Genomic DNA, 72,089 nt, shown 5'->3' on the forward strand with positions numbered 1-72,089 from the left:
TGTGAGAAAGGGCAATGCACGGTACCGAAGAGGCTAGCAATGATGGAAGGGTAAGAGTGCGTATAATCCATGGACTCAACATTAGTCATAAAGAACTCACATACTTATTGCAAAAATCTACAAGTCATCAAAAACCAAGCACTACGCGCATGCTCCTAGGGGGATAGATTGGTAGGAAAAGACCATCGCTCGTCCCCGACCGCCACTCATAAGGAAGACAATCAAAGAACACCTCATGTTTCAAATTTGTTACATAACATTTACCATACGTGCATGCTACGGGACTTGCAAACTTCAACACAAGTATTTCTCAATTCCACAACTACTCAACTAGCACAACTTTAATATTACTACCTCCATATCTCAAAACAATCATCAATCATCAAACTTCTCTTAGTATTCAGCACACTCATAAGAAAGTTTTTTTTACTAGTTTTGCATACCTAAAATATTAGGATTAATTTCCCAATTTAAGCAAATTACCATGCTGTTTAAGACTCTCAAAATAATATAAGTGAAGCATGAGCGAACAATAGTTTCTATAAAACAAAACCACCGCCGTGCTCTAAAAGATATAAGTGAAGCACTAGAGCAAAAACTATATAGCTCAAAAGGTATAAGTGAAGCGCATAGAGTATTCTAATAAATTCCGAATCATGTGTGTTTCTCTCAAAAGGTGTGTACAGCAAAGGTGATTGTGGTAAACTAAAAAGCAAAGACTCAAATCATACAAGACACTCCAAGCAAAACACTTATCATGTGGTGAATAAAAATATAGCTCCAAGTAAAGTTACCGATGGAAGTAGACGAAAGAGGGGATGCCTTCCGGGGCATCCCCAAGCTTTGGCTTTTTGGTGTCCTTAGATTATCTTGGGGTGCCATGGGCATCCCCAAGCTTAGGCTCTTGCCACTCCTTGTTCCATAATCCATAAAATCTTTTACCCAAAACTTGAAAACTTCACAACACAAAACTTAACAGAAAATCTCGTGAGCTCCGTTAGCGAAAGAAAACAAAACACCACTTCAAGGTACTGTAATGAACTCATTCTTTATTCATATTGGTGTTAAACCTACTGTTCCAACTTCTCTATGGTTTATAAACTATTTTACTAGCCATAGATTCATCAAAATAAGCAAACAACACACGAAAAACAGAATCTGTCAAAAAACAGAACAGTCTGTAGTAATCTGTAACTAACGCAAACTTCTGGAACTCCAAAAATTCAGCCAAAATAGGACGGCCTAGAAAATTTGTTTATTGATCAGCAGCAATTGGAATCAATATTTTATCACGTTCTGGTGATTTTTAACAATTGTTTTCGTGAACAGAAAGTTTCTGGAATTTTCAGCAAGATCAAATAACTATCATCCAAGAAGATCCTATAGGTTTAACTTGGCACAAACACTAATTAAAACATAAAAACAAATCTAACCAGAGGCTAGATCAAAGATTTATTCCTAAACAGAAGCAAAAAAGCAAAAAAAAACTAAAAATAAAATTGGGTTGCCTCCCAACAAGCGCTATCATTTAACGCCCCTAGCTAGGCATAAAAGCAAGGATAGATCTAGGTATTGCCATCTTTGGTAGGCAATCCATAAGTGGCTCTCATAATAGATTCATATGGTAGTTTAATTTTCTTTCTAGGAAAGTGTTCCACGCCTTTCTTTAACGGAAATTGGAATCTAATATTTCCTTCCTTCATACCAATAATTGCACCAATCGTTCTAAGGAAAGGTCTACCAAGAATAATAGGACATGAAGGATTGCAATCTATGTCAAGAACAATAAAATCTACGGGCACATAGTTCCTATTTTCAATAATAAGAACATCATTAATTCTTCCCATAGGTTTCTTAATGGTGGAATCCGCAAGGTGCAAGTTTAAAGAGCAATCATCAAAATCACGGAAACCTAGCAAATCGCACAAAGTTTTTGGAATCATGGAAACACTAGCACCCAAATAACACAAAGCATAGCATTCATGATCTTTAATTTTAATTTTAATAGTAGGTTCCCACTCATCATAAAGTTTTCTAGGGATAGAAACTTCCAACTCAAATTTTTCTTCATAAGATTGCATCAAAGCACCAACGATATGTTTAGTAAAAAGCTTTATTTTGACTATAAGCATGAGGAGAATTTAGCATGGATTGCAACAAGGAAATACAATCTATCAAAGAGCAATTATCATAATTAAATTCCTTGAAATCCAAAATAGTGGGTTCATTAATATCTAAAGTTTTAACTTCTTCAATCCCACTTTTATCAATTTTAGCATCAAGATCTAAAAGCACCAAATTTTTGGAACGCCTTCTAGGTAAAGGTGGATCATATTCAGTCCCATCATTATCAAGATTCATATTACAAAACAAAGATTTAATAGGGGACACATCAATAACTTTTAGATCTTCATCTTTATTTTCATAGAAACTAGAAGAACACGCTTTTATAAAGCAATCTTTCTTAGCATGCATCCTAGCGGTTCTTTCTTTGCACTCATCAATGGAAATTCTCAAGGCTTTGAGAGACTCATTGACATCATGCTTAGGTGGAATAGATCTAAGTTTCAAAGAATCAACATCAAGAGAAATTCTATCAACGTTCCTAGCCAATTCATCAACTTTAAGCAATTTTTCTTCAAGCAAAGCATTGAAATTCTTTTGTGAATTCATAAAATCCTTAACACTAGTCTCAAATTCAGAGGGCATCTTATTAAAATTTCCATAAGCATTGTTGTAGGAATTACCATAATTATTAGAGGAATTACTAGGATACGGCCTAGGATTAAAGTTTCCTCTATACGCGTTGTTACCAAAATTATTCCTACCAACAAAATTCACATCCATAGATTCATTATTATTATCAATCAAAGTAGACAAAGGCATATCATTAGGATCAGAAGAAACACTCTTAGTAGCAAATAATTTCATAAGTTCATCCATCTTTCCACTCAAAACATTAATTTCTTCTATCGCATTCACTTTTTTATTAGTAGATCTTTCAGTGTGCCATTGAGAATAATTAACCATAATATTATCTAGGAGTTTAGTAGCTTCTCCTAAAGTGATTTCCATAAAAGTGCCTCCCGCGGCCGAATCTAAAAGATTTCTAGAAGCAAAATTCAATCCGGCATAAAAAATTTGAATAATCATCCACAAATTCAAACCATGTGTAGGGCAATTACGTATCATTAATTTCATCCTCTCCCAAGCTTGTGCAACATGTTCATGATCAAGTTGCTTAAAATTCATAATATCGTTTCTAAGAGAGATGATCTTAGCGGGAGGAAAATACTTAGAGATAAAAGCATCTTTGCACTTATTCCAAGAATCAATACTATTTTTAGGCAAAGACGAAAACCAAGCTTTAGCACGATCTCTAAGCGAAGAAGGAAATAGCTTCAGTTTAACAATATCATTGTCCACATCTTTCTTCTTTTGCATATCACACAAATCAACGAAGCTATTTAGATGGGTAGCGTCATCTTCACTAGGAAGGCGGGCGAATTGATCTTTCATGACAAGATTCAACAAAGCAGCATTAATTTCACAAGATTCAGTATCGGTAAGAGGAGCAATCGGAGTGCTAAGAAAATCATTGTTGTTGGTATTGGTAAAGTCACACAATTTAGTATTATCTTGAGCCATCGTGACAAGCAAGCAATCCTACACACGAGCAAACAAAAAGCAAGCGAAAAAGAGGCAAACGAAAAAGAGAGGGCGAATAAAACGGCAAGGGTGAAGTGGGGGAGAGGAAAACGAGAGGCAAATGGCAAATAATGTAATGCGGGAGATAAGAGTTTGTGATGGGTACTTGATATGTTGACTTTTGCGTAGACTCCCCGGCAACGGCGCCAGAAATTGCTCGTTGACGGGAAATCAATTGTTGACTTGACTTGGTGCGAATCTCCCCGGCAACGGCGCCAGAAATCCTTCTTGCTACCTCTTGAGCACTGCCTTGGTTTTCCCTTGAAGAGGAAAGGGTGATGCAGTAAAGTAGCGTAAGTATTTCCCTCAGTTTTTGAGAACCAAGGTATCTATCCAGTAGGAGGCCACGCTCAAGTCCCTCGCACCTACACAAACAAATAAAAACCTCGCAACCAACGCAATAAAGGGGTTGTCAATCCCTTCACGGTCACTTACGAAAGTGAGATCTGATAGATATGATAAGATAATATTTTTGGTATTTTTATGATAAAGATTAAAAGTAAAGATTGCAAAATAAACGATGCCAGAAATAACTTGTTGTCGGAAGATTAATATGATGGAAAATAGACCCGGGGACCATAGGTTTCACTAGTGGCTTCTCTCAAGAGCATAAGTATTACGGTGGGTGAACAAATTACTATTGAGCAATTGATAGAATTGAGCATAGTTATGAGAATATCTAGGCATGATTATGTATATAGGCATCACGTCCGTGACAAGTAGACCGACTCCTGCCTGCACTACTACTATTACTCCACACATCGACCGCTATCCAGCATGCATCTAGAGTATTAAGTTCAAAAGAACAGAGTAACGCTTTAAGTAAGATGCCATGATGTAAAGGGATAAACTCATGCAATATGATATAAACCCCATCTTGTTATCCTCGATGGCAACAATACAATACGTGTCTTGCTGCCCCTACTGTCACTGGGAAAGGACACCGCAAGATTGAACCCAAAGCTAAGCACTTCTCCCATTGCAAGAAAGATCAATCTAGTAGGCCAAACCAAACTGATAATTCGAAGAGACTTGCAAAGATAACCAATCATACATAAAAGAATTCAGAGGAGATTCAAATATTGTTCATAGATAAACTTGATCATAAACCCACAATTCATCGGTCTCAACAAACACACCGCAAAAGAAGATTACATCGAATAGATCTCCACGAGAATCGTGGAGAACTTTGTATTGAGATCCAAAGAGAGAGAAGAAGCCATCTAGCTAATAACTATGGACCCGAAGGTCAGAGGTAAACTACTCACACATCATCGGAGAGGCTATAGTGTTGAGTAGAAGCCCTCCGTGATAAATGCCCCCTCCGGTAGGACGCCGGAAAAGGCCCCAAGATGGGATCTCACGGGTACAGAAGGTTGCGGCGGTGGAATTAGGTTTTTGTGGATGCTTCTGTTGGTTTGGGGGTACGTAGGTATATATAGGAGAAAGAAGTACGTCGGTGGAGCAACATGGGGCCCACGAGGGTGGAGGGCGCGCCCAGGGGGGTAGGCGCACCCCCCTACCTCGTGCCCTCCTGGTTGCTTTCTTGACGTAGGGTCCAAGTCCTCTGGATCACGTTTGTTCCGAAAATCACGTTCCCGAAGGTTTCATTCCGTTTGGACTCCGTTTGATATTCTTTTTCTGCGAAACTCTGAAATAGGCAAAAAACAGCAATTTGGGCTGGACCTCCGGTTAATAGGTTAGTCCCAAAAATAATATAAAAGTGTATAACAAAGCCCATTAATCATCCAAAACAGAATATAATATAGCATGAAGCAATCAAAAATTATAGATACGTTGGAGACGTATCATGGAGCAACGTGGGCCCCACGAGGGTGGAGGGCGCGCCTGGGGGTGGGGGGGTAGGCGCGCCCCCTGCCTTGTGCTCTCCTCGTTGCTTTCTTGACGTAGACTCCAAGTCCTCTAGTTCACGTTTGTTCCGAAAATCACGTTCTCGAAGGTTTCATTCCGTTTGGACTCCGTTTGATATTCTTTTTCTGCGAAACACTGAAATAGGCAAAAAACAGCAATTTGGGCTGGGTCTCCGGTTAATAGGTTAGTCCTAAAAATAATATAAAAGTGTATAATAAAGCTCATTAAACATCCAAAACAGAATATAATATAGCATGGAATAATCAAAAATTGTAGATACGTTGAAGACGTATCAATGCTATTGTCCCTTTATTTTAATTTTGACCGTGATCAATAATTTACCCTGTTCGCGGCTTGCCTAGTTGTTTGGTTTTGTTCCTTCAGTCCGCACTCTGGGGCTGTTACAGCCATCATTCAATTTGTGCCGCTAGCCGGCTTAAGTGTTTTCTTCCTTCGTTGTCTGCCGGGCTATTCTATCATGAGATTTTTTTTTACTTGTGTCTTAGCCAAGTTCAGTCACCCTACTGCACCATTTGTCCTTAGTCCACTTGGTCAGATACGTTGGCAACAGGAGCACTCCTCCATCGCAGTTGCGGTTCTCCTGATTGCTTACAAGGAGCTAAAACCACAGTCTAGCAGACACAATACATAAATTCAGAAAACAAAAAATGTTAAGGCACAACAGAAGAACAAATTAATTTTAAGACCAACTTGGTTGGCACCTAAAAGACTTGATTTAATTCAGCTAATGTTTTTTACATTGCTACCTCAACGTTACGACTTTCATGCAATTCTAATATATTGAATAAATTGCCTCAGGTCGCAATCTACCTCGATGATCTACGTGTACTGCAAGATGGTGTCGAAGAATACCTCCGTCTTCACCTTGTTCCCATTGGCATCCTATATGGATTCACAGCAACAATGGGGTGGAAGTCATGGGTTGGGAAGTGGGCTTTCAACGTGCCTATGCTTGGTGGGCTCCTCCCCGAGTAGTTGAGGACTTCCACCCTGCGATCCGGGGAGCAGCTCCTTGCAGGCGCATGGTGAGACCAAAGAAGTTGTCCAGGGTGGCTTCCCTGGGCCACAACGTCACGAACATGGCCTCCCTTGCCGGCCTTGCAAGCGCCACCAGCTCCGCGATGGCTTCAGCTTATTGTGGTATCTTGGAATTATGGCTTGAAAGCATGAAGTTCCCCTTGCTCAGGATCATAAACTCACTGGTAGAACTGGTGGGCACGGGCCGAGCTCAGGGGAGATCTGCAAAAATATATGTGTCAGTGCTAGCTCCGCATAGCCTCGAGAACCAAATATGCATTGAAGGAGATAGGGCTTACCGACTGCTATCTCGCCGGCCTACCTAATCTCTTTTCCGCGCTTTATCAGTACATCTAGGCCTCCCAGAGGGTGTTTTGCATCAGCTTCACCTCCTCGGCCAGGCTGGTCTTCCCAGCCGTCAATTGGGTGACTTTTGTCAAGATCCTGCTGTAGCAGGCCAGAAGTACGGGCGGCCTGACTCGCCCCTTGTTCTTGCATAAGTTGGGCATTGGTTTTCTTGGCCTCTTCCCAGGTAAATTTGATCTGCTGATTACTGGCGTCGAGCTGGCCTGCAATTGGGTGATGTGCTTCTCGGCTGCTGCAGACAATTTTTGAAGTTATCAACACAAGATATATATACATATTATGCACAACTCAAAAGGGGAGAAGTGATGACTTACCGACTGCATCACCAACATTTTTCTCAAGGTTCTGCACCTTGAGCTCAGAGTTAGCCAGCATCTTCTTCAGCTTCTCCACCTCTTTCGAGAGGCGGGCATTCTTCAGGGCTGCGTACTGTACATGGCAAGTTTGAAAACATTAAAGACAGACAGACAAGCTTTCGAGGGAGATTCGATCCTGATGTCAGCTCTTCAAACTGACGTCAATCTTGGGGGCTACTTGATACGTCTCAAACGTATCTATAATTTTTGATTGTTTCATGTCATGTATATCATTTTGGCATAGTTTTGGCACATTTTTTTAATCAGTTTTCTAGACTAACCTATTAACCTAGTGTCCAGTGCTAGTTGCTATTTTATGAATGTTTTCAGACTTCTAGGAAAGTCAATTTTACGGAGCTCTCCCTTTCTCATGTGAAAACAAACTTTTTTGTAACATAAATTGTTTGTTATATATTTGTTGTTTCACCTTTTACCTTAGTGCATCTACCATGATTGAAAACTTATACATGTCTTTTTGCAGGATTCCACCAAATACTTAAAACAACGATATTTCATGTTCTTCCACCGTTTCAATTAGAGAAGCTCATAAGAAATTCGTAGATGCAATTGCAACAACGAAGAACACAAAAGAACCATTGTTTTTCACAAAGAAATAAGAACCGGTGTTTTCTACATTCAAACACGGGTTCGCGCCTCAACACACTGTTGGATACATTGTAGAGGATGAAAGGAAATGGGACATTATATATCAAGGTCACACTAAACAAAGAAAACACACAAAAACAAAATCAAATAGATCCTACTAAGAATATGGTTCATGCTACAAACTGCTATAATTTCATCATACAATGTATATTTATACCATCAATAAATTTGACTCACCGATGTATGAAATATATCATATTGTTGATGATTATCAATTTTATATGAAATCTACCCTATTATTGCATCAAATTGGTTTCGTGGTATAGTTTTGATGTTACGACAGCTAGTCCTACGATCCAGCACTACCAGGAGTAAATCACAACTACTGAATATACAAGTTTTTGACTGCTCATCCAAACATGTCACCAAAGGTTTCGTGGTGTAGTTGGTTATCACGTCAGTCTAACACACTGAAGGTCTCCGGTTCGAAGCCATCTAATTTATTTTTCTTTTTTTATTCTCACATTTTCCAATGAGTAAAAAAAAGAAAAAAAATATTTGGCCCATACAGGTCTCGAACCTGTGACCTTCGCGTTATTAGCACGACGCTCTAACCAGCTGAGCTAATAGGCCTCTTGTTCCATTTTGCTTTCTCAATATTTTAGTTCAGAATATAGAACAGGGAACAGGGCTTGTAAACATTATCCCTTGACGACGAGAATATACTACTATTAAACAAGCAAACATATTCATCGCTAAGTACACCCAGCCTAACGTACACATAACAAAATAAGCGATTACAGCCTCATGATCAGAACCATTTAATTTTATCTAACCATTAAATTATACTAACCCTCAACGAGAATTGCGTTTAGCAATTTGCGTAAGCGGACGAAAACTCTGCCGAACCAACGTTCCGCGCTCCACACCAATACATCGCTTCGCTAATCCAAGGAAAAAAACACAACCTGATTTGCAAACAGATACTACCTGATTGCATGGTAGCGATGCGAGCGATGCGGGGCGGCGGCGACAGCTCAATGCAGGGAGGTGTGGGCTCCGGCGGGACTGGCGTGGATCTGGCGGATGGCAGCCGGATCGGATCGACGACGTGCGGCTCCGGCGAGTCGGAAGGGCGGCGCCGGCGGCTGAGCTCCTCCATGGACTGCTGCAGTTCCAGGGAGATAGAGCTTCGAAGGCCCAGCTTTTCGATTCAGAGCCCCTTCTTCTGGCCTCTTGAGCACCGATCCCGTCATCGTTCCTCTTCTTAGACCCCCTTGACGTCCTGCTGCGGTCTCCACGCCGTCCCAGTCTTGGCCCGGCCACCGGGTCTCCTCCCTCTGACCCTCTCTCTAAGGTATGCACGAGCAGCTAGGTTGTGTGATTGCTTCTTCACAACATCAATTCTCCTCGCTAATTCAATCGGTCAATCCCACAAGGGTGGTGATGGAACCTTCGTAATTTCTGGGCCAGATCCGCCCTGGGTGTAGTGTCCATGGCACGATCATACATGCTGTTGTGTTCCTGGATTCCATCTTGAGAATGATTTGTGTATGATTTGCTATCTTCATCTTGCGTCGTTACAAATTTCGGTTGCTTTTACAAAGAATGATGCGTCATAGCTTGGTGCCTTTTACGAATTTCAGTATTTGTTTAGATCGTACTGTATAAAGTATTGATTTCTTCGCGGCTAGCAACTCCATTAGTGTGTTAAAAATCTTCTCATCATTTGATAGGTAGATTCTAACTGCTGCTCTTCGTAGGTTTTGAAAGGGAGAAGAGAGGTTGAACCATGGGGAAGGGGGAAGAGGAAGGCAGCCGCTAAGCCGCCCACTAGGAAGCGGATGGACAAGCTCGATATGGTCTTTTCCTGCCCATTCTACAATGATAGGAGCAGCGTTGAATGCCGGATGTTAGTACCATCTTCACGTATTTTTCCTGTCAGTTGGTTGATACTGAATGGCTATCTATCGATTCAACATTGTGTCTGGCCTTCTTTTGTCTTCAGTGATATGGAAACCTGATTGGTGAGGCTAATTGTGAAATCTGACAGGAAAGCTTCAGCAGCCAGCACCACTGCAAATGGTATGTCCAAATCATACATAAAACTGCAGATTGTACCTCCTATAACATAGACGTAGATGCCATAGATGCCATACTAATTGGCTCTCAACTAGAAAATTATGCACCGGGCATCTCATTTGGTTTTGTTCCTTCTCAACCTAATGATTGCAACTCCGGGACAGGGTATAGCTTATGTATACATTTTGTACAGCCATGCCCATTTCATATACTCTTGGGGGTTTAATCACTCTAATCAACTATTATAATAGAGCATAGCTGAGGTAGTAAATCATGCAGGGTTATATGCAGACTCAGTTTCCATTAAATGATGTTTGTACGACAGGCCGCTTCGGCGAGTCGGATGGACAACGGCGGCGGCTGAGCTTCTTCATGGCCCGCTGCAGTTCCTAGGAGAGAGAGCTTCGAAGGTGAGGAGATATAGAAGAACAGAAGGGAGAGGAGGAAGGGCAGGGGCGTGGCGGCCTTGACGGTGAACCTCGGGTTGCGACGGTCTCCGGCGAGAGGCGGCGTGGGGTGGCGGCGCGAGCCTACGGAGCGGCGGCGGCTTGGAGCTGCGGGAGCTCGGGCGTTTGGATGCGTTTGGATCGCAGGCCTAAGGTTATGCATATTGGGTATGTTTTGATCGCTATCAAACCTGTCCATACAAAATATTGCCATGATTTATCCTGCTGTTGGCTAGATCTGAAGTACTCCCTCCGTTCACAAATATAAGATGTTCTAACTTTTTTGTGAATCGGATGTATGTACATGTATGTACGCATATAGGATTTTTATTATAGAAGAAACAAAAGCATATTGGATCCCTATAGGTAGAACTATAAGAAGAGGACTGGTCCTCTAATCATTATAGGCCTTCAACGCCAATTTAGGAATTAGGACACACATGTTATGTTTTGTTACCGGCTCATGGAGTTAATTCCGAAAGTCTACAATCTGCATGGTATACAGTAATCATCAGCTTAGTCGCTCATGTGTGCCATCGTTGAGCTTGTGATGTCATGGTAAGAGATTTAGTACCATCTATATTTTCTATAGTTATTTTAATCTTTCATCGAGATGGACGAGGGTGATAAACAATTTTTGAGATTATGGTTCCCATTTTTGCATATTGCTTGGCTCTCGACTTAGTGCTTATCAATCAAAAGTTGAATGCTTGGTGATGTGACCTTCCATTTAGATTTCAATTATGTGCAACAGTAAAAGATGCTACACTTGTAATATAGAGCGAATGTAGAGAAAACATTTATACAGATGTATTAGTTATGACTTGTTATAAATATGCCCCACCACCTATGTAATTCAAAACTTTTATCACTTTAAGAAATGATTTTAAAATCCGACTCAATAGAAATGAGAAATATGCAAACAAAAGCATATAGGATATTTGTTATATTATGTATTCCTAGGTTAGATTCATTATCTACAACATGTTTCCGATGTAGCGGCAGTTTCATTGTTTCTGATTATAGGCCTCAGATGTAGATATATAGGTCATCATTCTTCACCTGTAACGACTGAAGCGTGAATTCCACATTGTCTTCCCCTTTTTATAAATTGGTTTCTGAACGTAATTATTGCCTTCCATTTGTCCAAAATTGGAAGTATATACAGAAGATCAGAAATCATGGCATGGTTCCTTGCCTGCTTATGTGTACTGTAATTATTTTTGACAATCTGATGTGTTCACGCATCATTACAAGATTCTTTAAAACTACCTTTGTAGAATATTTCAAACCCTGGTCTAGGAGTATTCAGCCAACCATGCTTTCAAACCAATAGAGAATGTGAGAGAAAATATGTTGCTCGATACTGGTGAGGATAGTGCACTATTTTGCTCGATATTGAAGCATCAGATCCTTCTTGTTCTATGCAACAACTAAGACTATTTTTCGCCACTACAGCCATGAAACTTCAACCAATACATATGTGCTCGAGTTGCTTTGCAACACATAATGACCATTCAATGTTTGCAGCAGGTGGTCGCTTTCATGGTTGGAGTGAGCAGCTTGGCCAGGTACCATGCGCAACAATCCCACGGAATCTACCACCCTTCATGGCTGCCAGAGCTGGTGTAGTGTGGCGAAGATGTCGTCAATTGTGGCGACACAAATGGTGAGCAACCAATAAAAAGAAGTAAGATTGCCGTTGATGTTCTTGTGCAGGAGTGCTCCGATTATTGATCAAGGGAGCATTGGTCTGATTTAAGAGGAGATTAGTAGCTTATTTTGTTCACATATGTTTAAGAGGGGACCGAGAAAATTTCTTGCTAAGCTTATAACAGTGTTGCACGGGCAAACTTCTGCCATGAAGAAATATAACTAGAAACACGGTGTTTTTGATTGGGAATGGATGTATCTTCAAAAAGAGCTTTAGCCAAGACGTGCGTTGCACGTGCAAGCTTACTAGTAATAGTAAGAAGATCACGGGAGCCTCTTTTGGTCCTTGCAATATAGATTCACAAGAAAGGCCGCCTTTGCTCGTTGGAGCGATCTCCAAAACACAGCAACAAATCTTGGTCCTTGCAATATAGATTCGCATTCACTGTCCACGTCTCAAGTATTCGTAGCTGTTGGGGCCTTCTTGTCATGTTTCTCTGATTTGATGGACACGCAAACCATTTTGCCAAAGGCATATGTGCAAGTGAGCAAGTAATGTCCACCAAAGAAGCCAGACCCGTAATGTCGATAGTGCATCGGTCTAAGCACTCCAAGAGAAAAAGAGACTTATGCATCGAAAGATGGACACGACCAAATTTCATTCTTAGTTATGAGCAAGGACACTGTCTCGTGGAAGAAGAACTATGTTTTCACAATATCCCTCCCTTCTCTATACCTAGATTGAAATATAGTGTCTAGCGTTCAAGACAACATATGAAATATCGGTCACCACTGGGTTACATGGCCACCTCACTTAATTGATCACCATAGCATCGATCTTTGATATGCGCTGTTTATGTCAATGTACATATACACAAGGACGCACTTGATCGAGAGCTCGACATCAGTATGTTGGCTACGGCGAGCCGGGTGCTCGGTGCAGTTTGGTCTGGAGGCGGATGGGTGGTACAGACATGGACAGCTGGTGCTTCAATGGCAGAGGCCAAATCTGTGGCATGAGTCTGGCTACTCTTCAATGGTCATGGCGGTGATATGCTGGAAGACATCCCACTCTTGCCACTGGCAGAGGGGGTGAGACACTCCTCGGGAGGCAGTCGGCTAGGTAGCTCCACCGGGCATGTGCTTCTTTGGTTCATGGTAATGTGGAGTGCCAGGAGAGGCGTGCGACCTCCATCGGTGGACACCACAATGGTTCTGGCAGAGTACGGGGTGCGACTTATGGAAGATCCCTCTGCAAAGATAGTGCTTGGAAAAACACTTCATGTTCAAGGTGAAAACTTTTGTTTGGGCTTTATTGGTTGAACTCAGCAACAACAAAATTGTGCCATTACACTGTTGAAGGTGTTGTCTCTATGCCCATATTCTTGCCTTGATTGGTTTGTCTTGGTATCTAGGATATGAAAATCCTTGTCTTGTATGGACACGATGATGGTTGCGCGGGAGCGTTTCCTTAAGGCGTTGCTGCGGAAGAAGTCCGACATAATCATAGGGTTCTCTTCATATCATGTAATGGTTCGGCAATAGTTGTATATGTATTTTACTGGGCTTGTTGATGACTTTGGCCTTGTTGCTTTGCATCAACTTTGAAAGATATGGTTGTGTACATCTGAGGATGCAGAGGCCAGGAGGTTTAACCTTCCTTTTCAAAAAAGAAAGAAAGGAAAAACATAAGCATAGAGATAAAAAAAAGATCTTTGCTCCTAGGAGTCACCAGAAAAATGCAGCAATAAAAATGTTAGTCCTCGCCTAGTTTCTCATTACACATTCCATGCTTGTGAGTATTTATCTTTGTTGGAATCTTTTTTTAACACTGTTTTCTGACTTTATGTGATGTGATGTGTGCACAAATCATCATGCATCAGTTACATTATAATGAAGGCATACATATAAGCGTGCGAATAATGGCAAGTGCATACCCTGCTCAAAGTGCATCTCGATCCAAATTGACATGTCGTGTTTACAGTTGTATCTAAGTGCATGAGCTGAAAAGAATCAGTTTCGGTCACTGTATCATAGGTTGCACACAGCCAAACTCCATTTTCAGCAAGGACGCCATATATACCTCTGAAAAAGCAAAAGTTTTCATGATATCCCTTCGTTCCCTATATATACCTGGGTGGAAAAAATAACGGCTTGTGTCGAGCACCCAAGACACCAAGTGAAATATTGGAGATACTAGGTGATTTCCCCGCACGTTGCAGCAGGAATTTAAATATTAATTTTAGATAAATTATGTATGAAGAAAATGATCTAAAACATAAGTTATTATTTTTTATTATAGAAATATTTCATACTTGCAATGTGTAGCCATAGATAGAGCTTTCTACAAGGGGGGTCAACTATTAGAGATGGAAAGTCGAACTAGAGTTAGTGGGGATCAACTATTTAAGAATAGTAGATTTATTTCCACTACGTGCAAATAGTCATCATCATATGTGTCCAATTGCGTATGGAAAACAATCAAGACATGAACTGTGTAGCCATAGATAGAGCCGTTGGATGGCCAAAATTGTCCGGACATTTTGCGGTGGACTTTGGTGCTCCACATTGGAGTTGGCCTTAGCGATGGGCTCTAGTGTCGATCAGCTATTTTTTCAGTGGCCATGCTAGATTTGGGGATTCCTAGAGCATCACGTATTCAGTTGGACAAGTGTGTTCCGGTGTCTTTTCCATGTGCTTTTGTCGGCACTGATCTATTATTTATTGTGGGTTTATCTCCACAAATCTTGGAATATAATGTTGTGACCTATTGTGTTGTAAAAATAGTGGATCAACAGCACATGATGGTATGTAGTATGTCTTCGAACATTGCTGAACATAACGGTCTTATAATTTAAGACACAAAAAGGTTTCGTGGTGTAGTTGGTTATCACGTCAGTCTAACACACTGAAGGTCTCCGGTTCGAACCCGGGCGAAGCCATCTAATTTATTTTTCTTTTTTTTTCTCGCATTTTCCAATGAGTAAAGAAAAAAAATATTTGGCCCATACAGGTCTCGAACCTGTGACCTTCGCGTTATTAGCACGACGCTCTAACCAGCTGAGCTAATAGGCCTTTTGTTGACATCTATTTTTTTTATTTTTTAAAATGGAGGCAAAAGCTTTGCCTCATCCATTAATTAAGAAGGAGTTTAGAGTTGCTTTTACAAGAAAAGCAAAAGAAAATATTGCAAAGGCACTACTCTCCCGGCATGATTTGATCCAAGTGCTTAGCACCCGCAATTACCCAAAGGTTGGCGTCGCTCTTATTGTTTTTAAAGTTACAGCAGGAAGAGACGGCGGTGACGACGGCCGCACCAACGATGGTGAGGTTCAAAAACATCACGATGCGCAAGGACTGGCTCGTCTCCTAGGTGTCAGGGATGAACCATTTCATAACAATTATGTCCCAAGCCGCAAAATTGTTCGAACATTCCAGGGGTGATATGATATCTGTCCCAAGTGCAAATGCGCCACCCGAACAATAAAACGAGAAACATCAAAAAGAAAATCAAAACAATCTAGAGTAGTTTTTTCTTTTCTTTTTGCAACAAACATTTTTTCGAGGGATGCAACAAACAATTTTGATTGTTTGACATACGTGCAAAATGTCATGAAGAAAAAAAATCATGATGCTCTAGGCAAAACAAAAATCGAAGCTTCAAAAAGGCTTCTTTTTCAAAGCATTTTTGGAGCCCTGTTTTTTTTTCGTCCAGGCCAACACCAATGCCAATAAATTTGCGTGTAGGTAGACCACTAAGCCATATTTGTTGACCAAAAAAATATCAGATTTTATTGACTTTATTTTGGTTATATTTGTTTAGATTTTACTGTTCATAGCAAGAGCATATGAGCTCGGGTGTAGGCCGATAATTTTAAGTTATATGTTTGTTGTAAGCAAACTTCATTAGGTTTGACCAAGTCTATAGAATAATGTATATTCTGATAATAGAGAGTAGGATTTTCTATCATAACTTACCACATAACTAGTTAAGGTTTCTGACAATGTAAAAGTTCCAAAAATCCTGAAAAATAAATACTGAAGCAACACACTTGTAATATAACATGATTCAACAAGGCGATTGAAAAAATACAATTGTATGTGTCCTAGACAAAAGAAATAGTACAATATAAATTTTTACCACAGTGAGCTGAAATGATTGTTTCTTTGCCAAGGACACATAAATGCATATTTTCACAATCGCTCAGTTGGATCATCTCATGATATTAAAGTGATGCTCCACTATTTATTTCATACTTTTTGATAACTTTTAAACCGTTGAAAGCTTAGCATGCCTTAACATATATATGTACTTTTTTTACCTTCATATATATGTATTTTTTTATAAACTTGGTCAAACTTAAGTTTGCCTTACAATAAACCAAGAACTTCAAATATTTTGAAACAGAGGAAATATAAAATAAGTTAAAAGTTCAGGAATATGTTGCAGAAAGGTATATTTGAACAAGGACAAACAAAACTGTTTTTGTTCACCCTACACATGTACACTTAGCCCAGGGTACAAAGATCTAAGGATCAGAAGAGCTGTCAGTCAAGAAGTTCACCGCCAAGTTTACTTCAAGATGGCAATTACACTAGCAACACAAACATCTATCCCTCTGTTACTTACGACGGGAAAGGCGAGCATGAATCAAAACACACATACAAACTACCATTATTGAACCGAGCATTCTCGCAAAAAAAGTTGCGCCGGCCGGCTCAATCTCAACGCTGCATTAGAAAATTGCAGCTGTCATGCTTATCAACACCATCTCATCCTAACTCAGCTCCATCTCGTCTTGCGAATGACAGTGACCCAACCCCCAGATGGAATATTGATTCAGATCTAATAAAGAATAAAGAAATTCAGAAGCACGGCAGAAGCGGGTAATTTACATGGTCCACTCAAACATCTGCAAAATTGACAAAATCTGTTAAGGACCCCGAAGTAGAGAAAGAGAGAACGGGGTGCAGAGCAGGCGAGTGAAGATTGGGGATACGATGAAATTCAACAGCACACACCTTTTCATAGTTTGGAGCAGAGGAATTCAGATACGGATTCTTCTGCAACAAAAATGATCTCGATGGCACCAGTTCTCACTGAAAGCTTTGTACATTGAAATGTCAAACCAGGGTGATCATTGAACTCCTAGATCATTTGACAACTGCAATATTCCGCGCATTTGAAGGTATGGGTTTTCCAGAAGTTTTTCATTGTTACACTGGAGTCAGCGCAAATAAATGTCAGTGCCAACTTAATCTAGAGACCATATGCATGTGTGGAACGAAATTTATTGTGAGAAATATACCGCCTGAATGTGTTAGCAGGAACTAATCTGATAACAGGTACTCCCTCTGTCCCATAATATAAGACGTTTTTTGACTATTATGGGACAGAGGGAGTACATGCGAACAATAATCCTGTGATATTTCAAATTTCAGCCCAACAAGATGAGATAGGAAAAGTGCATCAACCTGTTGAGCTTTTGAAATGAGACTTTGAAGCATCCGTTGGTAGACATCTGGTTCCTCTGTCATCATCCGCTGTACAACCAAAAACTTTATTAGGGCCAAGTGCAACAAGAATGTCAGTGAGCAGTCAACAACTGCTGACAAGCATACCTTCAAGAGAAAGGCAGCAGAATAATACGCCACCCTTGAGTCTGTATCATCTAGAAGCCCCCTGTTGGTGTCGAGTGGAGAAGGGACAAACATCAAGTATTACAAACATCAAGTATATACACCAACTTCAAACAAAGATATGCAGCTTACAAAAGATTACCTGAAGAACTCATTGCCTTCTACTTCCGAAAGTGCTTCTGGATCAGCTGTGCATTTACCAATCAAAAGCAAAAGAAGCGCTGCTCTAATATCTGATGTAGCACCAGGGATATTGCCTCTTCCTGTGCTACCAACAGCAATACCCAATGCAATATCATCACTGGCAGCGCCTTCAAGTTGCATCAATGGCCCATAAAATAATGAAGTTGGCACAAGGGCTACGAGCTGCATCGGAGCTATCGCAAGACCTTTTAGAAGTAGTGCTGCCATTGATGTTTCGCAGAGCAGAGCGGATTGAGTAGATTGATTCATCCCTGTATCTTGCAATGTCTCATTCCTGGAAAGGCTCTTCGTTCCTATGGTTTTGTGTGATGCAAGGGTTTCCAAAGTGCACTCGATGTTCTTAGTTGTGCAACCAAAAAGTTGACCAAGGGATTGAAGGCCGCCCAGTTGCATCACATTTGTGGACGGAAGCCTCAAACATAATTGTGAAAACAACATGTCACACATCTATATGAGGAAACTTCGAATTAGAGGATCGATCATATAACTTAAGAATACTAATGGTTGATTTAGACCAGTATTAAACAGGAGATCTAAGAGGTAAACAACTATGCATAGAAATTAAATTGGCTACAGATCAACTAACTATTAGCAGTTAACTGGATGTAGAGAGCACTATAATCTGCATTTAGAAATTACCTATTACCTTTGAGAAATTACATTTTGTAAATAGTTCATTGTCGGTATTAACTTTTAAGAAGCAACTTTAATATTCGAAGATAGTGCTAGCTTGCAGTGCAAAGGCGAACTGCCTGCATTTTGGGTAAAAGAAAGTCACCTTTAAGATGTTGATATGGTCTGTCTCATTATTTTGAACCACGAGTAGCAAAGCAGTACTCATAACATCTATAACCGCAAAAGCTTTGTCCAGACGGTTTTTGCTATGATAAGCAACTGAATGCTCCTGCATGTCACTGTCATCCAATAATAATTTGCAGCGCATCAGAAATTTCTCTAAAACATATAGAAATCCCCATCTGATGTAGTTGTGTTTTGATTTCAGAAGCCCACACAGCAGACAAACGGGCAGCGAAACTTCTGGACACGAGGTGTCGTGGCTTCCAGCATCTTTAATTTCCTCCTGGAGGTTTTGGATTTTAGACCAAACAGAGCCATCTGTTTCTTCACTTATTTCCGAGAGGAGCAATTCAACTAACCAAATATATCCATGGTGCCTGTATGATGAAATTTGTGAGTGAAGAAGTGAGTGCAAAGTAGCCCAGCAAAGCCTCGCCCTAGATGCAACGTCACCATCTTCAGATCCATCTTTAATGCTGCTGAAACACTTGAAGGATTTTGTTACTTGGATCATATAAGCAAACTCATTGTCAATCCTTGAAAATGTGCTCACAGTTCCATCAAGTTTCCTGATAACCTTGTCCAGAAGCTACAAATATTGAAATTTTGATCATGACCAATACAGTAAATGGTATTTCAAAAATAAAATTCCGAATTATGTACTCCCTCCGATCCAAATTAATTGACGCACTTAATTTGGATGGAGGGAGCACTTCTTTATAAGGGAGAATCTTGACATATATTCATATTGTTTTACCATGAAACAAAGTCAGACAAATAAACATGAATAAGACCATGTTGCAGGACCTAACGGTTAATTAAGACAAGAATGTGGATTCGTGGTCATGACTACTGCCTATTTATGTGAACGTGTGCAAACCATCACATACCATACACACTAGAGTTGATTGTAGGGACTCTCAATGTTGTGGATACAACTTACTTTGCGCAACTTCAAACATGACGTTTTACGTATGTAGAGCAATTTAACAAAGGCTCAACAGCTGTACTAAGTACTAACTACTAGCTTAGTCTCTAACACAGTCTACTCTCATGTAAAAAACACCGTCGACTCTTTAGCATTGTAAGAAAAGATAGCAGTCCTTGTTGGGGAAGACTAGGGGAAAAAGACCTTACCGCGTTTAATTGCTCGTATTCTGCTGACTGTGATAATGCCGCAGATATAGCTTTTGTCAGCATATCCCCAACACCTTCAACACCATGCTTCACAGATATATAGAAGGCCTCCGGAGCATCAGCGGATGCAAGAAGGGAAGCGAGGGGTTGAGCATCATCGTAAGTATATGTTGAAAGACCAGCAGCCAAGCATGTTTCGTTTATTTGATGCACTACATAGTCAAAAAGAACAAAAAACAAATCCCGCTTCTCTTCCTTTGAGTTGGCTCGTGAATACTGTAAATGAAAAGGTAACTTAGATTAAGACGAAGAAAAATTACAATCATGAATAGTAGAAACGGATACTGAAATGGATTAGCATTGCATGATAATAATTCTGATTTTAAGGACCATCAGTTATCTCATGGAATTTGTTGGTTTGAGATAGTATAGTAGTGACCATTGGCGCAGATTTTATGGATCTATGATTGACCGAACTTTTCTCTCAAGTAAATAATACAGCACATCACCAGTTTTTCTGGGATACCCATCTTGCCAACCACACGTGGGACACTAGGTGCAGTAAAAATTGTTTTAAGCATAAGAAGTCCTATTTATGTTCAGATATATTCCTGGGGTTCAGTGCGAACCTACGAGGAAAGAAAATTCCGCATATGATTGCAGTTGCCATTCGCCACTCAGTACCAACTAGCCGATCCCCTTCATTCCAGACGATATTGACCAGTATTTTGAGACAAAATGAATTGGAGACTTTGATATCCAAAGTTATTGAATGGAATGGGATATTCCAGCTAGTACCAGAATGCAATAGCTAAGATTAACTGCAGATGGAAAGAACCAACATAACTACATGGCAGTGAAGCGCTGGTGGGTTTACTTGCCTACGGAGCAGGTGTGGATTATCTTCTGGCCTATTATTGTTTGTTTGTAATTTGTGCAGTACTGAGATACTAACATAATAATATATTGCAGTCAAATAGACATACAGCTCAGTTGTAAACAGACATGAAACAGCATAGTATTATCTAAACATAAGAGTAACACTAACCTCAAGACAGATATAGTCAACTCCACCAAGAAGATCTATCCGTTCGGGAACAAAATGTGTATCAAGTGCACCACTCTGAGTCCCATCTGGTACTTGGTACAGCATATTTGTCAGCATGCAAATGAGCTTGCTGTGCACTACTTTTGCCCATGAATGTTCCACACTAATCTCAAGAAGAGTCTTAACAACCTGTTCAGGATTTAAAAAATGCACATGTGGTTCTCAAACCCTTCTTTGACAGCAAGAAATAGCACAATTTACAGAAATTGCTGTAAACTACTGCCTCCGTTTCAAAATATAAGACGTTTTGGCAGTTTGAATTGAACTGCCAAAACGTCTTATATTTAGGAACAGAGGGTGTAGTAAACAGACACATTTTTAGAAACCTATGCCAGATGAAGGTCAAACAGGCTCATACGCCAAATATATGAGAAAAATTGCATGACCACATATATAAAAGAAGATGTCCAAGTGCATTTCACAGCCTGCTATCAAAGAAAAATCTTGTGCTGGAATAGCATTCTACACCCAACCCATACATTCGGAAGACATCAACACCAGTAATAATATACACAAACCTGTAGATTCAATTATTTTCAGTACCGCTGCTATTGGTTATTTTTATTTTCCATCTTTCATTTGTGAGTATAAAATAACAATAAAAATATGCACATCTTGCCGTGTACGCAGAAATCCATACTACATGCTCAACTGAAATATGTTTAGCATTAACGAGACATAAAGGTTTATAGTTTCAACTACAACTCCAATTTTCTATATATAAATGGCTAGCCCTCAATTACCTATTTCTCTCAGCATGCAAGCATGCCACCTCAAAATGCACCATGCATTGTAAAAGACCCGCCACAAGATGCAATCATGCATAGAAAAAAGCCCACCTCAACATGCAAATATGCATGCGAATGTTCATTCTATTATGCTATTTATATTTTACAAATATACAACAATCAAACACAATAAGTCATATGTATTTACAGTTTTAGTTCTCATATTATTACTCCAAATATTCATGTTCCGTATAATCAAATACCACTGATGCAAAACATTGCCGCAACAAAGTGCCGGGTATCATCTAGAAGAAGTATTGAACACTGTTAGTCCAAAGGCACGCGAATAACAAGACTGACAAAATGTTACAAATAGGGTCCAAGCACACGACTCAAAGAATGAATACATGAAAAAACCTGTGCTTCCTTACCCTTATGTCCAAACCTCCAAGTCTGCTCCTGATGATTTTCCCTCCATCACAAACAAAGTAAATTAGACAACTTAAAGCTGATGCCCACACGATCTCCTGGCGCTCCTCCATCTACAAAACCAGAAGTAACAAATAAAGGTATTGTATGTACCAGCCTAGCATAAAATGGAGCAATCTACATGTTATGGTGTAAACATGCTTGCACGTGCACATAGATGAATATAGTACACATTCCCTTGTGCTTAAGAGGAGGGGTCAATATGACTACCAAAATGCATACAAGGTCAATATTCTAAAAGTAACAATCACCTGAACCAAGAGAAGGAGAACTTCAAATAGTATTTTGAGAAGCCATGACTCAAACTGATCAATAGCAGGACTAATCCTTTGCTCTTCTTCAGGTTCCGCTTCCCTCTGTTCATCCATATTGGGTCCGTACTCATTGTTCAGATAAGAGTTGCTTGTAGTATCACCTTTTTCAATAAGTGGTGCATCTTCAACTATCATAGGCTCCAGCAGGTGTGCATGAATCCCAAGGTTCAGAATCAGATCGAAAGCCTTTGTTCTGGCAGGTGATTTCTGAGAGCTTAACATGCCCTGAAACATTAAAAAATGTTAGAAATATTTCACATGATCTGTTTTGGGATACAGCTGTGCAGAGTATAACACCTCAAGCATATAAAGTGTCAGAGGAGCAGCAGCCTCAGAGTCCATCATATACCTGAACCAAAGAAGAGAAACAAATATTATCAAAACCCTTAATAAGTGTACTTCTATGGTTGCAAAGGTTGCTTTAACACCAAGCCTAAATAAGTGCAGTTCTATGACATTTTGAGATAAATATTTGCTCACATCTTGCAACGGTTGTTTTTTTATGCATGCATTCATTACTCAAACTACTAATTTGATAACAGAAATATGGCAAACATGGAAATCTTTAGTATGCGTGCAGCATGCATCAGCCTAGAAGTACATTTCATAGAAGCAAAGCATACAGCCTGCTGACAACCCAAGTAAAACAGAGACATGCTTATACAAGAAAAAAGTAGCAGAACAATAGGCAGTTCAGATCAATGATGACAATGTGGCAGGTCATATCACATAGATATTCATGTAATAAAAAAACTTTGCATTAGATAAGAGCATATGTTTTGCAATTGAAATGCATCCATAGTAAAGAAAATATACTGTCTATTAACAGTAAGTTGTTCAGGTCTGATATCAGCAGTAATATTAGGTATAAAAGTAGAAGAATCATGCTATCACTATAATACCAATAATGGAGACAGAAGTAGAAAAAACTAGATATGCAAACACGATGTGTGAACTGGAGGTAAAAAGAATGAAAAGATAAGCGTGTAAGGTCATATACATGTCAATAACAAGTTTAATGAGGACACTAAATGCCACATCCGCTGAAGGTTGCCGACTCTGGGTGGTCAATCTTGATGGAGCGTTAAACTGATTTGCATTTGAAGTTGTTTCTGAACAAACTTCAGCTATGACTTCAGAAATTTCAGTAGGATTCAATCGCAACGGTTGCTGCTCACTGTTGAAACAGGGTACCACAAAGAGCAACAGATGCATGTGAGCACATTGTTAGGCATGATGCAACACAATCAAAAGACAAGTAAAATTCAAACTGAAACACAGTATTATTTAGCTATATGGTTTACACAGGAGTATTATATCTATGATATACTCCCTCCATTCCTAAATATTTGTCTTTTTAGAGATTTCAAATGGACTACCACAAACGGATGTATATAGACATATTTTAGAGTGTCGATTCACTCATTTTGCTCCGTATGTAGTCACTTGTTGAAATCTCTAGAAAGACAAATATTTAGGAACGGAGGGAGTACTATAAATAAGAAAATGTTTAATATAGAGGCAAATGAGAGTTATCTGACAAAATACAACTTGGAATCTCTCCATGGCTTTGTTAATTAAGTAAAGATTTTACTCAGAATCCCAAAATTGCATGTCTCACTATTTCCATCTTGTTTTTCTACAGCATGCATGTGCATATGGTGGCAGAAAAATTTCAGACGCAATCAACTCAGGGTATTTCAATTACATTGATGCAATACTGACCTTATAAAAGTACGCAGACTTCAACATATACATTCCTATACAAAATGCTATGCTAAATAAAAGCAGAAGGGAATACCTGTAGTGCCTATACTGAAAAAGGGGACGTGCTCGAGGCTGGAATGTATTTGCAGGTACGTTCACCCTGCAGAAAAAGTAAGTGTTGCCACACTTAATACCACTTAGACTAATTATTGATATCAATAATATAAACAAAAAAATCTACAAGTTAATATGCTCCAATTACTGGCTTAGCGATAAGGAGTTGGTTCTTAATGAAGTATGAAATGTCAGCACAGATACAGAAAGCTGTTTCTCAAAATACCCATCTCAGCGAAACTGGAAAGGGAATAGGGCAGGGGAGAGAAGGAGAATGTGTTCTACGTGAAATACTAAAATGATGCATGAAAGGAAATATATGGTTTCGCCACAATGTGGCACTGATATACATGATAACCTAAAGAAGAAGAAAAAACCTACCAAACTTGGCTCGGGCCCGATTTCATGCGTTTTGAGGCTGTTATTGCTTTCAGATGACCCTGCGATGACGCAAAAGTGCTAGCTGTCGAAGTTGAAGGTTGCAATAAATCAATATCAGGAAATTCCTGGATAACAGAATATTTCCATTGTTGATCATTAATCTTTGCCTCCATATCCCCTACTAGAAGAGCCGCAGCACCAACTTCAAGAAAACCATGTGTATGAAAATCTTGAAGGCCTGCAAGATCATTGCTGGTGATAAATGAAACAAACAATGCAGTTAGTGTTTGCACGACTATCAGCATTATACTTTTAAATTCCATTCATTACAGCTAGAATGACTGGAATGCTCCAGTGTGACAAAAAACAGGTAGAGAACACATTGCGTCTTGTACTGACATGACAGTCTGGTCTACCAAAGCAAACTGACAGTAAAAAATAAGCACAAGAGAAATACCTTTCCTTGGCAGATCTTGATGTTTGACGTTCACCATATACATGCCATCGCCAATTTAGAATGTCGAAGGATATATACTTGGTATCATATCCATGCTCTCCACCATCGACCTTTTCACTTGCTGATGATGTTAAATCGGGTGCAGTTTGCAATTCCTTTGATTCAAGATGTTCTCTGTTGGTAACAGCTTCTGGATTCAACTGTAAGGACCTATTCAAAAATGATGAAAGTGAAGGAAGCGACTGTTTTGTAGAGGCTGTTGCCAGAGACTGAGGAATTGGTTGGAATGATAACTTTGGAATATGCCTGGCAACTAGTGAGCGGACATAGTTTAAAGATTTCACAAGAGATGCTGAAGCAAAGTTCGATATTGGTGGGGCAACAAGAGAGGAATTTGGCAAAGCTGCAGATGATCCAATGTTCTGGCCAAATGATGATGCTCTGTGACCTGCCAATGGGTCATACTTTGCCATGGTATTTGCACAAAAGATGTCGATTTGACGTAGCGTTTGCACCCTTGGAATATACCTTACCACGCAAAGTTGTACAGTGTATTAGTGTAAGTGCAAGCAAGTTTCAAGAATAAGCATGAGACGCTGACAATTGACACTCAGCTTACCGGATAAGATATCTCTTTAACAATGCCACGCATCTTGGGACAACTGCTGGGCTGGTTGAAAAGATTGTCCACGTTAGGAAATATAATATTCAATTTTGAGGGGCATTATATTCTTATAGATACGGCACCTCAAAAAATCAAAATGCGGCAAGGAAATTGTGAATAATTTCAAGTATTACAGATCCTTATCGTTACTTGATTAATCATTGTATGCCGTACAGAAACAAGCTAAGGAGTTGTAGCTTATGACACAGGAGCTAGATAAGTTTGTCAAGAAAAACACGAGATACATGAGCACATTATGCTGAATCTTTACCCCTTGTAATGTGAAATGGGGAAAGAGCTTGAAAAGGCGAAATGAAAGGGAAAAGCATACCTCCGATCTCTTTCTGCAAGAGCATGGTCAATCAGGACATTATAAGCCATATCGATGGTTGATAGGTTAGCTATATAATCCTGCCAGCATAAGATCACTCATCAGGAAATGGCATATATGTGCAGAAGTTGAGTTAAAAGAATCTTGCTGCATTACAAAACTTTGTTTGCCAGCAATAGCCCAAAATACCAACAGCGGTAACAAGAAAGCAGATAACATGTCCGAATATAACATTCATGTATCTTGCAAGTCATAATGAGCAAAAGAACAGTAGTCAGGTTTTGTTTCTTTGGCAAACACCTTGAATGTATGTCATATAGGGAGCTTGTAAACAGACCAAGCCAGTGTGTCCATGTTTCATGTGCAAAAGGCAACACCGGCGCGCTTTCATTTCAAACGGTGGTCGGTGGTCTTAGGCGACACATGTTCCATTCATTAATCATGAAACAATACAAAACCAGAGTATGATCAAATAAATTACAAACTACGCGGTTATGTCATTCGTGGGCATGAATCGTTTCTCGGCGTCATTGGAAATAAGTGGGCGGCACATTCCAATTCCAATCAACACTACAGGCACCAATTTTGTATGTCATTCAGTGCATTGCGCCGTGCAGTATTATCATGACATACAAGGCGACAAGCAAACCAAATATAAGCTGCTGGTTTCTCTCCAACTGCGTCTTAGAACAGCAGGTAGTGCTGAATGCGTCATTACCGAATCCCATTCGCAAGAGAGAAAGCAGAGAAGCTAAATATGCTGGGCAGTGATGAATCATGACGGATATATGAAACAATTAACAAATCGAGCAACCAAACAGAAAATGCAACAAATGGTCAAAAGGAGAAAGAACTTCACATTAGATTGCAAGTCATAATTTGCCAAAACAGTAATTAGGTATTGCTTCTTTGGCAAACACCTTGAATGTGTGTCATAGAGGGGTGCCTGTAAACAGTCATAGTCAACGTGTTTGTGCTTTATGAGCAAAAGGCAAGGCGGAAGCGCCCTCTGATTCCAAACGGTGGTCGGTGGTCTTAAGTGACACGTGTTCTATTCATTAATCGTGAAAGGGTAGATAACCAAAATATGATCAAATAATGGCATGACAAACTACCCAGTGACATCACTCGTGGACATGAACCGTTTTTCAGCGTCACTGGAAATAAGTGGGTGGCGCGTTCCAGTTAATACTATAAGCACCAGTTTTATGCATCATTCAATGCATTGCGCAACGCCACTGGTGCCGTCACATACAAGACGACAATCGAAAAGCTGCTGGCAACTCCGCAACCTGGGGTTCAGAAAAGCAGCCAGCGCCGAGTGAGCGCGCCATTGCCAAATCTAGCCGTTCGCAAGTCGCTTAGCGCGAGTGGCACATCGCCGTGGTTCCCGGCTAGACTCATATCATTCACGGGCATGGAGTCGTTCCTCGGCGTCTGGCGTGTTCCAATAAGAACTGTAGGCACCAATTATGTGCACCATTCAATGCACTGCGCAACCCTAGTCGTATCATGAGGTACAAGATGAAAACTGAACCAAATGCAAGCTGCTGCTTCCTCTGCAACTGGACTGGGGGTGCAGAGCAGCAGCTAGAGCCGCGCGCCGCCGTTACCAAACCTAGCCACCGGCGAGTCGCTTGGCGCGTGGGCGGCAAATCGACGTGATTCCTAGGTATAGGCAAGCACGCGAAGGAGTAGTGCTGCGCATGTAGGGCAACCAGCCGAGGAGGGGCCGAGATTTATGGAAGGGAGATGGGTGGAGGGACTGACCCGGAGCGTGCGGGAGGCCTCGGCGGCGGCGGAGGCGGCGGGGCCGTGGGTGTGCGGCGCCGGCGGGGAGAGGCAGTCGGCGACGGCGCGGCGGAGCGGCTCGGGCGGCTTCCGCGCGGACGCGGCGGCGGCGGAGAAGGAGGGCGCGGCGGACATGGCCCGCGGCGGGGGCATCCCCACGGCCGCCACGCGCCCGCTCCCGCCCGCCCGCTTGGACGGCGCGTCGTGGGGCCGCATCCCGGCGGGCGCGAGATCTCCCCGATGCGCGGGCGCGCGGGGGAGGGGGGCTGGGGCGGCGGGCTAACCCTAGGCGCTCGTCGTCGTCGGCGGCCCGCGCGGCGGCAGCATCCGGGCCCGGCGGTGAGGGGATTCGAATCGCGTGGTCTGGTTGGGGGGTTGGGGTTCGGGTTGGTTCGGTCTCGAGTCGACTCTGGGGTCTGGCTGGCCCGCCGTCTGGTCTGAGGAGGAGGATGAAGGAGAAGACGACGACCCCTGGCTAGGCTAGGCTAGCTGGCACCAACACAAGACTCGCTTGTACTGTACCATCAATGAATGAAGGAAATTCATCATCTTGGAGCATGGGACAATGTTATCTGCTATAGTTTTCGCATGTGGTCGGCTTCATTCCACCTTTGCTAAGACATCATCTTGGAGCATGGGACACTAGCATACGGGGCGTCTCATGGCTAAGTTTTGGGGTTTCGTGCAACCAACTTTTTTTTCTTCTTCGATGTTGATCGGGTCTAGAATGCCAACATACTATTCGTCCCAAAACCAGAAACAACCTAATTTAGCTTATGTTGATCCACCAAATAGCGCAAGGGTTGCGAAAAGATCGAAACACCATATTAGTCGGTAAATCATCATCAGAGATTAGAGGAAAATTAGTTGTAGTTATATTTTTTTTCATAAATATGTAAAGCTTGTGTGTATCATTCCATTGATAAAAGGAGTTTAAACAAGTACAAAAGGGTGCGCTAGAAGGCCTAAACACGGCGACAGAGCATGAGGCTAGAGGGGGTTCTCAGCGCAACTCCCCAAGAGATAGAGATCTACATCTCAGGCAATAGATAGAGCATTCCTCTAGCGCTGCTTTGGCCCACAACGCGCTTCGTCTTGGATTTCCTGCAGCAACCACAAGATGGATGGTGGCTTACCATCGAAAAATGCAAAGCGTTGTGGTGGCACAAGAAGGACCATGTTGTGAGCATAAATTGTGGAGGAGGGCCCGTCGATGGATGTTGGGGGCACTGGAGCATGAATCCGCCCACTAATCGGAGAAGCGCAACGCCGCGAGCCTGATAACGATGTCATGGATCGACACCAAGATAGCATCTCATGGCAAACTTGCTGAGAGAAGAGCAGTCGGCAAGTAAGTGTTGAAGATCTTTGGGATCCTGGTCACACGAGACGCATCGGTCACAAAAAAAAACTTGGTTTGAACGTCAAACTAGCCGTGGTTATATGTCTTTGGCCAAAGGGGATATCTTCCCTTCATACCGATTGATCGGCCAAGAGACAATCAAGAAGAAAGAGAAAATAAAATAAATACAAGAGACATCCATCTGCTCGCATAATGAAAAGGAATCATGAAAAACGACGTACGGTTTGCGATGCAAAATCATGGTGACTCCTCTCATGCGGCATATGCATACGCCTAGACATATATGGTAAGCAATTTGAAACAAGCTTGAGCGAGGACTCCTTCTCTCTCTCCCCCCCTCTTCCTCGGTGTTTATATATTGTACTCCCTCTGTTCCCAAATATAAGTCTTTGTAGAGATTTCAACAAGTGACTACATACGGAGCAAAATGAGTGAATCTACACTCTAAAATATGTCTACATACATTGTAGTCCATTTGAAATCCCTAAAAAGACTTATATTTAGGAACGGAGGGAGTATAAAAATAAAAATCTTCATGTGCAATTCAAAAACATCTCCTTCCTGAAGCTTTTTTTGGGAAGAAAAAAAGTGTTTAACCAGAAACCCTCCATTTTTCCGCGAGAGAACCGGGCCCGAGCAGACGACAGAAGAATAGGTGAGCAGCCCCCTACCCTCGCCACAACGACCGAACACTCTCATTCTCTCCGCCTCGCCGCAGCCACCGGAGCAGCGACCTCGACCGGATCGACGACCCCGACGAGCGGCGGAGGAGCAGTCGGATATGGCGCGGTTCGACCCGTGGCCGGTGTTCTTCCGGAGGGAGTGGGCCCGCACCTGGCCCTTCCTGGCGGGCTTCGCCGTCACCGGCGCCCTCGTCACCAAGCTCACCGCTGGGTTCACCGAGGAGGACCTCAGGGCCTCCAAGTTCGTCCAGGCGCACAGGCGCTGAGCCCCTCACCTCAGCTCAGGTCACGTCACCCCCACCCCTCCCCGTCTCATCGTATGATCAGCCCTGATTCGGCGTCTGGTAGGTCTGCGCGTTCGTTCATCCCATTGGATTGGATTGGATCGGATTCAGCCCTGCCCGGCAAGGCTGTGTGAATTTAGATGCCTGCGCCTGCGTCGAATTTACCGTGCGGATTTAGATGCCTGCGTCCTCGCGTGGATGCGCATAGCAATTCGGTGGACCTGCAGGTGCGGATTTAGATGCCTGCGTCCTCGCGTGGATGCGCATAGCAATTCGGTGGACCTGCAGCTCGTGTCATTGAAATGCCGTGCATTTTAACATGGGAAAGAAAATCATCATGGACGGCCGAATCATTCCATTTCCCTTCATCGTAGTCACATGCTACATGCCATTTCGCCTCCCCCTCTGCGCATGTGTGCTCGGGTTCAGCGGTTGTTTTCGCCTTCCCCTCTGCGCATAGCTATTTGTTTTGGCTTTTTGTAACTGGTCATGGACAGGGTTTGCTTTCCTGATTGGCCTAGCTGTTTTCCTTCAGATAAATTACTAGTAACCCTATGTTGTTACTACAAGCAGCGGTTGTGGTGTTGAGCTTTTCTTTCCAATATACTCCCTCTGTAAACTAATATAATTAAGAGTGTTTAGATCACTACTTTAGTGTTCTAAATGCTTTTATATTAGTTTACAGAGGGAGTACTATATAGCATTACCAAGATGCTTCAGAAATCTGTTTTGTTGTCAGCAGTAATCATGTGCGATACTTCTGTGAACACTACATCTTTTGCGGCGATCTTTGTTATGGCTGATTGCTGAGCTAACTACGAGTTTATGCCAACATAATTTAGTCCATATGCTGTAATAAAACCCTGACGTGTTGATCATTTTGTTTCCTCCAGGCTGGGACGAAGGAATGGCTCCCGCAATTTTCACTGAATTAGTCCCATCGACGTGTTTGACAGCTTTTTTTGTATGTCATTCGAATGAACTCGCTGAATGCAAGCCATAGCATACCCAAGTTTCTGTTGTAATTTTTTGTAATAAGAGGTTTCTAAATGCCTAAACCAAGAAATTAAATTCCAGCTTCTCAAGATGAGGTATCTTGGTTCTTATGCGGTTATATTGGCGGTGGGGATAACATTCATAAGGCGGTGTGGCTGGTGATCGATCTATCTATACAACCAGTTTTGTTTTGTTTTGTTTTGCTGATTGCCTGATTCACCCTCTGTACTGCATCCTGTTCTATTATTTGCTGCACGCCCTGTAAATCACAATGAAAGCTTGTTGCTGTTGTTTTCATGTTTATTACTTCTGTTTTGAGGTATATCTGGAACAGATGTTGGTGTATTTGTTTGATTCAACAACGTTTGTCATCATTGAAAGAGCGAAGAAATGGTTGAGGGGATCAGAGGAACTGAAGGCTGATGGTGGACCGGGTTGATTTGTTGGCCGCAGTTTCGATGCCGGTGGTGGACGAGCTGGCGAGTGCCTGCGTGTTGCTCTGGCTTTGGCTCTGGCAGGATAGTGTGGCGAACCCGCCTTTGCCCGGTTCACTTTGCTACACAGTCCGGTTCACCTGGTACATAAACGGCAGGACTTTGTAGTTTCATACTGTTCGTCCAAGAGCAAACTGTGTACCGCCAGTCGGCTACCGTCTCTCTCTGTGTAAAGAGTTTAAGAGATCTGGTAGGTAATTCATCAATCAATAAAACAGCAGATTTGCCACCAACACCGTGGTATGTCAGAGTCTCTAGGCATAAGATCAGAGCAAAATAAACAAATAAGAAAGAAAGGCAAAAAAGAAATAAAGAAAAAGGTAAAACCCGCCTGCTGGTCTGGTAGAGATCGCAGGAAGTCCCACACGAAAAAACCCAGAAAACCGGGCTATTTTAGCACTAGGCGGGCGTGCACAAAGAAAATAATCGGTAGCTTTATTTTTTGAGATCAATAGCCGGGCCAGCCCATTTGCGGGAGTGCTGTAGTGCGACTAGAAGACCAGGGTAAACATATGGCCCATATATCGCGACATAGGCACCTGTTGAAGCCCAGATACTCGACTTAATTATAGGCATGCTATAAATACTAGTATGTTTTGATCTGTATACATTACAAAGAAGGATATTATTAGTCCCTTAAAAAGGATATTATTAATTGTAAACATAAATATACGTGCAACATTGGAAGGAAGTTACCATAATTAGCTTGGACGTGATCACTTCTCCCTCTCTATATATGGACATGCAGCAAAGCACCCATAAAAGTATACAACTTGCAATCGAAATGGGGGAGTGCACGAAGCGCGTCCACACGCTGTTGCTTCTTGTTCTTCTCCTATGCTTTGCTATTCATGGGGAGTGTAAGTGACTCTACGGGATGCAACACATTGTTCTTCTCGTGTCCTTCCTTTGGTTCTTCATGTGCGTTTCCTCACTTTGTCGATTTGTCTTGAATATTAATTGTGCAATATGTATGAATATATCTACAGGTGGACGCTTAGGCATGGAGAAGGATCATCCTGGGTGCTACAGGAGTAGCACTTTTCCACCCTGCAATCCTAATAAAAATAAATGCTATTGTTGTTTATACAATTGGACTTGCTACAAGTCGTTTGCTGAATGCGGGTCTGCTTGCCATCCTCCCCCCTCTTCCTCCTCTGTACTACCATAAAATTATATTCTTGTACCGAATTGGAAAGATGGACGAATAAGACAATAAATTACTCCATCCGATTAAGTTTAGTTCAAAATTGCAACGCTTATTTTGGATCGAAGGGAGAAATAAGTTTGCATCTTTGTAGCCGGGCCATTTCCTTTTTTGCGGAACTCGCAGTTCCATCATCTTAGAAAACTAACTAGAAGCGGTCGCACGCTTTGCTGCGCCGTTTTTCTCTTGGCGTTTAGATTCTTAGTTTTTCCATATATGAAATTTTAAGTGGACATGGGATACCTGATAATAAGAACACTTACTAGCTCCAAAGCAACACGAGAAAGCCAATACATCGTCAATATGTATGGACATGGAAATATTGGTTATAACTTGTATACTGAGAATAGCCAGATGATATCAAAGTTGAAACAACCGGCATAGTCAACAAACTTGACAAACTACAACATAAAACAAGGTTGCTTTCATCATTGTCCATCCCCTCAATATGTCTCTGGTGTGGTTGGTCAGTAGTTCGATCCACAGTTTGTGCTCAAACGATATCCTGGCCGGACACTTGATGGCCGCTTCTGAACATGTAAATTGCCCACACTGTTACCCAAATTAAACTCCTCGTGCATCAATAAAATGTTATTCATGTTGGAAATATGCCCTAAAGGCAATAATAAAATGGTTATTATTATATTTCCTTGTTCATGATAATTGTCTATTGTTCATGCTATAATTGTGTTATCCGAAAATCGTAATACATGTGTGAATACATAGACCACAACATGTCCCTAGTGAGCCTCTAGTTGACTAGCTCGTTGATCAACAGATAGTCATGGTTTCCTGACTATGGACATTGGATGTCATTGATAACGGGATCACATCATTAGAAGAATGATGTGATGGACAAGACCCAATCCTAAGCATAGCACAAGATCGTGTAGTTCGTTTGCTAGAGCTTTTCCAAATGTCAAGTATCATTTCCTTAGACCATGAGATTGTGCAACTCCCGGATACCATAGGAGTGCTTTGGGTGTGCCAAACGTCACAACGTAACTGGGTGACTATAAAGGTGCACTACGGGTATCTCCGAAAGTGTCTGTTGGGTTGGCACGAATCGAGACTGGGATTTGTCACTCCGTATGACGGAGAGGTATCTCTGGGCCCACTCGGTAATGCATCATCATAATGAGCTCAATGTGACCAAGTGTTTGGTCATGGGATCATGCATTACGGTACGAGTAAAGTGACTTGCCGGTAACGAGATTGAACAAGGTATTGGGATACCGACGATCGAATCTCGGGCAAGTAACGTACCGATTGACAAAGGGAATTGTATACAGGATTGATTGAATCCTCGACATCGTGGTTCATCCGATGAGATCATCGTGGAACATGTGGGAGCCAACATGGGTATCCAGATCCCGCTGTTGGTTATTGACCGGAGAGTCGTCTCGGTCATGTCTGCATGTCTCCCGACCCCGTAGGGTCTACACACTTAAGGTTCGGTGACGCTAGGGTTGTAGAGAGATTAGTATGCGGAAATCCGAAATTTGTTCGGAGTCCCGGATGAGATCCCGGACGTCACGAGGAGTTCCGGAATGGTCCGGAGGTGAAGAATTGTATATAGGAAGTCCAGTTTCGGCCACCGGGAAAGTTTCGGGGGTCACCGGTATTGTACCGGGACCACCGGAAGGGTCCCGGGGGGTCCACCGGGTGAGGCCACCTATCCCGGAGGGCCCCATGGGCTGAAGTGGGAGGGGAACCAGCCCCTGGTGGGCTGGTGCGCCCCCCTTGGGCCTCCCCCTGCGCCTAGGGTTGGAAACCCTAGGGGTGGGGGGCGCCCCACTTGGCTTGGGGGGCAAGCCACCCCCTTGGCCGCCGCCCCCCTTGGAGATTGGATCTCCTAGGGCCGGCGCCCCCCCAGGGGCCCTATATAAAGAGGGGGGAGGGAGGGCAGCCACACCCAAGCCCCTGGCACCTCCCTCTCCCTCCCGTGACACCTCTCCCTCTCGCTGAGCTTGGCGAAGCCCTGCCGAGATCCCCGCTGCTTCCACCACCACGCCGTCGTGCTGCTGGATCTCCATCAACCTCTCCCTCCCCCTTGCTGGATCAAGAAGGAGGAGACGTCTTCCCCAACCGTACGTGTGTTGAACGCGGAGGTGCCGTCCGTTCGGCGCTCGGTCATCGGTGATTTGGATCACGACGAGTACGACTCCATCAACCCCGTTCACTTGAACGCTTCCGCTCGCGATCTACAAGGGTATGTAGATGCACTCTTTTTCTCTCGTTGCTAGAAGACTCCATAGATTGTTCTTGGTGATGCGTAGAATTTTTTTTAATTTCTGCAACGATCTCCAACAGTGGCATCATGAGCTAGGTCTATGCGTAGTTTCTATGCACGAGTAGAACACAAAGCAGTTGTGGGCGTCGATATTGTCAATTTACTTGCCGTTACTAGTCTTATCTTGATTCGGCGGCATCGTGGGATGAAGCGGCCCGGACCGACCTTACACGTACGCTTACGTGAGACAGGTTCCACCGACTGACATGCACTAGTTGCATAAGGTGGCTAGCGGGTGTCTGTCTCTCCCACTTTAGTCGGATCGGATTCGATTAAAAGGGTCCTTATGAAGGGTAAATAGAAATTGGCATATCACGTTGTGGTTTTGGCGTAGGTAAGAAACGTTCTTGCTAAGAAACCTATAGCAGCCACGTAAAAATTTGCAACAACAATTAGAGGACGTCTAACTTGTTTTTGCAGCATATGCCGTGTGATGTGATATGGCCAAAAGGATGTGATGAATGATATATGTGATGTATGAGATTGATCATGTTCTTGTAATAGGAATCACGACTTGCATGTCGATGAGTATGACAACCGGCAGGAGCCATAGGAGTTGTCTTAATTTATTTATGACCTGCGTGTCAACATATAACGTCATGTAATTACTTTCCTTTATTGCTAAACCGTTAGCCATAGTAGTAGAAGTAATAAATGACGAGACAACTTCATGAAGACACGATGATGGAGATCATGATGATGGAGATCATGGTGTCATGCCGGTGACGACGATGATCATGGCGCCCCGAAGATGGAGATCAAAAGGAGCAAAATGATATTGGCCATATCATGTCACTATTTGATTGCATGTGATGTTTATCATGTTTTACATCTTATTTGCTTAGAACGACGGTAGCTTAAATAAGATGATCCCTCGCAATAATTTCAAGAAAGTGTTCCCCCTAACTGTGCGCCGTTGCGAAGGTTAGTTGTTTCGAAGCACCACGTGATGATCGGGTGTGATAGATTCTAACGTTCGAATACAACGGGTGTAAGCCAGATTTACACACCCAATACACTTAGGTTGACTTGACGAGCCTAGCATGTACAGACATGGCCTCAGAACACGGAAGACCGAAAGGTCGAGCATGAGTCGTATAGAAGATACGATCAACATGAAGATGTTCACCGATGTTGACTAGTCCGTCTCACGTGATGATCGGACACGGCCTAGTTGACTCGGATCATGTTTCACTTAGATGACTAGAGGGATGTCTATCTGAGTGGGAGTTCATTGAATAATTTGATTAGATGAACTTAATTATCATGAACTTAGTCTAAAATCTTTACAATATGTCTTGTAGATCAAATGGCCCACGCTAATGTTGCCCTCAACTTCAACTCGTTCCTAGAGAAAACCAAGCTGAAAGATGATGGCAGCAACTATACGGACTGGGTCCGGAACCTGAGGATCATCCTCATAGCTGCCAAGAAAGATTATGTCCTAGAAGCACCGCTAGGTGACGCACCCATCCCAGAGAACCAAGACGTTATGAACGCTTGGTAGCAGCGTGCTGATGATTACTCCCTCATTCAGTGCGGCATGCTTTACAGCTTAGAACCGGGGCTCCAAAAGCGTTTGAGCAACACGGAGCATATGAGATGTTCGAAGAGCTGAAAATGGTTTTCCAAGCTCATGCCCGGGTCGAGAGATATGAAGTCTCCGACAAGTTCTTCAGTTGTAAGATGGAGGAAAATAGTTCTGTCAGTGAGCACATACTCAAAATGTCTGGGTTACACAACCGCTTGACTCAGCTGGGAGTTAATCTCCCGGATGACGCGGTCATTGACAGAATCCTTCAGTCGCTTCCACCGAGCTACAAGAGCTTTGTGATGAACTTCAATATGCAGGGGATGGAAAAGGCCATTCCTGAGGTATATTCAATGCTGAAATCAGCGGAGGTGGAGATCAAAAAGGAACATCAAGTGTTGATGGTGAATAAAACCACTAAGTTCAAGAAAGGCAAGGGTAAGAAGAACTTCAAAAGGGACGGCAAGGGAGTTGCCGCGCCCGGTAAGCCAGTTGCCGGGAAGAAGCCAAAGAATGGACCCAAGCCTGAGACTGAGTGCTTTTATTGCAAGGGAAGTGGTCACTGGAAGCGGAACTGCCCCAAGTACTTGGCGGACAAGAAGGCCGGCAACACCAAAGGTATATGTGATATACATGTAATTGATGTGTACCTTACCAGTACTCGTAGTAGCTCCTGGGTATTTGATACCGGTGCGGTTGCTCATATTTGTAACTCAAAGCAGGAGCTGCGGAATAAACGGAGACTGGCAAAGGACGAGGTGACGATGCGCGTCGGGAATGGTTCCAAGGTCGATGTGATCACCGTCGGCACGCTACCTCTACATTTACCTACGGGATTAGTTTTAAATCTCAATAATTGTTATTTAGTGCCAGCTTTGAGCATGAACATTGTATCAGGATCTCGTTTAATTCGAGATGGCTACTCATTTAAATCCGAGAATAATGGTTGTTCTATTTATATGAGAGATATGTTTTATGGTCATGCCCCGCTGGTTAATGGTTTATTCTTAATGAATCTCGAACGTAGTGTTACACATATTCATAGTGTGAATACCAAAAGATGTAAGGTTGATAATGATAGTCCCACATACTTGTGGCACTGCCGTCTTGGTCACATTGGTGCCAAACGCATGAAGAAGCTCCATGCAGATGGACTTTTGGATTCTCTTGATTACGAATCATTTGACACGTGCGAACCATGCCTCATGGGTAAGATGACCAAGACTCCGTTCTCCGGAACAATGGAGCGAGCAACCAACTTATTGGAAATCATACATACTGATGTGTGCGGTCCAATGAGTGTTGAGGCTCGCGGTGGCTATCGTTATGTTCTCACTCTCACTGATGACTTGAGTAGATATGGGTATGTCTACCTAATGAAACACAAGTCTGAGACCTTTGAAAAGTTCAAGGAATTTCAGAGTGAGGTTGAAAATCAACGTGACAGGAAAATAAAGTTCTTACGATCAGATCGTGGAGGGGAATATTTGAGTCACGAATTTGGCACACACTTAAGGAAATGTGGAATAGTTTCACAACTCACGCCGCCTGGAACACCTCAGCAAAATGGTGTGTCCGAACGTCGTAATCGCACTCTATTGGATATGGTGCGATCTATGATGTCTCTTACCGATCTACCGCTCTCATTTTGGGGCTATGCTTTAGAGACTGCCGCATTCACTTTAAATAGGGCTCCGTCGAAATCCATTGAGATGACACCGTATGAATTATGGTTTGGGAAGAAACCTAAGCTGTCGTTTCTAAAAGTTTGGGGATGCGATGCTTATGTCAAGAAACTTCAACCTGAAAAGCTCGAACCCAAGTCGGAGAAATGCGTCTTCATAGGATACCCTAAGGAAACCATTGGGTATACCTTCTACCTCAGATCCGAAGGCAAGATCTTTGTTGCTAAGAACGGATCCTTTCTGGAGAAAGAGTTTCTCTCGAAAGAAGTAAGTGGGAGGAAGGTAGAGCTTGATGAAGTACTGCCTCTTGAAGCGGAAAGTAGCGCAGCTCAGGAAAATGTTCCTGTGGTGCATGCACCGACTAGAGAGGAAGTTAATGATGATGATGATCAAGGTACTTCGGATCAAGCTCCTACTAAACTTCGTAGGTCCACAAGGACACGACCCGCGCCAGAGTGGTACGACAACCCTGTCTTGGAAATCATGTTGTTAGACAACGGTGAACCTTCGAACTATGAAGAAGCGATGGCGGGCCCAGATTCCGACAAATGGCTAGAAGCCATGAAATCCGAGATAGGATCCATGTATGAAAACGAAGTATGGACTTTGACTGACTTGCCCGATGATCGGCGAGCCATAGAAAATAAATGGATCTTTAAGAAGAAGACAGACGCGGATGGTAATGTGACCATCTATAAGGCTCGACTTGTCGCTAAGGGTTATCGACAAGTTCAAGGGGTTGACTACGATGAGACTTTCTCACCCGTAGCGAAGCTGAAGTCCGTCCGAATCATGTTAGCAATTGCCGCATTCTATGATTATGAGATATGGCAAATGGACGTCAAAACGGCATTCCTTAACGGCTTTCTTAAGGAAGAATTGTATATGATGCAGCCGGAAGGTTTTGTCGATCCTAAGAATGCTAACAAGGTATGCAAGCTCCAGCGCTCCATCTATGGGCTGCTGCAAGCATCTCGGAGTTGGAACATTCGATTTGATGAGATGATCAAAGCGTTTGGGTTTACACAGACTTATGGAGAAGCCTGTGTTTACAAGAAAGTGAGTGGGAGCTCTGTAGCATTTCTCATATTATATGTGGATGACATACTGTTTATGGGAAATGATATAGAATTCTTGGGAAGCATAAAGGCCTACTTGAACAAGTGTTTTTCAATGAAGGACCTTGGAGAAGCTGCTTATATATTAGGCATCAAGATCTATAGAGATAGATCAAGACGCCTCATTGGTCTTTCACAAAGTACGTACCTTGACAAGATATTGAAGAAGATCAATATGGATCAGTCCAAGAAGGGGTTCTTGCCAGTATTGCAAGGTGTGCAATTGAGCACGGCTCAATGCCCGACCACGACAGAAGGTAGAGAAAAGATGAGTGTTGTCCCCTATGCCCCGGCCATAGGGTCTATTATGTATGCCATGCTGTGTACCAGACCTGATGTAAACCTTGCCGTAAGTTTGGTAGGAAGGTACCAAAGTAATCCCGGCATGGAACACTGGACAGCGGTCAAGAATATCCTGAAGTACCTGAAGAGGACTAAGGATATGTTTCTCGTTTATGGAGGTGACGAAGAGCTCGTCGTAAAGGGTTACGTCGATGCTAGCTTTGACACAGATCTGGATGACTCTAAGTCACAAACCGGATACGTGTATATTTTGAATGGTGGGGCAGTAAGCTGGTGCAGTTGCAAGCAAAGCGTTGTGGCGGGATCTACATGTGAAGCGGAATACATGGCGGCCTCAGAGGCAGCACAAGAAGCAATCTGGGTGAAGGAGTTCATTACCGACCTAGGAGTTATTCCCAATGCGTCGGGCCCGATGACTCTCTTCTGTGACAACACTGGAGCTATTGCCCTTGCCAAGGAGCCCAGGTTTCACAGGAAGACCAGGCATATCAAGTGTCGCTTCAACTCCACTCGTGAAAATGTTCAAAATGGAGACATAGATATTTGTAAAGTACATACGGACCTGAATGTAGCAGATCCATTGACTAAACCTCTCCCTAGAGCAAAACATGATCAACACCAGAACTCTATGGGTGTTCGATTCATCACAATGTAACTAGATTATTGACTCTAGTGCAAGTGGGAGACTGTTGGAAATATGCCCTAGAGGCAATAATAAAATGGTTATTATTATATTTCCTTGTTCATGATAATTGTCTATTGTTCATGCTATAATTGTGTTATCCGGAAATCGTAATACATGTGTGAATACATAGACCAGAACATGTCCCTAGTGAGCCTCTAGTTGACTAGCTCGTTGATCAACAGATAGTCATGGTTTCCTGACTACGGACATTGGATGTCACTGATAACGGGATCACATCATTAGGAGAATGATGTGATGGACAAGACCCAATCCTAAGCATAGCACAAGATCGTGTAGTTCGTTTGCTAGAGCTTTTCCAAATGTCAAGTATCATTTCCTTAGACCATGAGATTGTGCAACTCCCGGATACCATAGGAGTGCTTTGGGTGTGCCAAACGTCACAACGTAACTGGGTGGCTATAAAGGTGCACTACGGGTATCTCCAAAAGTGTCTGTTGGGCTGGCACGAATCGAGACTGGGATTTGTCACTCCGTATGACGGAGAGGTATCTCTGGGCCCACTCGGTAATGCATCATCATAATGAGCTCAATGTGACCAAGTGTTTGGTCATGGGATCATGCATTACGGTACGAGTAAAGTGACTTGCCGGTAACGAGATTGAACAAGGTATTGGGATACCGACGATCGAATCTCGGGCAAGTAACGTACCGATTGACAAAGGGAATTGTATACGGGATTGATTGAATCCTCGACATCATGGTTCATCCGATGCGATCATCGTGGAACATGTGGGAGCCAACATGGGTATCCAGATCCCGCTGTTGGTTATTGACCGGAGAGTCGTCTCGGTCATGTCTGCATGTCTCCCGAACCCGTAGGGTCTACACACTTAAGGTTCGGTGACGCTAGGGTTGTAGAGAGATTAGTATGCGGAAATCCGAAATTTGTTCGGAGTCCCAGATGAGATCCCGGACGTCACGAGGAGTTCCGGAATGGTCCGGAGGTGAAGAATTGTATATAGGAAGTCTTCGGCCACCGGGAAAGTTTCGGGGGTCACCGGTATTGTACCGGGACCACCGGAAGGGTCCCGGGGGGTCCACCGGGTGGGGCCACCTATCCCGGAGGGCCCCATGGGCTGAAGTGGGAGGGGAACCAGCCCCTGGTGGGCTGGTGCGCCCCCCTTGGGCCTCCCCCTGCGCCTAGGGTTGGAAACCGTAAGGGTGGGGGGCGCCCCACTTGGCTTGGGGGGCAAGCCACCCCCTTGGCCGCCGCCCCCCTTGGAGATTGGATCTCCTAGGGCCGGCGCCCCCCCAGGGGCCCTATATAAAGAGGGGGGAGGGAGGGCAGCCACACCCAAGCCCCTGGCGCCTCCCTCTCCCTCCCGTGACACCTCTCCCTCTCGCTGAGCTTGGCGAAGCCCTGCCGAGATCCCCGCTGCTTCCACCACCACGCCGTCGTGCTGCTGGATCTCCATCAACCTCTCCCTCCCCCTTGCTGGATCAAGAAGGAGGAGACGTCTTCCCCAACCGTACGTGTGTTGAACGCGGAGGTGCCGTCCGTTCGGCGCTCGGTCATCGGTGATTTGGATCACGACGAGTACGACTCCATCAACCCCGTTCACTTGAACGCTTCCGCTCGCGATCTACAAGGGTATGTAGATGCACTCTTTTTCTCTCGTTGCTAGAAGACCCATAGATTGTTCTTGGTGATGCGTAGAATTTTTTTTAATTTCTGCAACGATCTCCTACAATTCAGGTTGTTAAGGCCACCCTCAAAGACCTATACAACACAAGAAGAACTCTTTAGTACATTGAAGCTAATTAATTTGCACAGTTTTAAAACATCAATCTATTATCTTGTTTTACCAACCAAAGAGTAGATACACTTTGTTATCTCAATGACACAAGTTGATTAATATTTGGATTGCAAGAATTCCCACATAAGAGAGTAATAGAGAAATATTTGATTTTTCAGTAAAGAAGGCATATGTGCTAACAGTTGCACAACTCAAAGCAAGAAACAAATTTCTCCTTATGAACTATACTCCTTATAAAGCATATGGTGTTTTAGGCTCTACCTTTGCTTTTGAAAGTATCAACGAGGCCATGCGATGAACAACTTTATTTGTAGTACCTTAAGATGCAAAGTCATATGGTTACTAAAAAATGTAATGATTCACAAACTCACCGCATCGAAGCAATCATCCACACATGGAATGTAGCTGCAATAAAACAATGCCATTGCTCATTTATTTTGCAGAATTACTAGGGAAATAACATCTTGGATCTAGAGAGCCCAAAAAACACATCTGGCATGATGCCCCATCTGCAATTTTCATATAATGAGCTAGTGTGGTACTATATCCTTACACTGTAATGGTACTAATCAAATGCCAAAACTAAAGGTGATTTATTAGCTTGGATGACAATAAACACATAGAATTTTTGGTGGGATTTTTCGACATTTCAAAAATAATTTCCGCACGCGGGAGCACGTGCACCCGGGAGCCAAATTGGATTTTCGCTATTTTCCCATTTTTAGTTGGTTACTCCCCGCTAATTCATTTTTCCCATTATCTTTGCCCGCTAATTCATTTTCTAATTCAATAGATGAATGAAATGACTTTTTTTCCTAGCATATATAGGAAAAAACTGGATACCATCTTCTATTTCTTAGTTTCCAGCTGATTTTCTACTCGGGCTTTTGGAGGAAGAAAAACCTTGTTGTTGTGTGGCGACGGAGCCACATCCTGACCCTCCACCGCCCAGGCTCCGTCGAGGAACCGCCAATGAAACAGATTTACATATGCACCTCTTGCCATTGACACCATTTCATCCGGTTCTTGGTACACGCCAAGCATGCTCGGTTTACAGTGGTTGCTTGCCTGGATATGTAACGGTACCTCCGAATCATGGGTTGCTACTGTGGAAATGGCCGTCCTTTTTAGACCATTCAATGATTCAATCGCTTGATCGGTGTTTACGAGGCAAGACTTGAATCATTTTATTGCTATCAACAGCGGCAATGGTGTTGAGCTCTTTACCATTATCAATACGATCTGTTTCGTTTTCATCAACAATCCTGTATTGATATTGCCATGAATAAGATATCTTTGTTTTGGCTCTTTGTATCTGGCCATGGCCAGGGTTTACTTTCCTAATTGCCCAGTTGTTCTCGGTCAGATAAATTACTAGTAACCCCATGTTCCAGTGGCTGTAGTGTTGAGCTTTTCTTTCCAATATATAACATTACCAAGACGCTCCAGAAATCTGTTTTGTTGTCATCACTGTTCCTGTGTGATATCGCTATTAACACTGCATCTTTTGATAGATCTTTGTTTTGGCTGGTTATTGAGCTAACTATGAGTTTATGCCACCATAATACAGTATATAATAGTCCATATGCTGTAATCAAGCCCTGATGTGTTTATTATTTTGTTTTCCTCCAGGCTGGGACGATGGAATGGCTCCTGCAATTCTCACTGAATTAATCCCATCAACGTGGTTGGCAGATCTTTTTTCTCTTTTACTGTCTCCGTCACAAAATAAGTGTCTCAACTTTGTACTTCAGTTAGTACAAAGTTGAGACACTTATTTTGGGACGGAGGGAGTATGTTATTAGTCGAATGAACTCGCTGAGTGCAAGCCATAGTATACCTAAGTTTCTATTGTCTTTTTTGTAATAAGAGGTTTCTAAATGCTTATAAATTTAATTCCAGCTTCTCAAGATGAGGTATCTTGGTTCTTATGCGGTTATATTGGCGGTGGGGATAACATTCATAAGGTGTGTGACTGGTGATCGGTTTATCTATACAACCAGTTTTGCTTTGTTTAGCTGATTGCCTGATTCACCCTCTGTACTGCATCCTGTTCTATTATCTGCTGCACGGCACGTAAATCGCATCGAAAGCTTTTTACTGTTGTTTTCATGTTTATTACTTTTGGATTGGATCCTATGTGTCATTGGAAGTGGCGCGTGCATCTGGCATCTGATTTGTTGTCTTATGTATCTAGAGCAGGGGCTGGGTGCAGTTGTTTATTTTTGCACAACGGGATAAATGGAACTATTGGTACCGTATCAGCCATGCGACTGCCATGTTGTTTGCTGCAGCTTGAATCTTGTTTTGCTGCTGGCGTTCTGACACTGGCGTCCCGTTTTGTTTTCCATGCGCAGCCGATAAAGCCTTGTACTGTTGTTTCCGTGTTGTACTTCTTGTTGTTGGGCACTGGTTACTGGCTACTGGATCAACAATATTGTGTGCGTGCTGCATCTGGTGTGTGTGCTGTCTTTCATGAAGGAGCCATGTACATAAACAGCAGGAGTTTGTAGTTTCAGACTGTTCATCCAAGAGCAAATTGTGTACCGCTAGTCAGCAACCGTCTCTAAAAGGTTTCAAGACATCTGGTAGACACGCGTTCAACAAGGTCTTCAAGACAAACAAAATACTGCAGGTACGTCTGTGCAGATGCTTGCAGGTTGGACACTGTACCTAACAACAGACGAAATGCAGATTCAGCAACGACCGCAACTCATCACATGACAACAGAAGAAATTGCCGCCCGTCAACAGACGAAGGCAGATTCAGCAACGACCACAATCCACAGATTAATGTACCTAATAACATATTGTGGTGTTTGATGATCAAATAAGATTTGGCACAAACACCGCAATATGTCATGGAATCTTTAAAGAGATGTATCAAATAAGATTTACACGGTCTTTGCATTTGCAAGCGCCTTCTTGTGCTGCCCAAAGGTACCAGTGGTGAAAAACACTTTATCCACATTAAGATGCAGTAGCGCTGATGAATGGAAGGACAAGAGTGCGGCGATTCGGTGCCCAGGTGCAGAACAGTAAATTCATTTAAAATAGCAAAACAAAATTTAAAATATGTTTTCTTTTTGGCATCCAAGATGCTTGAATGTGTGATCACAAAAGTTCGAAGTGTTTGGTCATTTGAGGTGGTCGTGGCAAAAGAAGAATTGATAGTGAAAGAAACTTTGAAAAAGTACACTGTTTGGGGCTCATTTTGTATTTTTTTGCCTAGAGCTCTGCGAATGTCCAAACACCACGAAATTTTGCACGCTCCTTGCACACTCGAGCATCTTTGATACAAAAAAATTCATATTTTTTAAAATTTTGTTATTATTTATTTTGAATTTACTGTTCGCCGAGTGTAAATGAGAGCGAGCTCAGACTTGAATTACCAGGAAGGATAATTGATATTGATGCATGACATTATCGAGCACAGATAGACTAAATCTAACAGCAGCTCCGGATGCAAGATGAGGAAAACACAACGCCCTACGAACACAAGCCTAGGTCTGTAAAGGAAGGGGAGGAGAGAGGAGTGGAAGAAAAAGGGCCGACCTGCAGATTCTTGGACGAATCGAAGACGAGGTTGGCTGGCATAGATCGACCATGGTTAAGCTGAAACTAAAAGCATCAGACCACAAAAACACCCCAAATTCCAGAATAGTTTGGACACACAGTTTTCAAAAAATCGTGGTAATTGAAAACCATAGTATTCTGATGTGTGGGCAAGGAATAGTGCAGTTTCTTAAAACCATGTTTTTTCTCAGTTTTACGAAAACTGTCCGTGTGTTTGGCCGGTGTAATTTTACGATAGTTTTGACATAGTTACGCTGGATGAAAGCTGAAACTAACTCAGCTACACGGCAGGACTAATTAGCGCCTACCAATCCTCACCTAAATGATAGGATCTGTAGCAGACTGACTTATCGTGCCTGTCTATCCCTACCTCGGTGCCTCCTGAACATCACCTAATCTTGCAACTATTAACAGATCTAACAGCCGGCCTTAAATGGCTCGATTAGTTTAACCAGAAGGCACACGATTGATCAAGATAGTGTCACAACTTATGTTCATTAAATCAACCGCATGCATCTGACCCTATCTGATGTAGACATCAACCCGTCTCTTGGATGATTTCTCCCCGTTCCGTTTAGGAAAAAAAAGGTCCGGACCTCTTTTTCAGAAACAACAAAAAGACCATAGTTTTTGGAATACTGTAGTTTACAAAACCTATATTTTTGCTTCATCAAAACATCTCAAAGTATTTAACACCAAAGTTTTTTCAGAAACCATGGTATTTCTAAAAAACCACGAAAATACTTTGCAAACAAAGGCACCCTGAGATCCCATGGCACCCAGTCCAACAGCGAACCATCTCATGAACCTAATTAAGTAGTGTATATATGAACCTAAACAATAGGACATAGCTGAAGAACAACAAGAGTAGCAGCTACATGCAGATCCAACTCTGTGAAGTAGTAAACAAAAGGCCCAGAAAAATCACCTCCAGAGGGCATCTCCGAGGAGCATCAAGTCGCCATCCTTGTCTCCGTTCCGCTCACCGTCTCCACGAGACTCATCTCCTCGTTCCCACACTTGCCTGCATCAAAGAGTCAAATCGTCAGAAACCCACCAGAAGAGGAACGCACCGCGTGCTCGTCTTTGCGGAGCAGCGATGCGAGCAGGGGCCTGCAGTCTTCCCGGCGATGGCAAGGGCCAAGCCCGACGGGGAGAGCAGCGGCGCCGGTGGGCCCGGAGACGGGAGAAAAAGGGAAGGAGAGGGCGGTGGGACGCGACGGATCAGAGGCAACTCACCTCGGTTTGTCCTCTTCCTAGAGGAGCACGAACGACTCTGGTGCTCCTCCTGTTGATGGCAAAGTAGGTGGACCGGCGGCGGCGGGTGGTCGTGGATCTCCTCTTCCACCGCTGCCTGTTGCCCCTCCAGGTGACGAGGGGTGAGCTAGATGGGGAGAGCAGCGCAGCGGCAACCCGCTTGGTGACGGGAGATGAACCGGGAGGAGGGGAACATGAGCGCGGCGGTGGCGGTGGAGCGAAGAAGTGGGCTGCATCACGGCGGCGGCTACAGTAGAGAATGGGAGGGCACGGCAGGGAGAATCAGCTAGGGTTCTCACCAATTGGGCACCCTCCTCACCCATACGTGAAATGCCACCACCCACAAGACGCCACGCACGGCCACACACGTGAATTCCTGCAAATGCCCTGGCGGGGTGTGAAAACTACAGGCGGTGGCACGATATTTTGATCGCATCAGACATCACCGGGCGCCTCCCCAGACACAGTGATTGACAAACGCGACCCACCCACGAGGGGCCCCACACGTCAGCGAGACACGGTCAAAAGCGCGCAGTGAGGAAAAACCGCGGTGGACGGGCACTATTCATTGATATAGTGAAAGTTTTTGATCCGGCGACTGAGATCGTTCGGGAGCTTGATCCAACGGTCAGAATCGCATCAAGCAAACGATCTAACGGCCAAAATAGCCTGAACTTTGAGGAGGCCTGGGCTCTCCCATCTTCCTTGTTTCTCGATAATAGAAAAGTACCCTAATAAAATAGAAAAGAAAAATGGAAAACTTTAAGAAAAAAAGGCACAGGCGCACAGACATGCGCATATGTCCGGTGCACACGCCCGGTGCAAGAGGGTCAGCACAATCACGTTTCGTGAGCCCGCAGTAATAAAAAGCACGAATCTTGGAAGGACATATCCTATGGTTTTAAACTTAGATGTGACATACTTATTTCTCATCTAGATGTGATTTAGCAAATCTGTATCTAGTATTCTTGCGATATTAATATATCCCCCTTGTCGAAAAATGTTACAATGATTTTTACCTCTTAGGCGCTTCGGCGAGATCTATTTTCAGATGGTTAGGTTATTTTTTGTGTTGCAATCAACCCACCAAGTTTCAAGTCCTAGACATGGCACTGGTGCTCGCATTTTTTAAAATTTTGGCGATGTCGGCTCGAAGGTGCTCGCAATTATAGCGTATGCATGCGTGTGTTCATGGTGTATGTGCATGTATGTGATCATCTACGTTTGCACTGTGTTCAGAAAAAGTATTTTCGCAAGCAAAAAGCTGAGGACAGTAAATTTTTTTATATTAGTAAAAATTAATCAGTTTATGAAAAATATGCTCGTTGCAGTTGAAAATGGTGCCTCTATTCGTCCCTTAGGGGTTGTTTGGATACCGGGATTTTACTAAACCAGTTTGGCCTACACATGTTTTCGGTTATAACAAACTAAAACTCTATTTGGTTAACGCAACAAATCCCTCGATAAGGAGATCTTAGTTTTAGTAAAACTGAAAAACTGGGTTCATAGAAAAACGACTATTTGACGTTTTTTTCTATAAACCAGTTCTTCATCTGCCGCCACGATCAGGCGTATGGCGCAGCTGGCATGCATGTTTCTCCTCCTCCAGCAACAACTCATCTCGCATCGCCCATGGCCATCACCGTAACCAGCCCTCCCGCGCCGTCGCCACGTCGACCACTGGTCTTCTCCTCCCCCAGCGACAACTGTTCTTCTCCTTCCCATCGATAATTCATCTCGCAGCGCTCATGGCCGTTGCCATCGCCGGGCCGTCGTCATCACTGTTGACCATTGATCCTTCCCAGGCGAGCACTCATCCCGCGGTGGCCGTCGCATCACAGTCAACCACTGGTCCTTCCCGAGCAGGGCGCCACTACATCACCAACGTCTTCAGGGCTTGGTTCCGAGTCCTAAATGCTTGTCTCAACAATTTGATCTTAGTTGTGCAGCCGCAACAGATTCCTTGTATGCTAATTCTTGTTCTTCAAAGATTGGTCATTCGCATGTCTGTCACACGAGTGTTATTTCTTCTCCTAAGGCTTTATACAATGCAAGATGCCTAGGAGAGGTGCTTGAAGAAATAAACCATGCTTTCCTTAAGCACCAATGCTTATTTGTACATGACAGATGCTTAATTAAGCATCTCTCATGTAGAAATAGGCACCGGTGCTTCAGAAAAAGCCGGTTTATTTGTCTAAGCACCTCCCTAAGCACCTGGCATTGTATAAGGCCTAAGAGTCACGTTTGCTGGACACGACCATCTCTTATGCCTATGTGTGGACGCGGCGGCGACGGTGCAGTCCGCCAGTCGCCCGTGCTTAAACATGTTTTACCATCCAAACAAGGTTTTGTGCATGCTTATTCCTAACCGAATTATTAGAAAAAACTAATTTTCCAAAAAGTCCTACTAGCTAAAACGTGTTTTGTTAAAACTAGGCGTTAATTTCGTTTATCCAAACAAACCTAGAATGTTTCCGTGGCACAAAGAAAAGTTACCAACACGAAAAAACCAAACTGGACAAGAAAACATTTCTACACGTATTTGTTCCTAACAAATCCAACAAAAATGCAAAACTATTTCCAAGAAACATGGGATCGGACGTGAGATATTGGGAAACAAATCAAAGCCAACAACCAAGGAGAGAAAAACGAATCTGGTAGATCACCTTATCTTTTAGGTTTATACCTAGAAGAAGACCATGAGAAGGATATTGGCGAGAGCATCTATAGATTAATCCGGTCCGATCGATCACCGAGCAGCTGGACCAGTCGATCAATGGCGTCGTCGAGTCCGCCATGGTGTCGATGGTCCGAGCTCCCGCATGACATCCCAGACCTCAGCATCGACCGCCTCCAATCCGCCGCCGGTCGCCGCTGCGACTTCTGGTCGGCGGCCTGCTCTTGGCTGCTCTTCTGGTCTGCGTGCTATTGGCTGCTACGGGCGCTCCTAGGCAGCCTGGCTCGCTTCCGGGCGGCGTGCTCTTTCCACCACCACACGGCGGACCCCGTCGATCACACGGCGACCTTCGGTGCGATGTACCGTTCCTGGCGCATGGCGGACTCCGTCAACCGCGCTCGCTTCCGGGCGGCGTACCGTGCCCACTGCATGGTTGAGGCGGTGTGCCGTTTGTGGCCCGCCGCCGCGAATGAGCACATCCCCTGCCTGCCCCGACGCCGGCCGTGGATTGTTCTCTCCTACCCTTATTTCATAAGGAGCTCCGGCGACAGCAGCTCGTGCTTGTGGAAGAATACGGCGCGGATTGGTTCCACCAACGACTGGATCACCCTCCACCGTGTTGTCGTTGGTGATGTGCATAGCTACCTCTTGCACAATCATTTCTCTGACATGGCCGAGCTGGGCGCTCTTACTGGCGATACCTCGAGGATTCTCAAGGTCCTCAAAGTGCTCATGGGGCCAGCCGATCCATGCCATCGTCGAGTTTGGCCGATGTGGTCCGAGCTCCCACCTGATATCCTTGGCCTCGTCATCGACCGCCTCTGCTTCCTCCCTGGCTAGCAGCTTGGCGTGCCCTTCTCACCACCACATGGCGGATTCTGTCGACCACACCACGGACTCCACCGACTGGGCTCGCTTCCGTGCGGCGTACCGTTCCTGGTGCAAAATGGATTCTGTCAACTGCGCCCGCTTCCGGGTGGCAAACCGTGCCCACCACATTGTCAAGGCGGTATGCCGGTCCTGGTGCGCCGTTGTTCTTGAGCACCTCCCCTGCCCACCCCGACGCCTGCCGTGGATCCTAGAGGGCCACTACTATTACGTGAAAAGCTCTGACACTTGGGGCCGCAGACTCCCCTCCTTGCCCGAGAATGCGATGTGCATTGGTTGCACTGACGACTGGATCGCCGTCTGTTGTGTCTTCGGCGACAATGCGCACAAAACGCATAGCTACCTCTTGCACAATCCTTTCTCTGAGACAACCATGCCAATCCCTGAGCTAGACGCTCTTATTGGTAATAATGTCTCTGTGCTTTTCGAGATCCGCAAGGTGCTCATGCGATCAACCCCTCACGACGTGGTCGCTATTATGACCAACAACTACAATTACCCGATCATCCTGGTCCGGCCAGGGAAGGGCATGTGGCTGCCGAGGCCACGAGCGGCGCCCTTCATTTACATCATTGACATTGCTTTCATTGGAGATACGCTCTATGGAATCACCAATGGGGAGGACCTCTTATGCCTCGATATTGGTTTGATGACGTCGGCACGCCCACCATTACTAGAGCCAAGCGTGTCATAAGGCACCCGTTCAAGGTCGGCGATCATTCTAAAGTGTGGAGCAACACTGATCTCTTCCGTGTCTGGTCATATCCATATAAGCTTGACGATGGTTATGACTTGTGGAGGGACGTTGATGAGAAGTACCACAAATATGTTGCCAAGGACAAGGACGGGCAAGATGGTGAGACTCTAAACGGAGGGCATGATGAAGACCGTGCGCAATATAAGATGGTAAAGAACACCGGCAACAACACGATTTGGGAAGGCATCAACTACGAAAAACTTGTTGGACTGTTCATCACTACCTGACAAATCGTCGAGTCTCGCGGGAAGTTGCTCATGTTGAGACGGAAATTGCATCGTCCTCCGCGTTGTGACGACTACACTAGCAGCGCAGACGTGTTCGAGGCCAACATCACCACTGGGACATGGGTGCCAGTAAAGGATGGACTACATGGCCAGGCACTCTTCATCAGTAGATACTACAGCAAGTCAATTCATGCTTCTGGAGAGATAGAGAAGGATGCTGTCTATTTTGCTGACACTGGCGAAGTGCTCAACATGAGATCCAGGATTATAAGCAAGCCACAGAGGGACGTTTTGCTGACACTGGCGAAGTACTCAACATGGCTCTTTCCCCCGGAGCCACAGTTGTCTGATTACTAGTGTTACAATACAGGATTGGATATGAACTTAGAAATTTTAATTGCTTCTCTCTAGCGGAATGCAGGCGTCATTCTCTTGGATGCTTAATAATACTAAAGATACCAGTTATTGCCAGCAATTCCATAAATGTGTTATTGCTAGCAATATTATTCATGAGAATTTGAGTAATGGTATGTTTGTGGTATTCCTTCTGCACCTGAAAAATAATGTTCAGAACATCGTGTGGACATCTAGTAGGTAAAGCTTGTATCCACCAAGGTTTAGGACAAATAAAATGCCGGTCCTTACTGTTTGACATTGTATCTAGCAACCAAATGCATATTCAGCAACAACCGCATTCACATGGCACAGAGTTTATTGATCATCTATTGTAGCTAGTGCCCGACAAGAATATACTCTTGATTTTCTGATGCAAACGATAACACAATGATATGTCACCGAATCTTGTAAGAGGTATCAATAAGGTTTACGCGATCTTTGATTTTGCAAGCGCCTTCTTGCGCTGCCCAAGCATGTAGGTGTACATATGTGGGCTTCCTGTATCGGAAATTAATTTATGCACGGTAAGTGTACTGCATACACACACTAGGCACAGATGAATGAGCCATGAATGGACGGCGAGGACAAGAAAAGGTACCTGGAACGTAGACTAGGAGTACCAGGATTGATTCATAGAAGTAATCAAATGAATAGTTCGATTTGTTGGGCATTCTGATGCAGTACATCTCTGATGCCTGCCATTATCAATTAAAATGTGAATACATGAAAATTAGCAACATTTGTACAGTTTATCAGTGTGTTGACCAATTGCTCTAATGGATTTAATTAGGAAAGAAAATACCTTGATGAACTGCAAGGCAATGTATATCGAGCCAACCTCGCTGTTGTGCCGGCTGGGTACATGACTAGGAATGAGCTATACCTGCACACATCCAGGTTCAATTCCATGTAAAGATCCAATTCATACATAGATGATGCCATGTTGGCTTACGATCTGCAATGCAGTCTTATGCAGAGTTAAGCCTGGTAGCAGCCTCACCTAAGTCATAGAAGCGACGACGGGGTAGATCCGAACAGCTCTTTCATGCCAAAGAAGGAGTACCTACATTGCAACACCCAACACTTGAATAATTAACTAGGCGTCTGAAAGATTCAGAATTTACCATTTTTCTATCAATGAAGTGATCGGGTCATAACTATACTAATATCATAACCTCTTTATGATTAATTGCGAACAAAGAATGTGCCTATGCCATGACTTTGGCAACATATAGCTATAGGACTTCATATGCAGCATAATTTCCTTGTTTCCTCCTGATTTAAAGTGATTCTTTCCTTACAGGCTGCTAGTCTTCTGTTGACATAACATGGGCATTATTGCCTGATCTGTCTTGTTCGCAATTAATCATAAAGAGGTTATGATATTAGTATAGTTAATTAAGCTGAGAAAGTTCTGTGTCAATTTCCTATTACAAGTATCCTGAAATTCAACTATGTAATCATCCTTACATTATTTCAGGAGCACATTTTCAGTCAGCTACCAGTAACAGTGGCACCTCGTGACTCGACAAAACAGTTAATCTGAAGAATTGTGATCCCTGTCTAAGGAGTGATGCTACATACTGTACTACAGTACATCTCAGTGAAGTCAGTGGTAGACACATACCTGGGTGATGGACCAGCTGATGACCAAGGAGCTCACAAGAATGTGTGTCCTGGTCTGCAGAGCCAAGAAGAAAACAGAGGAAACAGAGGATCAAAGATATATACGCGATGGTGAACAACACTGCACCTGGAGGAAGCTCCAGAGGATCTGCGGCAGCGTGGCCAACACCAGCCACCACACGATCGCTTCAGGGGTCAGTTACTTTTTGTTATTTCTTTTCAGGACTTCTTTGCAAATTGCAAAGACCTGTTTGTACTTTGAATTTACTTTATAGCCCGGCAGGAAGCGTTGTATCACTTTTGGTTTTATAAAAGCCAGTGTAATTATTGGACCTCTTTGTCCCTTCCCCTTGTCAAGAAAACTGTATGGCATGGGATTTATAAACTAGTACCTCCGTCCTGATTTATTGCCCCCCTTCGCATTTTGTACAAAATGTTGTCTTTAGATTTAACTAACAAAATGTTAATGCATGTAACCAAAAATAATATTATTGAAAACTATGTTCAAATACGAATTCAAGGGTATACTTTTTAGTGACATGCATTGTTATTTTTTTAGTTAAATCTATGATCAAAGTTTGACACAAAATACCAAGGGAACCAATAAATGAAGATGGAGGTAATAGAGATTACGATGCGGTTGTGGCAAACTATTGTCCGAACTCACCAAGCAAGATTCGGGATGGGATTCGAGAATATACTACTAGTAGTCGTCCTTTCATACGGTTTAGAATTATCTATTTATTCATGCCTATTTTGATAATCATGTACTCTCATAACCCTCTAGATATTTATCTATAATAAGATGCATACAGAACTAACAAGTTTTGTAGACATCTAGTAACCCTACAAACATACATATTATATATTGACTTGCTGAGATTTACAATGCAATCCATTGTAACAACATAGTAGTATATATCTTAAACATTCGAAACAAAATGAAAACCAATTTTTTGTGGAAAATAGATTTTTTTATAATTTATTTTTAGTGCAAGAGAATGTTTACCCATTAATAAATATTGGAAGGTAATGAAAGATATGTACTTAACATACACGTGGATTTCTAAATTGTTCATTCTTATTATTATATATAATAATATTTTTGCTGTTATGTCCAATAATTAATATCAATAGGAACAACATATATCTTTAACATCAAGATGAATTATCATGATGTAAAAAAGGTCAATATAAGTAGAGAATTTTGATTATATTACACCACTTACTTGTTACATTGACAATTCGCCACCCCACCTCTATCGCATGCAAAAATGCGGGGGACGAATGCGTCACCCCGCCATCGATCCTCAACGCTATGTGCATCTTTGTGTCTTTTAAATAATTTTGAACATACCTTTTATTATACAGAGCCGAGGCCTTTTCCATAAACGGGGGACTGCAACTAGAGCTGAACCCACCAACAGCCAAGGTGCTACATGGAGTTCTCGGCTAAATGTCATCGGGGTTTCTAGTTTATATACATCAATTTTGACTTGTGTCTTTCGTCAATAGTTGGGTTTCCTGGCTCATGAGTTACCACTACGTTTCCGCTTCGTTCGGTTAAGGGTTTAAATGGAGCACCACTGCGTTTGCTGTTTCTGGTTTAACCGTTGAAATACCTCAGATGGAGAAGCCAAAAGTTGACTCTCACAACATGTGTAAATAGGTCCGCGAACCTTAGGTGGTGTTCAACTAAAGTAGCTGATAGCGGCTAACCGTATAAACGAATGGCTTTCTTTTTCAAAAAAGCCGAAGGGTATCTCGACCTCAGCACACCCGAGGATTCGACATATACCAGGGGCTATTAAGTTGCCACCCACCTAGGAAACTCCTACGACTAAGTGTGCGTTTTAGCCCTAAAGTTCTGATTGCCTTGTTCTTCATTAATATAATCGCGCCAGGGCACCGAGACATCGGCTGAGGATTGTAACCAGAGAAGAAAAACACCATAAGTCGTTTCTACTACTGGGCAGAAGTCGATGACTGACCAACTGCACAATTTCACGGTCATGGTCGAGTCAAAATAAAAGAATAAAAGCATAAAGTGGCAAAAACATTTGATCATAAGTAAAGGAGGACTTGTCTTTTACAATTACAGCTCGGCATACCGAGGCCATAAAATGCGGAGTCTAATCGAGATTCACTAGAATTGACTCTCGACGACATTTCCTCACAGATATCCAAGTAAGAGGCATAACCTGGTCAAATAATTCCTCCTGAACACCCTCCTATTGCGCTTCTCAGGACCCTCCGCGGCTAGGGGCTCCAGATCGAGCTTTCGGTAGTGCGCCTGTACGGCAGCAAAAGCTTGTCGTGCACCTTCAAGACATGACAAGAGCTTCGATAAATCAATTTGGGTGCCGGCTCCTTGAAAGCGGTGCACCAACCCGAAGAAGTTGCTCGGCAGAGGATTGTTGGGCCATAAGGCCTTCTAGAGGTCCTTTGTGGCTGGTTTGGTGCTCGTTGAAGCTCCGCCAACTATTTCGGTTGGTCGCCGGATGGGAACACCCGCTAACTCCTTGAATTGCAGCCAGAAAGCCTTCTGCTCAGCCTCATCTGCGTGCGAGCCGAAGTATTGGCACGCATCCTCCATGCTATGTGCGAGTTCCTAGAAGGCGCCTGACAGTCGCCAAACTTGTGTCAGCTCAGAGAAACCCTGATGGCCGAAGATACACTGCATTAAGTATGGCTTACTGGCGGCTATCTCAATCGCCCGCCCAGTTCTTCCTCGTAGCATTCACCCGGGAAGCGGCTTCTTTGCGGTCGGCCTCAAGCTTTTTGAGCTCAGCGGCGCCACGTTCAGTTTCAATGCTCTTAAGATCCTTCTCAACATCGGAAATCCGAGATTGCACTAGTAGAAAAAGGGTTAAATGTGAAGCACATTAGTGCCGGTTTGATTTTGAGCCGGCACTAATGTGTCCATTAGTGCTGGTTTCAACGGCTAGGCGGGTAGAGATCATTAGTACCGGTTCGTGAGCAACCTTTAGTACCGGTTCGTGTCATGAACAGGTACTAATGAGGCTGCGTTAGGCTGTGGTCAGGCTGGGGCCCCACGGGCACCTTTAGTACCGGTTCGTGACATGAACCGGCACTATAGTTTCTTAGTAAGATGTTTTTTAGTCCCACCTCGCGAAGAGAGAGGCACTGGGAGCGGTTTATAAGCCCTGAGTGCAGAGACGATGAAGGAGAGGCGCAATGCTCATCTGCACGTTGCTTAGCTTTAAGCCTTGAGGAATAGTGTAGACTGCACGGAGCTATGTGCAGTGCAGTTTGCACTATTCCGAAAGGCTTGAAGCTAATTAACGAGTATTGTGCCTCTTTTTTATCTTTAATAACTTATTACAACTCCGGACTTCTTGTGTTACGGCAAAAACTGGACGCACTTCGTGTACAAACTGAACAATCTCTTTCGAAGTATCAGGATTTCTGACGAGAACTCATCTGTTACATGGGCACTTCATTTTTTTAAACTTATTACAACTCGAAACTTTTTTGTGTTCCGTACACACCATTCAAAGCGACATCATCAATTTTCAAAACTTTCTGACATCATTTGCTATTTTTTAGTCATTTACCGATTTGTCTAGAGAGCTAAATGACCGTGAAATTGAAAATCACTACAAAATGAACTCTGAAAATGTCGAAACTTGGCATGATATCATCATTTCACCCACATAGCATGTGCAAAGGAGTAGAGAGGGTTACGGCAAAAACTGGACGCACTTCGTGTACAAACTGGACAATCTCTTTCGGAGTATCAGGGTTTCGGACGAGAACTCATCTGTTACACTGGCACTTCATTTTTTTTAACTTATTACAACTCCAGACTTTTTTTGTGTTCCGTACGCACCATTTAAAATGACGTCATCAATTTTCAACACTTTTTGATATCATTTGCTATTTTTCAGTCATTTACCGATTTGTTTAGAGAGCTAAATGACCGTGAAATTGAAAATCACTACAAAATGAACTCTGGAAATGTCGAAACTTGGCATGGTATCATCATTTAACCCACATAACATGTGCAAAAGAGTAGAGAGGGTTACGGCAAAAACTGGACGCACTTCGTGTACAAACTGGACAATCTCTTTCGAAGTATCAGGGTTTCTGACGAGAACTCATCTGTTACATGGGCACTTCATTTGTTTAAACTTATAACAATTTCAGACTTTTTTGCGTTCCGTACACACCATTCAAAGCGACGTCATCAATTTTCAAAACTTTCTGACATCATTTGCTATTTTTTAGTCATTTACCGATTTGTTTAGAGAGCTAAATGACCGTGAAATTGAAAATCACTACAAAATGAACTCTGAAAATGTCGAAACTTGGCATGGTATCATCATTTCACCCACATATGATGTGCAAAAGACAAAACAGAAAATAAATAAAACAAAAAAGACAAAAACTATATAAAAAATTACACAAAAATAAATAATGCAGAAAAAATATATAATTTTTTTATATTCACAAAGAAACTAAATACAGCAAAAAAACTACTCAGAAATAAATAGAAGAAAATTATATAAAAAATTGTTGGGGCGCTGTCCAGTGGGCCTGCCAGACCTAGGGTTTGCAAATACAGGTCCAGAAGGGCCAGCAGGCTCACAGGGCAGCGCGCCGAAGTTAGGCCCAGAAGCCTGCTATACAGAGGAGTTCGAGACAGCAGCCGCGCCGGGGCTTTTAAACTGGTGCGGGCGCCCCTCGGCTAGCGAGGGGGGACTAAACTTGCCCGCACCGCTCCTGCGCCAGCGCACCCCTTTAGTACCGGGTCGTGGCTCCAACCGGTACTAAAGGGGGGGCCTTTAGTACCGGTTGGAGCCACGAACCGGTACTAAAGGGGCAGTTTCCCGCCCCTTGGCCTGGCGAAAATTGGCCTTTAGTACCGGTTGGTGGCTCCAACCGGTACTAAAGGCCCCTCCTATATATATGGCACTTACGAAAAATTCAGTTTCATCGACCACCACTTCTTCTTCAACTACTTCGCTCGACATCGCTGCCGCCGCCGCCGCGCCGTCGCCCATCGCGCGCCGCCCTCACAGGCCCCGCCGCCCTCGCCGCCCCCGCTGCCCCTCGTCGCCGTTGCCCCCGCCGCCCGTCGTGCCGTCACCGCCGTCGCCGCCGCCGCCCGTCGCCGCCGCCCCGTACTACGTCGCCGTCTCGATCGCGCCGTCGCCCCCGACCCGCCGCTCGTCGTCGCACCGTCCCCGTCGCATCGCCGTCTCGCGCCGCCGCCCGTACGCCGCCGCCCCCCGCTCGTACACACACACATACACACACATACACACACACATTGTTTTTACTTATTTTCTGTTTTCTGTTGTTTAGATTAATGTTAGATAAATTACGTAGATAAGAATGTTAGAATGTTAATGTTAGATAAATTATATGGAAAAGATGTTAAATATTAATGTCAATTTTAGATGAATTAGCTAGATATTAATTAGGTATATATATGAGATTTGAACTAGTTGAATTAATATAACTAGTTTATTTTTAGTATGAAAATTAATAGAACAAGTTTATTTTTAGTAAGAAAATTTAGGTATATGAGATTATTTGAACTAGTTGAATTAATGTAACTAGTTTATTTTTAGTAAATGCTTAGTTGAACTAGTTGAATTAGTAGAACTAGTTTATTTTTAGTAAGAAAATTTACGTATATGAGATTTGATGATCTAATTAAAATATTACTATATATATAGCTACTTTATATATTTTAGTAAGAAAATTAATAGAATTAGTTTATTTTTAGTAAATTCTTAGTTGAATTAGTTGAATTAATAGAACTAGTTTATTTTTAGTAAGAAAATTTAGATATCTGAGATTTGATGATCTAATTAAAATATTATTATATAGAGCTGGCTACTGTATTTTAGTAAGAAAATTAATAGAACAAGTTTATTTTTATTAAATTCTTAGTTGAATTAGTTGAATTAATTGAACTAGTTGAACTAATAGAAGTAGTTGAATTAGTTGAATTAATAAACTAGTAAGTGTTTAATGTTTCACCTATATGAACATAGGAAATGTCGTCTGACGACGAAAAAGATTTCATTAAGTGCGAATTCTGTGAAGACCAGCGCGGCCTGTGCGACAGAAATTTCCTTGTTGATGATAGGCGCTTCAGCATCAAGCTGGATGAGACCTTCGAAGTGGATACAGTAAGTCACAACGGCAAGTCTTTTTTCGTAATTAAGCATGACTTATATATGCTTCATTTGCTTCAACTTATAATTTTAAATTTTCACTATTCTAGTAGCGCATCCCCTGCCATGCAAGAATTTTTGTCTTGGATAAGATAGGTTTCAGTGCTATGGAAACTATGGAGGTAAAGAGAGTTTACGTGAAGACCGAGCATGGTTATACTTTCAACGTTAAATTATACAATGCAGACACGTACACCTATTTTGAATGCAAAACTTGGCAAGCACTATGCAAGGCTTATGCATTTGAGCCTGATATGGTTATCACCTTTGATATTCGTCCGGAAGATGATATTGAAGGTAATAGAGACATTTGGGTCGATGTGCAGACGCCTCCAGTTCTACCATTATGTGAGTTTCTCAACCATATTTATGTCTTTGATATTGTTTATTCAAAAAGTGTTGACAACTAATTTCTATTGACAACTTATTTACATTCAAGCAAACATGTCCGGCGCTTAGTAGACAGGACCTACTACTGTCCCGGAGCTGAACTAAACTGCGTGGAAATAAGTCATTATGTTTCATGGCTTGAGGATCTTGATGTTGTTAAGAGAAATCATTTTCCTGAATTTGAAAATCTTAGTACTCAAAACGTGCGACCAATAGTGATCGTATTGAACTACGGTCACATGTATTTAGGAAAGATGGTAAGATTTTTACTATTAGTCCTCAGTGCATCTTTTCATACATTATTTTTCAAGCTAAACTTTCATTGCTAAGTATATTAATTACTATACGATGTTCTTCAACAGGGACTCCCGATGACAGTTGTGCCTCAGTGGATCGAGACTAAAGGTTGCATGTCAATTGTTAGCTTACGACCAAGATATCCTACAGTGCACATGAGTGCATTCAGGATTTCTGAAAGCGATGAGTGCTTAATAGTGAAAGATTGGAGCAAAATTGTTAACGATCGCAGAGAAGTACTAGGGGGCAGCAATCAGAAGCGCAACCCACGATTAGGAGACAGGTTCATCTGCATGCTCCAATATGATGAATCAGGAGAGCTATACATGTTCTATACTATTTTACCTGAGAGAGAACAGCAGGAGCGATTTAGCTAGTTATCATGCTCTTAGTACTTGTTGTCCTCTCATGCGTGTCCGTGTTCTTCGTCCTGAACTTAATCTCAAAGAGTGATTTGCTTTTGTGGTGTTATGAATGCTTATAATATCATGACCATGTTGAACTCGATGATATCTTTGCTAGCTAGTATATACTGTTGTTGGTGATGATATGATGCAAGAGTTTTTATATTAATATGATGATGATGAGGAGTTATTATATCATTTATGAGAGAAACCGCATATTAGTTTCAACTGGATGGATCCTAGCTAAGTGATCAAGTATATGCCAGTGATCAAGTAATATGGATATGTCATATACTTGATCACTTAGCTAGGATCCACATGCATCCAGTCAAAACTAATCTGCGGTACTTTCACCTAATGATTTAACAACTCATTATAATGTAAAACAATCACTAAATTAAATTAAAAACACAAAACTAAAAGAAAAATAAAAATTAAAACCAAAACACACCCAAACATTTAGTACCGGTTGGTGTTATCAACCGGTACTACTGTCCTACACGCACCCGGGCCTGGCTCGTGCCACGTGGTGGCACGTTAGCGCCGATTCGTGCCGAACCGGTACTAAGGGGGGGGGGGCTTTAGTCTCCAATCTTTAGTGCCGGTTGCAGAACCGGCACTAAAGGCCCTTACGAACCGGCGCTAAAGCCCGGTTCTGCACTAGTGTTGGGAAGCTTGCCGAGTCCTCTATTCCTCTGCAAGCGCTTCAACACTCTTTTGTGCCGCAACCTTTTGCTGCTCAGCCTGAGCCTGAGCCTTTTCAAGCTCAGCCCGTAGGTTGGCCAGATCTTCCTCGGCCGCTCAAATTTAAATACATGCTATTAGGCATAAATCTTTCTTGGTTAATTTTTTTTGATAAAGTGTGTATTCTTCATTACCCTGCACTTTCTCCGCGTCTTTCTCAAGACGAAGAGCCTCCTCCTCGTATTGTGCCAAACGGCGCTTCAATTCCTCAAACTCTGAAAAGTTGGAGGTAGTGTAGGAAGAGGAAGCCTACAAAAATTATAAGCAAAGGTGGATAAGAACCCCGATTACAATCAAGATATGATCCTCTAGGTGGCTCTTTCAGAGCCAACAAGAGTCTCGGGGGCTATTGCATATTCACGCTTCTATACAGTTACAATGGTTAAGGCATTCATCGACCCTCAAGCTAGTTTGGTAAACTGACTTAAGGCTCGGGGGCTACTGTATAAGCGCTTTAGAGCTAAAAATGCTAAGTATTCGAAATTCTTAGCAGTTTCAAGGTATCTTCAAACGATGCCTCGGCGTCCTCCTTGAGGGCTACATGTTATACTTAGTGTGTTATTCAAACCACCTAAGTAACAATAAAAGTAGTTGAACAAACAGAAAGAATGTTACCTCAAAGCCTTTAGCTGGGTCGAGGATGCCTCCACAATCCCAGCCTTGGTGGACTGATACTGGGTGAAAGCTGTGTCGAGGATGGCACATTGATCTGGAAGGATGGAGAAGCTCCTCCACCATCCACAGGCGCTCCGACAGCTCGACCCCTTCAAGGTCGAACACTGGAGGCATGGTCTTCAACTCCCCATCCACGGTTCACGATGGATGGAGCCCCCCTCTAGGAATCATGTGGCTCTCGAACCACGTGGATTGGGGAAACCGGGCGGCTAAGCACCAGGTCTCCGGGACCTGAGGGAAGTTTCCCCCCTTGATCCTTGGCAGTCTTCTCCATGGTCGAGTCCTGAACCTCGTGCGTGGAGGTATCGATCCCTGCCCTCGCACTGGATGCTGGAGGAGGAGAATATATATGATGTGCCATCCCGAAAGAACTCAGCGACAAGCGAAGCCTAGGGAACACCCTCGTCAAAATCGTCCTCGCCTGGCAAATCGCGTTACTCCTTGTAAAAGATAAGAACAATAAGATGTGAGGCTCAAGACTTGAGTCGCTTCATTGATCAAGGATGTGTGTGTTAAATCACTTACCTTTCAGCATCCGGATGCTCACGAGGACGATGAGAGTCTTTGGATGAGCCGAACTGACTGGCTTCACGGACACCGAAGGCTGACCCGTGGGAGCAGCGTGCGCCTTCCTCATATGCTTGAAGGTCTGAGGAGGAGCCAGCTCTTCGACGTCTTCTGACATCGTTCTCTTAATCTTCCCTCCCTTAGGGAAGGGGATCTCACTAGATTCCTCCGGCTGGCCGCAGGTGGATTCAGATTCCAAGCGATGTTGGCTCTCTTCAAGGGCATCCTAATGTTGGAGATATGACATAGAGGCAATAATATTGTATTACTCCCTCCATTTATTTATACAAGGTCACTATGAAATATACATTTTGCATCTATACAAGGCCACCAATAGTAATCAAGACAAAATTAATGATATTTTCTCGTACTAGCAACATGTTTAATATTTGCATGCGTGCAGTCATAATGACAAACAGATACTTCCTCCACTCAGTTTCCTTACAAGCATGCGGCGTATTAATGATCCCAATAAATGATAAAAAGTTGACTTGCAAAGCAGGATTAAATTTTACATTGGTATTTGTAATCCGAGTTTGTGGCCTTGTATATAAAAATGAAGGTAGTATTATATTTCTGTTTTAATAATTAAGAGTTTATATTTCATGCTATAACTGGTATGATTCTGGAATATGCGATTTAGTGGAAAACTCATATGCACATGTGAAGCGATAAACGGTAAAGAACAAGTTCCTAGTCTTGCCTCGAAGACTGGCTCAAGTGTTGTTGGTGATCATGTTTTCCGGATCTTATAATATCGTTAAGTGTAACAACAGTCCTAAAACAACATTGATAGTATGACGTTAGAAGAACGATCATATTGAGTCGACCCAAACTTGTTTATTATACATTGCGATAATATCGTGTAAAATTAATTGTTAAAACATGGAGTGTTAGCATGTGTTTTTTAGTTCCTTAGACCATGAGAGTATCGTAGTCACTTCGTACCATACGATAGACTTTGGGGTTGCTCAAACGACATCTGTAACATGGTGATCATAACGACAACTTGCAGGTTCATTGGAAAGTTTGATAAGAGACTAGATAGCTCGAGAGTGGGATTTGCTCCTTTGACGATGGGGAGATATTCTTAGAGCCCTCTAGGTGCGACGGCATCCATCATCGTCTAGCCAGACACAGGAGACTATGTCACGGGGTGACGGGGATGCCAGAACACTTCAACGAGAAAGAAGAACAAAACCGGTAACGAGGACAACGGTATAGGGAGCATACGGGTGACTCGAGAGGATACCGATGCATCTCAGGTTTTGTAAAGTATCGCGAAGCAAAAGGAACATCACATGATAACGGAGGTTCACTCAAATATCATTCCTGTAATCATAGGGATCGATATGGACGTCCACGGTTTCGCTATCGGTCATTGAACAAATGAGTTCCGTTCATGTAATAACGATCTGCTGAGTGTTAGTACGACAAGATTATCGAGGATTTATTTGTGAACATTTTTTAAACAATTTTCTTGCTCGGCGAACATTTCTAGAATGGACGAACCTTGTTTTGGAAATTGGTGGAACAATTTTGGAAATTCACGAACATCTTTTAGATTTAACGAACTTTTTTGAAATGCATGATCTTTTTTGAATCAACGAATATTTATGAATGAATAAACTATTTTGTAAGTCACAAATTATTTCTGAATTTTTACGACATTTTTAGATTCATGAACATATTGTGAATTGGCAAAATTTTATTCAATTTGAAGAACATTTTCCACACGAAAATTTGGAAAAAATCATTAACATTTTTTAATTTTCCAAATATTTGTTTTCAGAATTTAAACATTTTTAATAAGCAAAGATTTTTCTGTAAAATCACGAACATTTTTTGAATCCACAAACATTTTATTTCAAAATTCTCATTTTTAAAATTTTCAAAACTTTAATGAAGTCACAAACTATTTAAAGTAGAAAACAACGAAAACGGAAAAAGGAAAATAAAAAAATGAAATTTAAAATCAGGCTGCGTCTTTTCTGAGCGTGCATAGGAGGTCCCTTCTGCATGGGCCGGCCCAGGCGGGGATCCCCCTGGGTGTAACCTTTTTTTATCATTTATAGGTGACATTGATGGGTAATATTTTGCAATTTTTGTTTTAATTTCGGTGACATGCCACAAGAAGCAATAACTCCTTTATTATTAGGTATGCATATAGATTTTTTTCATATAGACTCACTCCTGTAAACTAGAAAATGTGATATTAAAGAAGAACCAATGGCGCTGGACCGGTCTGATGGAAGTTTCCTATCAGACTTCTGATAAGAGTTTCATTCGTACTACATAGCAACCAAATATAAATTCAGTAGCAAACACTTTCACATAACACAGGATTTAATAATAATCTAATGAGACGGAAACTGCGTTTTGATTCTCAGTTTGATATTGTTTTTCGGCCCAGGCTGAGATGGCTGAAATTCAGACATTTTCAAAAATTTCGGCCAAAATTTGGCTGAAATTTGGCTCAAATTTGACCAATTTCATCCCCAAAGATAGATTTCACCCCAGGCCGAGATGGCCAAAATCGGTGCCAGAAATAAAAAACACAAGACGGAAATCGTAGCGAGGACAAAACTTTGTTCTATTATACTAGTAGTACTAAAGAATTATATTCGAAGCACTTAAAGCTCAGCGGTGTAAACATGTTTCTATTTGTCACAGAAATGCTTAATCACACGGAAAATACGTTCATGTCACTAGAAACATTCATTTGTGGGAAACAAATAAAAAAGATCAAGAATAATTTCCAAGGAGATCCTTCTTTTTTTCCCTCTTTTTTGCTAACAACATGGCATTCTTCTTGGAAGCGGTTAACAGCAAACAAATAAAAACGAAACGTATATATAGCCCAATCATCAACATGGCTGTCGGAAGATCAAAGAATTTTTTGTTTGTTTCGAGATAGCGTATATATAGCCCAATCCGGTACGTACCATCCATCGTCGAGTAGGTAGCTCGACCGATCCATGGCGTCGTCGAGTCCGCCGTGGTCTGACCTCCCACGTGACATCGTAGGCCTCGTCATCGACTGTTGAGCCTGTAATCCTTTGCCTGTTAGGATAGTTTTTTTTTGTTTTTTTCAGTTAGCTGAATAACCGGCTCTGACTCGTGTGCATGTACACGCAGAAGTTGTTTTCGTTTTCAGTTAGTAGCTAGCTAGATTAGTGCGGCCGTTGTGAGCTCATGGGATGGCATGCAGCGTAGGACTCGGCCTGCACCCACCTCACGCACGACGGGCGATGTGGGATGGCACATCCGGTAGGCTCGGCGGCGTGGAGGGTTTTTCGCTTTCCTAGTTGATGTACAAATAAGCTGAAGATTAATGAGAAAAGCTGCTAAACGGTGCGCAACACAAAAAACCTCTGGCGTCTTTGTTTACCTCTCTTCCTCTGCGGTGATAGCGATCTAGGCCTCGCCGGAGCTCTCGGCTCCAACAAGTGGCATCAGAGCCGCGTAGTTCCTCGGTGACCATGGCCGGCTCGACCTCTCCGGCGAACGCGACAACGGCGCGCACTGCAGCCCACCAGCGCGACGGCAGCGGCAGTGGTGGCGCGCGCTCGCCGACTCCCGACCGCGGTCGTAGCCGTGGTCGCAGCCGCACCCGCCGGTACGGCAAGGAGGTCGTCGTCCACGAGCGCACGGTCCAGGAGCGTCTCGTCCCGAGCGGCACCACCGTGTGGCCAATGCTCACGCCGACAAACTACTTCGAGTGGTCTATGTTGATGCAGATTAACATGGAGGCTAACTTGATGTGGGACGCGGTGGAAGGGAACCCGTCGAGCGTCCCCAACGACAAGGCGGCGCTGGCGGCCATTCTGCGATCCATACCGCCGGAGATGGTGGGTGCGATCGTGGTTAAGAGGACCGCGAAGGAGGCATGGGATACGATCAAGACCATGCGCATGGGAGTCGCGCGCGTGCGCGAGGCCACGGCGCAACGGCTGCGCTCCGAGTTCGAGGCGATCGCATTCCGCGACGGCGAGACGCTTGACGCGTTCGGCATGCGGATCACCTCACTCGTCAACAACCTGCGCTCGCTCGGCGACACCATGGAAGAGGTGAGGGTGGTTCAGAAATTCCTGCGCGTCGTCCCGCCCCGCTACATGCAGATCGCCCTCGCCATCGAGACGATGCTCGACCTCAACACGCTTTCAGTTGAGGAGCTCGTCGGCCGTCTGCGCTCTGCGGAGGAGCGCTACCTCACCAACGATCAAGGTGGAGGCGGCGGGGCTCAGCTGCTGATGACGGAGGCGCAGTGGCACGCGCGCAAGAATCAGCGCGGCCAAGGGCAGGGCGGCAGCCAGAACGGCGGCCAAGCAGGCCTCGGCGGACCAGGCGGGTCCGGCGGACAAGGCGGCGGCTCAAATCGTCGCCGCGGCAAGCCACGTCGAGGGGGCAGCCAAGGCGGTGGCGGAAACGGCGGCCGTGACGGCGCGCCGAACGAGGAACGCGACATGTCTCAGGTGAAGTGCTACAATTGCAATAAACCTGGGCATTTCTCAAAGCTCTGCACCGAGCCGCGCCGTGAACGCAAGGATCAGGCGAACCTTGCGGTGGCGGGCAACCAAGACGATGAGGCGACTCTTCTACTCGCCACGGTCACCGCGCTCACGGTCACGACTGAGCGCCCGGTCGAGCGGGTTCTTCTCAACGAGGAACGCTCCCAGGCGCGCGTTGCCCAGGAGGGTGGCACCTGCGACACCTCCTGGTATCTGGACACCGGGGCTAGCAATCATATGTCCGATCGCCACGAGATCTTCTCCGAGCTCGACGTGGGAGCGCGGGGGACCGTGAGGCTCGGCGACGGGTCCAGTGTGCAAATCGAGGGGAGAGGCACGATCCTCTTCAAGTGCTGCAGCGGGGAACATCTGACGCTCGCAGAGGTATACTACATACCCCGTCTGTGCAGCAACATCTTGAGCATCGGTCAGATGGATGAGCTCGGCTGCGAGACGGTGATCCACGACGGGGTCCTTCGCCTCCGCAATCCGGACGGGCGGCTGCTCGCGCGCGTGGCGCGCAACGCCGGGCGTCTCTACGTCCTTCCCCTAGCGCTAACCAAGCTGGTGTGCCTGCTGGCGAGCGGCGATGACACGACATGGCTATGGCATTCGCGCTACGGCCACCTGAACTTCAGGGCGCTACGCGAACTCGTGCGCCTGGAGATGGCAAATGGTGTGCCCCTCGTCGACCGCGTCGACCAGTACTGCGACGGATGCGCCCTGGGCAAGCAGCACCGGCTCCCGTTCCCGCAGGCCTCGGCGTACCGCGCGGAGCACGCGCTTGAGCTCGTCCACACGGACCTCTGTGGTCCAATCAAGCCAGCGACGACCGGAGGTAATCGGTATTTTCTGCTGGTTGTTGATGATCACTCACGTTACATGTGGCTGGAGGTGATCAAATCCAAGGATGAGGCGTTTCAACGTTTCAAAAAGATCAAGGCCCTTGCTGAAACTGAATCTGGGTGCCGGCTCATGGCGTTCCGCTCCGATCGGGGCGGGGAGTTCAACTCCACAGAATTCCGTCTGTACTGCGAGGATGGAGGGATCAAGCACTGCACCACCGCGCCATACACGCCGCAGCAAAACGGTGTGGTCGAGAGGCGCAACCAGACCGTGGTGGAGATGGCGCGGTGCCTGCTCAAGAGCATGGCCGTGCCCGCCATGTTCTGGGGCGACGCGGTCAAGACCGCGGTTTACCTGCTCAATCGATCCCCCACGCGCAGCCTCGACGGGCAGACGCCGTACGAAGCATGGCACAAGAAGAAGCCGGCGGTCCATCACCTGCGCACATTCGGGTGCGTTGCCCACGTCAAGCGAGTCGGCCCCGGCATCGACAAACTGGCCGACCGCTCAACGCCGATGATTTTCATCGGGTACGCTGAAGGAGCCAAGGCGTATAGGGTGTTTGATCCGGCCACGAACAAGGTGCACGTCACGCGTGACGTCGTTTTTGAAGAACGGAGGAAGTGGGACTGGACGCCAGCGCCAGGTGCTGCGGCGACTCCCACGGACGAACACTTTGTGGTCGTCTACAGCGACGAACAGAGCGTCGACGTGCAGCCTTCCTTGTCGAGCTCAGACGGGTCGTCCTCGTCATCCTCTTCACCAAGCTCCTCCTCACCGGGGAGCTGTCCGGCTACACCGACAACGCCAGCGTGCTCTCCAGCCCCTGATGACGATGGCTGGGCTACGCCGCCCAGTGACGACTGGGAGCGGCACGACCTCGACCATGCACCAACGCACTACCGCAAGATGACACATGTACTGGCTGAGGTAGAAGCGGCGAGAGAAGACCAAGTGGGTCTCTGCCTCATCACTGTTGAAGAACCCGCTGGTGTCGATGAAGCGCTGGAGGAGGCGTGCTGGATGCGCGCCATGGACGCCGAGCTGGTCGCGATCCGTGAGAACAAGACCTGGGAGCTCGCCGCGCTCCCGTCCGGGCACCGAGCGATAGGGCTCAAATGGGTGTTCAAGGTCAAGAGGGACCCCGCCGGCAAGATTGTGAAGCACAAGGCGCGTTTGGTGGCGAAGGGCTACTCGCAGCGGCAAGGCGTGGACTACGACGAGGTGTTCGCGCCGGTAGCTCGCATGGAAACAGTGCGGCTACTGCTGGCGTTGGCGGCGCGGCAAGGGTGGCAAGTCCATCACATGGACGTCAAGTCGGCGTTCTTGAATGGTGACCTGATCGAGGAAGTCTACGTTCACCAGCCACCGGGTTTTGTCATCGCCGGCGAGGAAGGAAAGGTGATGCGTCTCCGGAAGGCCTTGTACGGTCTGAAACAGGCGCCCCGAGCATGGTACGCCAAGCTGGACACGTCGCTTGCGTCGCTCGGGTTCGAGCGCAGCCCCCTCGAGCATGCGGTGTATAGGAGGAGCACCGACGCGGGGACACTGCTGGTCGGGGTGTATGTGGACGATCTGATCATCACCGGCGGTAGCATCGACGACATCAAGGCATTCAAGGAGCAGATGCGCAGTGTGTTTGACATGAGTGATCTCGGCCTCCTGAGCTATTATCTTGGGATCGAGGTACGGCAGAAGGACGGAGAGATCACTCTCTGTCAGAGCGCCTACTCCATGAAGATCCTCGAAGCTGCTGGGATGAGGGGGTGCAACGCTAGTGACACTCCTATGCAGAATCGTCTCCAGCTGTCCAAGACTGGCGCCGGCGACGCCGTGGATGCCACACGGTACAAAAGCGTCGTCGGCAGCCTTCGATACCTTTGTAACACACGACCCGACATCACCTACGCCGTCGGCATCGTCAGCAGGTATCTGGAGGCGCCTGCAGAATCGCATTGGGCTGCGGTGAAGCAAATCCTCCGCTATGTTAGCGGGACTTTGGAGTATGGTTGCTGCTACAAGCGGGGAGGTAATTCAGCGCCGGAGGTGATCGGCTATAGCGACAGCGATCACGCCGGCAACGTTGATGATCGCCGGAGCACGACTGGTGTGGTGTTCTTCCTCGACTCCAGCGTGATCACGTGGATTTCTCAGAAGCAAAAGGTCGTCGCCATCTCGTCTTGCGAGGCTGAGTACATGGCGGCGGCATCTGCAGCATGCCAGGGCGTGTGGCTGTGCAGGCTCCTTGGTGAGCTCACTGGCGACGCGCCAACGACGGCGAAGCTGCGCGTCGACAACAAGTCGGCGATGGAGCTCAGCAAGAACCCGGTGCATCACGAAAGAAGTAAGCACATTGACATACGATATCATTTCATTCGTGAATGCATTGAAGATGGCAAGGTGGATGTCGACCATGTTGGCACTGACGGACAGCTTGCCGATGTCCTCACCAAGGCGCTGGGCAGAATCAAGTTCATTGAGCTCCGACAGAAGCTCGGCGTCGTCAAGGTGATCCCAGGGCACAAGGATTAGGGGGTGAATTGTTGAGCCTGTAATCCTTTGCCTGTTAGGATAGTTTTTTTGTTTTCTTCAGTTAGCTGAATAACCGGCTCTGACTCGTGTGCATGTACACACAGAAGTTGTTTTCGTTTTCAGTTAGTAGCTAGCTAGATTAGTGCTGCCGTTGTGAGCTCATGGGATGGCATGCAGCGTAGGACTCGGCCTGCACCCACCTCACGCACGACGGGCGATGTGGGATGGCACATCCGGTAGGCTCGGCGGCGTGGAGGGTTTTTCGCTTTCCTAGTTGATGTACAAATAAGCTGAAGATTAATGAGAAAAGCTGCTAAACGGTGCGCAGCACAAAAAACCTCTGACGTCTTTGTTTACCTCTCTTCCTCTGCGGTGATAGCGATTTAGGCCTCGCCGGAGCTCTCGGCTCCAACATCGACCGCCTGCCGTCTGCCTCTGGCCGCCGCCACCGCCGCTGGTCGGCGTCGTCGTCACGGCTGCTCTTCTGGCCGGCGGCATGGTCATGGCTGCTCATCTGCTCGGCGTGCTCTTGGCTGCTACAGGCGCTCCTCGGCAGCCTGGGTCGCTTCCGGGCGGCGTGTCGTTCCCGCCACCACACGGCGGACTCAGTTGATCACGCTCACTTCCATGCGGCGTATCGTTCCTGGTGCACCGCGGACTCCGTCGACCGCGCCCGCTTCCGGATGACGTGCCATGCCCACCGCACGGTCGAAGCGGTGTGTCACTCCTGGCGTGTCGCCGCGCGCGAGCACCTCCCCTGTCCACCCCGACGCCTTCCATATTTCATGACAAGCTCGGACACCTGGCGTCGCCGTCTCCCCTACTTGCCCAAGAACACGACGTGCATTGGTTCCGCCGACGACTGGGTCGCCCTCTGTTGCATCGTTGGCAATGATGCCAATGCCTGCAAATCGCATAGCTACCTCTTGCATAATCCTTTCACCAACGCGACTGTACCGCTCCCTGAGCTAGACGCTCTTATCGGCAATAATATGTCCGTGCTTTTCGAGGTCCGCAAGGTGCTCATGCGCTCATCTCCACGTGATGTTGTCGCTCTTATGACCAACAACGACAATTACCCTATCATCCTAGTCCGGC

General features: G+C 44.2%; 2 protein-coding genes, 2 long non-coding RNA genes and 3 other non-coding genes across 7 annotated transcripts; 4 read left to right on the top strand and 3 right to left on the bottom strand.

The window, feature by feature from the left end:
• Positions 1–8,505: 8,505 nt before the first annotated feature.
• TRNAI-AAU (transfer RNA isoleucine (anticodon AAU)) lies at positions 8,506–8,579 on the bottom strand. The gene has a single exon. It is a non-coding gene; the product is annotated as a tRNA-Ile (tRNA).
• A 1,857-nt stretch (positions 8,580–10,436) lies between these two features.
• On the top strand, positions 10,437–12,356 carry LOC123497768 (uncharacterized). Its single transcript, XR_006671499.2, has 2 exons — positions 10,437–10,642; positions 12,008–12,356. It is a non-coding gene; the product is annotated as an uncharacterized lncRNA (long non-coding RNA).
• A 2,639-nt stretch (positions 12,357–14,995) lies between these two features.
• TRNAV-AAC (transfer RNA valine (anticodon AAC)) lies at positions 14,996–15,069 on the top strand. Its single transcript has one exon. It is a non-coding gene; the product is annotated as a tRNA-Val (tRNA).
• Positions 15,070–15,128: 59 nt separating this feature from the next.
• TRNAI-AAU (transfer RNA isoleucine (anticodon AAU)) lies at positions 15,129–15,202 on the bottom strand. The gene has a single exon. It is a non-coding gene; the product is annotated as a tRNA-Ile (tRNA).
• Positions 15,203–16,569: 1,367 nt separating this feature from the next.
• On the bottom strand, positions 16,570–28,492 carry LOC109766365 (uncharacterized). The gene is made up of 18 exons (XM_020325138.4): positions 27,970–28,492; positions 26,200–26,279; positions 25,824–25,874; positions 25,205–25,732; positions 24,748–24,999; positions 24,347–24,412; positions 23,546–23,722; positions 22,843–22,894; positions 22,483–22,770; positions 22,174–22,284; positions 20,955–21,143; positions 19,907–20,182; positions 18,750–19,358; positions 17,910–18,418; positions 17,750–17,810; positions 17,603–17,671; positions 17,150–17,349; positions 16,570–17,040 (listed from the first exon to the last, which is right to left on the bottom strand). The coding sequence occupies exons 1-17, from the start codon at positions 28,204–28,206 to the stop codon at positions 17,266–17,268; spliced, it is 3,639 nt and encodes a 1,212-aa protein (XP_020180727.3). The 5' UTR covers positions 28,207–28,492; the 3' UTR covers positions 16,570–17,040; positions 17,150–17,265.
• A 1,502-nt stretch (positions 28,493–29,994) lies between these two features.
• Positions 29,995–31,426, top strand: LOC109766985 (ATP synthase small subunit 6-A, mitochondrial). The gene is made up of 2 exons (XM_020325732.4): positions 29,995–30,321; positions 31,214–31,426. The coding sequence occupies exon 1, from the start codon at positions 30,135–30,137 to the stop codon at positions 30,300–30,302; it is 168 nt and encodes a 55-aa protein (XP_020181321.1). The 5' UTR covers positions 29,995–30,134; the 3' UTR covers positions 30,303–30,321; positions 31,214–31,426.
• Positions 31,427–32,567: 1,141 nt separating this feature from the next.
• LOC120962132 (uncharacterized) lies at positions 32,568–33,110 on the top strand. The gene is made up of 2 exons (XR_005752979.2): positions 32,568–32,670; positions 32,800–33,110. It is a non-coding gene; the product is annotated as an uncharacterized lncRNA (long non-coding RNA).
• Positions 33,111–72,089: the final 38,979 nt, after the last annotated feature.

The sequence above is a fragment of the Aegilops tauschii genome, chromosome 3 (genome assembly GCF_002575655.3).
Source record: "Aegilops tauschii subsp. strangulata cultivar AL8/78 chromosome 3, Aet v6.0, whole genome shotgun sequence".
In the NCBI taxonomy this organism is placed as follows: Eukaryota; Viridiplantae; Streptophyta; class Magnoliopsida; order Poales; family Poaceae; genus Aegilops; species Aegilops tauschii.

Excerpts from the sequence above, each read along its gene's own strand:
- LOC109766985 (XM_020325732.4), top strand. The coding sequence starts at position 30,135 with ATGGCGCGGTTCGACCCGTGGCCGGTGTTCTTCCGGAGGGAGTGGGCC.
- LOC109766365 (XM_020325138.4), bottom strand. The coding sequence starts at position 28,206 with ATGCGGCCCCACGACGCGCCGTCCAAGCGGGCGGGCGGGAGCGGGCGC. Across the intron at positions 23,723-24,346 it reads TTTCAGTATAGGCACTACAG|TGAGCAGCAACCGTTGCGAT; the intron begins GTATTCCCTTCT and ends CTGTTTCAACAG. Across the intron at positions 20,183-20,954 it reads TTGACTATATCTGTCTTGAG|TATTCACGAGCCAACTCAAA; the intron begins GTTAGTGTTACT and ends TTTCATTTACAG.